Source organism: Balaenoptera musculus, chromosome 1 (genome assembly GCF_009873245.2).
Source record: "Balaenoptera musculus isolate JJ_BM4_2016_0621 chromosome 1, mBalMus1.pri.v3, whole genome shotgun sequence".
NCBI lineage: Eukaryota > Metazoa > Chordata > Mammalia > Artiodactyla > Balaenopteridae > Balaenoptera > Balaenoptera musculus.
The window spans coordinates 15,342,888-15,414,265 of record NC_045785.1 but is presented as its reverse complement, the minus strand read 5'-3'; the positions used below and the strand labels follow the sequence as shown (position 1 = coordinate 15,414,265).

Here is a 71,378-nt window from a genome sequence, read left to right as displayed (position 1 = left end):
TTGGCTTTGCGCAGGAAAGAATTTAAGAGTGAGCTGTAGTAAAGTGAAAGCAGGTTTATTTAGAGAGATACACATTCCATAGTCAGAATGCAGTCCATCTCAAAAGGTGAGAGCTGGTGTGGGAGTGGTTAGTTTTTATGGGCTGGGTAATTTTATAGGCTAATAAGTGGGAGGATTATTCCAACTACTTTGGGGAAGGGGTGGGGATTTCCAGGAATTGGGCCACCACCCACTTTTTAGCCTTTCATGGTTGGCCTGGGAAGAAACTGTCATGGCTCTGGTGGGTGTGACATTTAGCATATGCTCATGTATGACAGTAGGAGTATAATGAGGCTCAAGGTGTACTGGAAGTCAAATCTTCTGCCACCTTGTGCCTGGTATGTTCTAACCAGTATTTTTCTTATCCTTGATGTCATTCTTTTAAAGGTTGTGCCCTGCCCCCTTCCCTCCTGTCTCATTTACAGCAGTGTGATCTTGTAGATTGACTAACTTTCTCAGAACCTCAGTTTCGTTATCTGTAATCCAAGCATAATAATGGTATCTATGTCATCCACTGTGGCAATTGAGATAACAGGCCTTGTATTTAGAATAGAGGCTGGCACGTGGTGAAAGGGCAGTAAATATTGGGCATCAGTAGTAGTGTCACTGGACGCAGATTTGTATGCCTGACACACAGTGAGGCCAAACAAACCAAAACATAAGCGTTTGGAGCAGAGAAAGGTTTATTGCAGGTCCAAGCAAGGAGAATGGGTGGCTCATGCTCAAAAACACTGAATTCCCCGATGGTTTTCAGGGAGAAGTTTTTTTTTTTTTTAATCAACAGAAGGATAGTTTTTCAGGATAGTTTTTTTTTTTTTAATTTTTATTTATTTATTTATTTATTTATGGCTGCGTTGGGTCTTCGTTTCTGTGCGAGGGCTTTCTCCAGTTGCGGCAAGCGGGGGCCACTCTTCATCGCGGTGCGCGGGCCTCTCATTGTCGCGGCCTCTCCTGTTGCGGAGCACAGGCTCCAGACGCGCAGGCTCAGTAATTGTGGCTCACGGGCCTAGTCGCTCCACGGCATGTGGGATCTTCCCAGACCAGGGCTTGAACCCATGTCCCCTGCATTGGCAGGCAGATTCTCAACCACTGTGCCACCAGGGAAGCCCTCAGGATAGTTTTAATTTTATTTATTTATTTATTTATTTATGACTGTGTTGGGTCTTCGTTTCTGTGCGAGGGCTCTCTCTAGTTGCGGCAAGCGGGGACCACTCTTCATCACGGTGCACAGGCCTCTCACTCTCGCGGCCTCTCTTGTTGCGGAGCACGGGCTTCAGACGCGCAGGCTCAGTAGTTGTGGCTCACGGGCCTAGTTGCTCCGCGGCATGTGGGATCTTCCCAGACCAGGGCTCGAACCCATGTCCCCTGCATTGGCAGGCAGATTCTCAACCACTTCGCCACCAGGGAAGCCCAAGGGAGAAGTTTTTACAGGCAAAATTTGGGGTGAGGGCTGCAGGGTGTGTGACTTTCTCCTGATTGGTTGGTGGTGAGGTAACAGGGTGGTATTCCAGGAATCTGGTGCTCAGCCTGAAGTTACCATCCTCCACCTGGATGGGATCCTTAGTTCCCACAGAAGACCTCAAAGATATTGTTATGTATATCCCTCAAGGAGGAACCAGGCCCCTGATTTAATCTCTGCACTATTGTTTCTTGACTGCTCCTCCTTTGTTTCTGCATTCCCTCCCTTCCCTGATTAGCAACTATTTGAATCTGCTCTTTGGTACTCAGGGAAGGTCTAGGAGGCTGAAACCTTTTCCTACAGACAAGAAACAGGGGACATGGAAAGGATTTGTGTAACTGAGTAGGACCCTATGGGGCCTTCCTAGGACAGACCCCCTCCCCCGTATCCCTGCTTTAGCTCCTCTCTGAAGTACCTAGATAATAGTATCTGATGCACATTTCCTGAGTTGGTTTACAGAAGTGAAAACCCCCCACCAAATGAAAGGTGTTAACTACTTGATGACCATGAGCATGTAGCCTCCAGGCCTACTGGAGCCTAAGAATTGATAATGTTAATCCCTTTGATACCGCCCTGTTACCTCACTATCAACCAGTCAGAGAATTGAGCACAAGCTGGTCACATACCCTGCAACCTCCCTCCCTCACCTGGCCTTTAAAAATGCTTTGCTGAAACCCTTCAGGGAGTTGGGGATTTTTGAGCACAAGCCACATGTTCTTCTTGTATCAGTGCCTTGTAATAAATGCTGCACTTCCCTTTACCTCAACCCAGTGTCAGTAGATTGGCTTTACCACGTGGGCAAGTGGACCCAAGTTTGGTTCGGTAACATTTGTATCTGGGAGGGCCCCACAGGGTCCTGCTCGGTTTCAGTAGTAGACACTGCTGAAAACTCCTTCATTTCCCCCACTCCCTTGGTTTCCTTGAAATCACACTGTCCTTGCTCACCTACTTTTCTCAACATTTGTCCTCTGTTTGCTTTTCTGGCTTCTCTTTCTCCTCCTGCCTCTTCATTTGGCTGTTTAGGGTCTGTCCCTTCCCCACTTCCTCTTCCCTTTTTTTCCATGTTCTCTCCCTCCAGTCTCCTCTACTCTGCCAGAAAGTGGCCTGCAAGCCCTCCAGTGCAGTGAATAGCCCTTGAAGTGGGCTGCATGTAGTTTTTAAGTGATGCAGTTTTTAAGGAGGATGGGCAGACCTGTCATTTGCATGAATAACCAGAGCATTTCCCATCTGGGCTGCTCCAAAATTCAGTCTGTCAAAGCTTGTGAATTACGTTAGTGATTTTGTTTTCAATTTATGCCCTTGAGTAAGGGCACCCGCCTGTCTTTTATAGGTGCTATTTGTCAAGGCTGATAATGCAGAGCAGGCAAGTGGAGGTGGAGAGAAGGGTAACTGCCATTTGAAGTTGTATGACAAGAGAAGGGTAAAGGGATTCTGCGGAAGTCCTGAAATAATAAGGACAATGAGCCATTGTTCTCAGGGCTTCATTTTTAGACTGTTTTGATGAGTGCTTTAAACCTCAGTTGTTTACATATGAATTATAAGACTTCTAGGAAAGCATAAAACCCATGAAAATTATATGCAAGGAATCCTACTGATGGCCTGTGTTTTGGATTCACTTCATCTACAGCTAAATCAATGAAAACATATTTTTACTTCAAAGGTTAGAGTTAAAAAGTGTGGTTCTATGAGGAGAAGATGAAAGAGGAAGGGGGCACTGGGAGAGGAGATATACCACTGGAAAAGGCGAGGAGAGAGGGGAGGTGGAAACAAACATTTCTTGGTCATTACCCTGTACTCAGCACCAGAAGTGTTTTCTCATTCAGTATCCAGAAAAATTCTGTAAGGAGAGAGTCTTACCCCATTTTACAGAGAAGGAAACAGGGGCTCAGGCAAAACCCCTTCCTCAGGACACACTCGGGATGGTCTGACCCTAACAGACCCCCTCCACCACCACCAAAGGCTAACTGGTTTAGGAGCAGGGCAGCCTGATGTCATGATTTTAAGGTCTTTAGTCAACTTCAGTTTCTGTCATCACCATGTGAAATGTAGGGACAGTGCTATGTGGTTATGACTAAACAAGATATTCTTTAGTAGTGACCTTGATTTGTTTATAGCACAAACCAAACCAATGAGAGTCTTATGATGCATTCTTACCCCTTCTCCCTCTAGTCTAACACCCATTCCCCTCATACACACACACACACACACACACACACACACACACACACACCATGCACACGCCCCTCTTAGTTCAGAAGAGCCTTTGGGAGAGCTTCAGTTCTGTTCGTTCTCATACTATCTATGGTTCAATCCACTGTAGCCAAACCTGCTTTCGATCTACTTTCTGAACTTAGGAAATTCCGGAGGTGGTTGCTTTATAACATCTGGGTCCTAAGATAAGGCCTTGCACTGGCCAACCAGTGAAATCCTTTCATCACATGTGCGTGAAAAATTCTTGCTTAGATGAGGAGCCACACCAGACGATTTCTTATTTGATGCCCTGTTACGATTGCTGCAAAGACAGGAAAAAAAGGAGAAATTATTTTGAAGAAGAGAGTTTAGGAAAGAAAGAAAGATGTTTCCTTTTGTCTGTGCTTGATTTAAAGAAATTTTTTTTAGCAGCTGAAATTTGCTATTTGTGGTTTTGAAGAATAAAATTCCCAAGCCTTTATGTTGGTCTTTTGTGGGCCCCTGACCTGGCTGCCGTCCCACAGTCTGTTAGGCGGAGCATGGTTAGAAGAACTCTTGATATTGGCAATTGAAAGGAACATATTAGCTGATAAACAACCGCCACCGGCTCACAACAAACATCTCAAAAGTTAAGTACTTTTAAAGTGAAGTGTGTGTTAGGATCTATGCCTGCCTCATTGCAATGTTGCAAGGAATGATGCTGGGTTTCCATGAATCTTAGGTTTGAGAGGTCTTTCCAAGATTCTTCTTGGTTGCCTAGAGTCCAGGGGATTCCTAAGGTCAAAGAAAGCCATCTTAGAGAACATACGAGGGGCTTCCCTGGTGGCGCAGTGGTTGAGAATCTGCCTGCCAATGCAGGGGACACGGGTTCGAGCCCTGGTCTGGGACGATCCCACATGCCGCGGAGCAACTGGGCCCGTGAGCCACAACCACTGAGCCTGTGCGTCTGGAGCCTGTGCTCCGCAACACGAGAGGCCGCGATAGTGAGAGGCCCGCGCACCGCGATGAAGAGTGGCCCCCGCTCGCCGCAACTAGAGAAAGCCCTTGCACAGAAACACAGACCCAACACAGCCAAAAATAAATAATTAATTAATTAATTAATTAAAAAAAAAAAAAAGAGAACATATGAGCACAGACCATGAGCCCAAAGCATCAATTTTGCTTTCTCCCTTTATTCCTGCCCGTGAGACATTTCCCAGTTATTTTTTCATGTTGCTCTTAAGCAAGTAGGTCTTCCTGCTTTACTGCCTAGACTTTCTAAATAAGGGGTTGACCCACTCGCTTCAGAAATAAAATGTTCACAGGACTCCCCCATATGGAAACCCACCTGCAAGAATAAAGTTTGTGTCACTGCCTCAGGTCCAGAAACCCGTGTCCATTTCTTGCAAGTGGTCCTATCCAACTGGCCCTTCCCTTCCCTTCCCAGCTCACACCCTCCCAGGTCCCGATTTAAAAGCACTTAATGAGGGTGCTAATTAGAACCTGATCGGGTTGCTAATGAAGTAGTTGACAGCCCAGATCAATTAAAAGAGGAGAAAGCAGCCCTGGCCTTTGGTTTGTAGCCTCTCCAGGAGATGACATTCTCTTTTTAATTGCTTTGAAACAGGCTTTGCTGAACCAATCAGCCTCTGTCATCACCGCTTGGCTCCTGGTCACGTTGCCTGTGCCAGTAAGAGGCTGCACTGCAGCAGGAGAGAAGCTTTGGACTTTGGAAAGGAAGGTTTCCCCTTTCTCTGTGCTTGAAACTTTATAAACCTTACACTTCTAAGGAGATTGCTCTGCCTAACTATCCCCACCCCTGACCACCGACCTTCTGAGATAAGCACTATAAATCCCAGCTAAGCTGAATCACCATGTAACCAGCACATCCCCCATAGTATATATATATATACCTGAAAAAGTAACAGTGAGAATTGAAAGCAGAGGACGGTTTTAAACAAATATTTCTTTTGTTTTCTACTAACCTGGATGCTGGACTCCAGAGTTCTGATGATGATTTTTGGCAGAAATAACAATAGTGGGTGAACTCCGACATAGTAGGCATGACTCAGTAGACAATAAAGTTGGTTTCCAGGTTGAAGTCATCTCACACAATGCGTGAGGGATCCTGTGAAGCCAGGTTTGCAAATAGGACAGAAGGGCCTGATGATGGGAAGCAGACCATGAGCTAAGGGAGAGGGGACAGCTAGAGGATGGGGAGTGGGGCTCTGAGGGCAGGGTGTGCTTACACTGAAGAAGAGAGGAGATATATCAATACAAGTGGTTTAACAAAATATTTTTTAAAAATATATATTGAGCACCTACCGTGTGCCAGGCACCATGCTGAGCACAGGTTATAGAGCACTGAAGGAAACATGACTCTTTGGAAGACAGACGATAAACAAATGATTGTATATATAGTGTGTAAAGTGCTGCAAAAGATAGATTCTGAGCACTCTAGGCAAGCCCTATATGGACACGGCAGACTTCGCTGAGGAAGGAAGTTTAAGCTGAGATGCGAAGGTCAGGTAGGAGAGGGCTGGGCAGAGGGGCCAGAACAGAGTGTCCATTGCAGGAATAGCACACGGGAAGTGGGAGGGAGAGAGGGCGAGAGAGCAGGTTTCGTCCTAGGACCCAAGAAAAGTCCCGCATGTTGGAGCCGAGAGAGGAAAGGAAGGATTTCATGAGTTGAGGCTGGAGCAGTGCCCAATCATTCACAGCCTTTTAAGTCACACGAAGGATTTGGGGCTGGAAGGGACTGGAAGGGAGACATTAAAAGGTTTTAAGCAGGGGATTCTTATGATCAGATTGTATTCTTGAAATATCCCAGCAGCTGTGTGGGGAACTGAACATAAGGAGTCCAGATGGGAAGCAGGGGTATCATCAGGGTTTCTACGGTGGTCCAAATGAAAGTCAGTGGAGGCCTGAACTGGGATGCTGACAGTGGGGATGTTGAGAGGTGAGTACACGTGAGAGACCTTTAGAGGATGGAATGAACAAGAATTGCTGGTTAATTGGACGCTGGGAGTGAAGAAGAAGGGGTAGTCCAGAATGACTCCTAAAGGTATGCTTGAGCAGTGGATTTATAGTGGGGCTATTTACTGAGATTAGGAGTGGCGGAGAGAGAGTAAAACCGGGGCTGCGGATGGGGCAATTATAACGCAAGTCTTAGCCATATTTAGTCTGAGGCATCGAATGGTGATGTTGAGAAGGGCATTGGGATTGGTGGGTTTGGAGCCTGGGTGAGCTGGAGAAGTGGGCATCCTCGGCCCACAGTAGACAAATTTGTGGAGTTCCATGAAATTCCCTTGTGGGGTGGCAAGTCCCTCCTCCCAGAGGAAGCTCAAACCAAAGCTGAGCCCAGAGGAATTCCACCATTTAATGGTCTCTTGGAAAAGGAGGAGTCGGGAATCCGCCAAGACAACTAAGAAGAAGCTGCCAGAGACAGGGGGAGAGACCCAGAGTGGACCTTGTTGTGACGGTTTTTGTGTTCAAGGCTTTCTACAAGGAAATCACTGTGGACGGATAGCCACTCAGGCCTGAGAGCACTGGTTTCCAAAAACATTTAAGCAGCAGAACCCCCGAAAGTGAAAGCTTACATAGGTGACCCCTGGAAAGGTGGAGGCTGGGCTTGCGGCCCTGCTCACTCAGCCTTCCTCTTGTCACGCCCCCCCCCCCCACCTCTGAACCCCAAGGCTCTGAGGAAGACTGTTGGAACAGCCCTGCCCTAGAAGATACCCACTTGGCCCAGTGAGCTTAGGGCGACTCCCAGCGGCATCATCTTGGCCTCTCCTGAGGCTGAGCACCGCATCACCCGACGAACCAACCAATTGCTCCCGAAGATTACAGAAATCTGACCTCCGCTTTGCTCCAGGTTAGAAGGTATCTGGGAGCCGATTACCAGACACCTCGCCTTCTCCCCCCATTCAATAAGTGCCTCTTAATCCTTTGAAACCCAGCTTAGACGTCATTAACTTCATGAACCTTCCTAGGCCTCCAATTAACGCATATATGTGGAATCTAGAAAAATGGTACAGATGAACCTATGTGCAGGGCAGGAATAGAGACGTAGACGTAGAGAACGGACATGTGGATGTGGGGGGGAGGGGAGGTGGGACGAATTGGGAGATTAGGACTGACATATATGCGCTCCCCTGTGTAAAATAGATAGAGGGAACCTGCTGTACAGCACAGGCGGGGTGGGGGGGGGTGGGCAGAGTGGGATGGCAGGGAGGTCCAAGGGGGAGGGAGTATATGTATACGTATAGCTGATTCACTTCACTGTACAGCGGAAACTAACGCAACCTTGTAAAGCAGCGATATGCAGATAAGAAAAATAAAAGAGCTGATCCCGCCTCTCCTGTGCTGCTTTCTGCTGCACCCGTTTCACAGACTACTTGGATTATTTGTTTATACACACTCCCCTCCTGGCAGACTTTGAGTTTCTCTAGGGCAGAGACCAAGACTTTACATCTCCAAGCCAGGATAATGCCTGGCACAGTGTGGGTGTGGAATAAATGTTTGCCCAGTTGGATTCAATTACATTGAATTAAACTTGAAAGGGCCCTCAGACAGTCTCCAGTCCTTCCTTCCTGTATATAAAGGTGAGGATAAGCTCCAGCTTGTCACCGGCAGAGCTGGTTCTCGAATCCAGAATCCTGATTTCCAGTCCGGTGTTCTTAGGATCCTTTCTTGGGTGCTCAAGAGTTAACAGCGCTGAATAAATATGTACATTCTGGAGGCAAATCTCCCTCGTTTGCCAGCTGTAGGCGACTCTAGCTGGTTTAAATGATGCTATCACAGTATCAGCCACTAGGCCCAGGCGTAAAGTGACTTTTTTGGGAGTCATTTTTCGTAAGTGGAAGTGTGACTGTCTCTCCTACTTGTCCTCACCACCTGTCATGGTTCTGGCTCCTTCACAGATTTCCTGTCACTTTGAATGCTTACCTTCAAAAAAAGGGCCACTTCTCACATTTTCTAGTGGAAACGCTTTGTTTGTTTGTTTTTAATCTCCTCCTACAGGATTTGGCCCAAATATAGTTCCAATATAAAGGCTCTGGTGCTTTCTGTGTGTGGACAAGGGTTAGGAAATTCCTTGGGGAAAATGTAAAATTGGACTCTCTTCCTTGGAGACAGAGTAACGGTTCTTTTTTGGAAGACCAGTTGAAGAGCGGTTCTCTAGAGGCATCCTTGAGTATAAAAGCTGCAAACACTTGCCTCTCACTGTTAGTGGTGGCAGTGCTGTGACCTAGCCCCACTCCCAGTTTAGGAGGACTAGGCTGAAGGGTCTGAGAACCTGGCTGTTCACCTCTCTCTCCCATTTATCATTTACCTGGGTCAGTTTTTTCCCCTTAGAGCGCCCTTCTCACACTCTGCCACCTCCCAGCTTTGGGCTAAGAATTATTGTCAACCTACCAATTTTGTTGGGAAGTAAAGGCAGTGGAAAGAAAGAACAAAAGCTCAGGACTTAATCCCATGTTCAAACCCCAGCTTTACTGCTTACCTGTGTGCAACCTGTCCCTTCACCTCTGTGGGCCTCAGTTTCCTCATCTGTAGAATGGGACTGATAATGATACCGAGCAAGGCCCTGTGGAGCTCCTGGGCACAAAAGCCTTTCTGTGTCCCCCCTTTCTTTGATTACATGAAATAGGCTTCATTCAGCCTCCATGACCTTCCCTGAGTTCCAATGGGCAGATTCAAGCAGTTGTTAATTAGGGAAGGGAGGGGATGTGAGACAAGGGAGAAACAAACAGTCTAGAGAAACAGAAGTGCAGCCTTGGGGCAGGGTCCTGGTTCCCCATCAGTGTATACACACAACAATATCTTTGAGCTGTCTTGCAGATACTGAAACCCCCACCAGATGGGAGAAGTTAACGGTTAACCATGGCCTGCTGACCACAGCACATGGACCCCAGACCGGTTGGAACCAGAAGGTTGATGATGCTGACTCCCACTTACGTCACCACCAACCAATCAGAAGAATGTCCACAAGCTGATCAGGCCCTCTTTGAACCATTAGTATAAAATTTCCCACTACCCTCTCCAAGTTGGGATGCACGGTTTTGAGGGCGTTAGCCCACTATGGTCCCCCTTGCCTGGCAAAGCGATAAAGCTATTCTTTCCTACTTCACCCAAAATTCTCTCTCCGAGATTTAATTTGGTGTCAGGGTACAGAGGCTGGATTCAGCTTCAATGGCGCCTCCCCAGGAGGGTAGTGGTGAGGACTTGGAAAATGTCTATAAAGCCCCCAGCCGAGTGCTTGGCCCATGGAGTCACCTAAGGAACAGTTGTTGTTAATAAACCACATTTTTTTTTTCAGGTAAAATCATTAGTTTTACCTGCCTTAATCCTGGTTGCCCACCTGAAACAGTTATGATCGGTTATGATTGATCCATCTACGCACCATTTTCACGGAAGTGAGGGCGTGGTGCAATAAAAGGTTTGCTGCTCTAATTACTGTTGTCATTTACTTCACCACTGCGGTGCTTACTGATGGAACGTCTCTTTTAAAGATAGATTCTTGCATGATAAATAGTTACATGTAACTGAATGCATACAAAGAATGAAGCCCAGATTGCTTTTTGTGTTTTGCCTGTTTTGTGTTTGAAAAATATGAATTAATCTGTCAAAATAAAACAAAGTGTTTAACCAGTGGGGACACTTGGACTACTTGAGTCCTGCTTCTGCAGCTACTGAGGGTATCCTTGGCAACTGGTTAGGCGAGAGCTGAGCTTCCCAGAGCTCGTCTCTCAGATGGAGGACACACAAAGGTTATACTTTCAAAGCTTTGTGTCTGTCAGCTAGTGTCTGTAGGCAATATGTGATTTTTAGAGAGCCTGTTGAATTACAAGCAAGATGTGGGTGGCCAGATTCTTTCCCTTGAATAGAAATAGTATAGTCTTTACACTAATGTCTGATTTTAATTTAATAGCTCTCTGGTTAAGAGGTACCATATAACAGTATCTTAACTCTAGTTTAAGAGAGACCTGAAGGGTTACTCTTTCTTTGTATCTTTATACCGGAATCCATCACTTCTCTATTCACAGGCTCTCCCTGAAGGCCTTGAGTGGGCCATTTGTAACATCGAATCCAACGACTGGATTCTCTTGACTCTTCTTGCAGTATTGGGTATTTCCTGGAAGCTGTTTTAGTACAAACTAGTTGTACCTAAGAGTATACCCCAAGGAAATCATTAGGAACACCCAAAAGAAGCTGAAGAAATTCATCTCAGCATCACTCATAGTAGGAAAACATTGGAAACACCTGAGATGTCCAGCAATGAGGACGTGGTTGAGGAGGTTAGAACACACAATAAGAAGGAGTTTTATAGAGCCATTCCGAGTGGCCTTTAGGGAAAGTTGTTTGTTTTTTGTTTTTTTACATAATGAGGAAATTCTTTTTTTTTCTAAATTTATTTATTTATTTATTTACTTTTGGCTGCGTTGGGTCTTCGTTGCTGCACGCGGGCTTTCTCTAGTTGCGGTGAGCAGGGGCTACTCTTTGTTGCAGTGCATGGGCTTCTCATTGCAGTGGCTTCTCTTGTTACGGAGCATGGGCTCTAGGCACGCAGGCTTCCGTAGTTGTGGCACGTGGGCTCAGTAGTTGTGGCTCGCGGGCTCTAGAGCACAGCCTCAGTAGTTGTGGCACACAGGCTTAGCTGCTCCGCGTCATGTGGGATCTTCCCGGACCAGGGCTTGAACCCGCGTCCCCTGCATTGGCAGGCGGATTCTTAACCACTGCGCCACCAGGGAAGTCCCTATGGAAAGTTTTTAATGGAAGACATGGGAAAATGTTTACGATATAGTTAATGCAGGACATAAAAATTGTAAGTTGAACCTGATCTTGACTTAAATTTGAGAAGATATATAGATGAAGACTGAAAGGAAATGGTCCAAGTGGATAATTGTACCAAAGTTGTTCCTTGGGAGTGGGACTATAAGTGATTTTTATTTTATTCTTTATATTTTCCCATATTTTCCAATTTTTCACAGTATATACTAATAACTTCAATTTAGGTAGAAATGTTACTTAGCAAAAGTAAAGGCAAAACCTCATAGGTCCAGGGAGGTGATCCTGGTAGAACCTTCAAATTAGAAATTGGGAAGAAGAGGAATCTGCTGGGTATTAATGTTTAGCACTGAGATAACATTTCATGGGAGGCTTTTAAGGTGTATTGCAGCACCTGAGCTCATTTTCATGCCATCCCCGTGTGGTAGGCGATAGGAATTGTAATAATTTTGTGAATGGAAAAAAAAAAAAAACAGGCACAGAATGAACACTGTATTTTGCTTCTACTGATGTTTTTAAGCTGTGAAATTTGGGCCCACATATGGACATATTGCCACCGTTCCTCATTCATACACACACAGACATTTAGGATTGGCAGGAACTGTAGAAATAGCGTGTTCTCCACTACCTCGTAAAGAGGAAACTGAGGGGAAACACTGAGTTAGCCTAGTATTTGGAAAGATCATTCCCGTGCCTACTTGTTCAGTATGGAGGATCTTTCAAAGGAGATTTTTGCTTTAATATACAACATTATTCTTGCTGAGAACCTTCAAAAGAAAAAGGAGGGATGCTGAATGATTACAGAAGTAGACTGGAGATGGGGCAAGTAGGAAGGCTACTGGCAGCTGGAGAAAGTAGGCCTGACTCCTGGATTGCCCACTGGGTCAGTGTCTCTGGGGCTCTTCTCATCCCCTTGTAACAGTCAGACTATCACAGCTCCTCCTCAGTGGCCCTCCAGTCTCCTGCCACTGGTGTCTCCAGAACACCGGCCCATCTATGGTAACTCTTATATTTGGGATTAAGGTTATGCTGCCCTTAGAGTGATAATAGAATTCTAAGCTTCTCTCCATCCCAGTTTTCTGATGTAGTTTTAAAAGGTGGTCACAGTCCAGATTCAGAGGAGGCAAATACACATATTCCCCAGCAGTTACCATCTCTGGTGTTTTTTATCAGTGCTTAGCTGAAGATGAACTTTTTTCATGCATCTAGGAGTTTGCAGAAACTCCAGAAAAGGCAAATGTTCAAGTGAAGATGCAACTTTTGGAGTTTAATAGGTACCTGGGTTTGAATGGGGGTTCTCTCTTTGGCTAGTTGACCCTCAGTTTCTTCAAAGTGTAAAAAGAAGGTAATCAGAATAACATAATAGTGCTAGGTTAGTCAGGATAGGGTATGCTATGCTGCAGTAACAAGTAAATCTGGAAATATCAGTAGTTTAGTACAGCAAAAATTGAGTTTTTGCTCATGTAAAATCTGATGTGCATGACCAGGTCCCACCTCAATCTGGTGACTCTGGAATGCAGGTGCTGTCCATCCAGTGTTGCCACCATCTAACAGGTGGCCTCTAGGGTCACGAGTTGGGGAAGCGAGAGCTAAAAGGTCAGGCACTGTCTCTTAAATGTTGTTCTGGAAATGACATGTCACTTCCTCTCATACTTCATTGACTCAAACTAGCCATATGGCTTTGTCTACCTGCAAGGGGATTGGATATTTAGGAGAAAACATGGACCACTAAGTGTGCAGTAAATGTCTCTGCCACCTTACTGACATTAATTGAGCCCTTCCTATGTGTCAGGCACTTTTATAAATGCTTTACACTCTGATCCCATTTAGCCTTAAGCCTTATGAAGTAGTTACTAATATCTCCATTGTACAGATGTACACTGAGCCACAGAGGGGTTAGGCTACTTGCCAAAGTATCACAGCTAGTAAGTGATGGAGCCAGGATTTAACACCAAATAGTCTGACTCCAGGGCCTGAGTTCTTCACCTCTATGCCTATTGCCTCCCTAAGAATATCTCTCCTGGAGGGGTTTCTGTAGAATTATAGGCAATGTAAATAAAACACCTGGCATGCGATGTCTGACATGTAATAGTTTCTCACATGAGACAGCTCTTTTTTTTCTATTATCATTGTTGTTATTGGCTACCTCAAATACTTTCTGAGTCAAGGCAGAGTATAAATAGATGACTATGTGATAGAGCTTTATTAAAGGGTATCTCTTTTGTTGTGGTATGTGGGGCTGCAAGGAATGCTTTAATATAACCTTGCAGAGAAGTATCAAGTAATTACCATCATATGGAAGTATTTTAGCAAGTCGTGCCCATTCTTACTCTGTAATGGCACGAAAGCAAAGTCTTTCTTTTAATTACTGGCCTGCCATGTCTCATTACTGGAATCTGCAAGGCTGCTCTGAGCAAAATGTAAGGACACAACAGTAGTTTATTTTGTATTTGTTTTAATTAAACATTAGCACTGATCCTGACTTGGGTAGTTAGAGCAAAAACACTGTGCTGTAAAGTGATTTCTGAACCTCTTTGTGAAGCTAGCAATATATTTGGTGTTGAAGTGACTCCCCTGCCTCTTTCCTGCCAGGAGTTGATTGATAGCACTCCTGCCCTTTCTCAGGGAGCCTCAGACAGCCTGAGGTATGGGCCAGTGAGCAGGCAGCACGACCCCGAGGAAAGGAACTGTTTTGGATTCTCTAGATTTGCATAGACCAGCGAAGGATATCACTGAGTCTGTAGAAGGACCGGGGCAATCAATGGTGCAAATAAACGTGTGTGACTCTGCTGGTTGGTGACATTCCTCCCCAGTGGGAGATGGAAGGCAGAATCTTGGTACTTGAGAACTATTTCTAATTCTCCCCTCCCACTGGGAGTTGAGGGATGGCTCCTTTTTATTCCTTACCTCTCTCAGAAGCCCAATTTCTGCCATAGGCCACTGACCATTGTCTCTGACAAAAGAAGATGCACTCCTAGGAATCTCTCACGCATTCAACTGTGGACGGCGAGGTGCTCTGCTCAGCAATGGGCCAGGATAGAAAGAGAAAGAGACACACTGCCCCAGCTCTATCACACACAGATAGATAAACAATAAACTAAGCGAATTAGAACTTCAAAAGTGCTAAATAGAGATACCCAGGGGAGTGCAGAGGAAAGGGTAATTAACTCCAAGGATCCGTCTCCGGGATCACTAAATCACATATGTGGATACCTGAGAGTCCTTTTCTACTAATCAGAACCCACAGGTATTACTGTTTCTAAGGACTAAATAGGTCATGATAGGTAATGTAATTCCCCAGTATTATTTTAGCTTTAAGTGATTATCATTCTGAAGGATCTTTGCGTTAGGTATTGAGACTTTTTGCATTTTGAAAATAATGTCAGCCAGATATTGCATACATTTTGGCAAGTCTTTAAAAAGGGGTATTCTGCAAAATAGCATGTATTCTGTGGTTACGACTATACAAAAATACCTATATATCTGTCCAGCATCCAGAAGGTAATATGCATGGTGAAGAGAGTTGGGTTTTTTTTCATTTGGCTGCGCTGGGTCTTAGTTGCAGCATGCAGGATCTTCGCTGCCACGTGTGGGATTCTTTAGTTGCGGCATGTGGGACCTTTAGTTGCAGCATGCAGGATCTTTTAGTTGTGGCACGCGGGATCCTTTAGTCGTGGCAAGCGGGCTCTTTTAGTTGCAGCATGCAGGATCTAGTTCCCTGACCAGGGAGTGACCCGGGCCCACTGCATTGGGAGCATGTAGTCTTAACCACTAGACCACCAGGGAAGTCCCAGGAACGGTCACACTTAATGGAAATTCTGACCTTTGGGCAGAGAACTTGAAAGGTGTTTTAAAACAGAAACACATTTTTTGGGAAATACAGGAATCTTTTTAGAAGTCAGTAGATCCTGGTCTAATTAGGGATCTGCTATTGATATTTTTCAAACATCAGAGCAAAACTAAGAACATTCTAAATGTAAGAAAGAAAAATTCCCCCATAACACACAAATGCCACAAACCAAACCATCTTTTGATTTGTTCCTTATACTGTAATATTTGCTCACATATATACACAACATTTAACACAGCTTTAGATACATTTATACAGTTTTCTTCCCACAGAAGACTATAAGCATTTTTACTTATACTGTACAATATTGTTTCAAGTATTCAGAGAAGGATTTACTGACTACATTTTAAAACCTGGTTACTCTGGTACACTTGTTGACGCACGATTTGACCTTGTCTTAAAAAAAATAATGTCGAGGTTGTAGCTGAAAAAAGAAATGTCAGTCTTGTCATCTTTGACTTGAACGGACATGAGGAAACGCGCCGGTCGCAGGTGACCTGGACCGCCACCACTCGGGGACTCCATGGCAGGGCTTCCGCGGCAGGCAGAGGGTACTTGGCCTAAGTTTCTTCCTAACGCTTCTGAGCCTTTGATCTGTGAGGCTGATATTCTAGAAAGCTCAGCCACAAATGGAGATCCAGCACAGAGCCCGCGCCAGAATCCTCTGGTGTCTTGTCCTGGTGAAAACAGGGTACGTGCGGCAACACAGGCAATGCTGTGAGGTTCACAGCGCAGGAGCCTGCCTGGCCTGTCCAGCCTTAGCCTGAGCTTCACCGTTTACACCACGTCGCTTTTTGAAATGTAAGCTCCTGACCATTCCCTGTTCTGCTCTGATTCAACCTGCAGAGCCAGATCTCTCCATCTCCGTCTGGTCCTGGAAGAGCGTCCCCCACCCTCGCCTTTGCCGCGCTGGGCCAACTGGAACCGCCGAACAAACACCCACCGGATTGCCGCAGATCCCGGCCAGCGGCAGTTGGAGGCACGGCGCCATCTAGTGGAGAAACAAAATCCCCCATTGCTTTTTTTTAATTAGCAGAGCATCCTTGAAGCAGACCAAAGAATCAGCGGCCCTCGTTCGATACCAAAGGTGCTTGAGAACCAGAGAAGGAAATGGATTTCCCGAATGTCACACAGCCGACTAGTGGCTGCATCAACACGACAGAATCTCATCGTTGGAGCCTTGGTTCAGCGTTCTTTGCACTACCTGCAGTAAAGAAACCAGAAGATAAGAGAGCTTCTCGTTTCTGTTGAGCATTTCAGACCTCTTCCGAGGTGGAGGTGAACACATGCGGGGGCCAGTGTCAGAAGAGAAGGCTCACTGATGTACTGTCCTGTAGCATGCCTCGGCTGGACTGCCCGTGATGGGTGCGAGGCCAGAGCAAATCCAGTTGTCTGCCTTGCTCCCCTCCCCCACAGAGCTGCCGTGAAACTCAGCACACCGTCAGACCACATCCATTGCCCTGGGTTACTGAGCAGAAGATGCCACAGGTCACCTGTGCCCGGAGGGGAGAGAAGAGAAAGAGTGTGTGGGTTGCCAGCCCCAGGCTTCCCCAGCCCTTTTTCCTTTTTTTGGAGCATTTTTTGCACCTTCGTGGTGGTTCCCAGGTGCTTCCTGGTCCTTCCAGGTCCCCAGATCTCGGAGGAGGGATGCGAGTGGGAGGGGGTGTGGCACCCCTGTTTCTTGCATTCTGGAGACTGCTGTCAGGAATCGCGCAGCATGTGGGCTCCTCAGCCAGTCTACAGCCAAAAGGCAACCAGACTGGGTAGATCGTGGAGAGGGAAATGCATTATTCAGTGTCAGTGTGAGGGGTGGAGGGAAAGGTGAAAGCCGTTGCCTAACTTCATTCCCTCGAAATAAAATCCTAAATGTTGACTTGAAACATATGGCTCTGCTTTGGGAGAAATCTTAAGTCTAGTTTCTCGTGGATACCCTAAAATAGCCAAAGAATTTCTTGGTTGCATTCTCTTTCTTCAGGGTCTGGGCCTTCCCTTGACTCCCAGACCATCATTTCAGCAGGAAGGATCTTGCTTTAAATCCAAGGTCACTGGCAGCGTCTTAAGCTGTCACTGTGAGTATGAAGGGCGTGCTATTCACCTTGCTGCTCCTTCCTTTCATTTAATGTCTTTAAAGCTGATTAGAGAAAGGGGAACTTTTCATTAGTTTTTCTAACCCAGGGAATCTGACTTAGGGACTTTTGTAGACTGGAATGTCCTGAACTGGCCAAGATTGATAAAACCTTCAGTGCCCAGGGCCCTGGCTGAGTCACAGTGCAGCATCACACGGCCTGGTTTACTCCGGGTAAAAACATCCTAAGTTCACTAGATGACAGAACTGCTGGCTGAGGCTGTACTGCAGCCTGTAGAAAGCCTGTACTGCAGCCCCCAAGCAGAAAGCCCAGCCCCAAGCAAGGTCCTGCATCTGCTTCTATCCCCTCCCCGGCCTCACCGCCCTGCTCCCCAAAAGTCATCCTCCTCCAAAGCGCGTGGTTAAACCTGGGCTTTGTGGCCGTGTCCAGGAGTCTGCTGAGATGTAGAAGCCTAGACAGTCCTGCCTTTCAGCCCAACGCATCCCTGGGAAAGGGGCTAGAAAGAGTATTTTTGTGATGTAGATATTCCCCACAGGGACACCGTTATAATCAGGGCACCTTTCTAACCAGAGACCTGGCACCACATGAATCCCCATGATAGCCAAAGGCAGGTCATAAAAGCCAATATGTCCCCAGGCCTCTGTAATCATCTCTCAGAAGAAAGTCTCTGACAAGCCCTTTGCTCTGGATTATGGCAGGGCTCTCAGCTCATTACTCAGTGTTCCTGAGCTGAGTGGTCCCTCCCCAGCTGCACAGGCCAGGGCCTCATCCCCCACCCCCTCTCCTGGCTTCGATCTTGATCCCCTAGTTGTTCCACACTGGCCGGCTCTTCTCCTTTCCTCACCAAATGCCTTTAACTAAAAGACCTTTGAGCAGTTCACAATCTCCTATGCCCTCCTTCCCTGCAGCCCCGTAACCCCCGTGACATAATCCACGCTGTGACGAGCAGCCCCCCAGATCGTCCTAACAGCCTCCCTCCCCAAGTTATTGAACCTGAACCGTGATTAGCATGTACAGAAACCCCCTACGTAATGCACTTACAGGTCTAAAACGCCAGGATATACCCCCAATCCATTAGGCTTTATGAGAAAAAGGTACCTAAATAGGGCATTCATTTATTCCAAAGATATTTATTGACTTCTATGTGCCAGACACTTTCCAAGGCACTTGGATAGAGCTGGGAATAAAACAGATAAAAACCCACAAATGGCTTGAGAGGGGAAGGCATAATGGCATTTGTCTAATGACTGGAAAGACCATTGGCTTGGGAATCAGGAAGTCTGCGGAGCCGGTCCAGATGCTTCCGCTAACCGGCTAAGGCACTTCTCCGTCTCTGATCCAGACTCCTCACCGGAGTCCTTCCCTGTGACCATCTAAGGGCACTTTGATTTGTGAGCTTCCTTCTACTGCGGAGTCTTTGGCTTCCCAACCAAGAGAGCAGAGCTCCCCTGCCTCCCCTTAAGTGGGGCATCACTCACACCAGCTCCCCGCTCTGCCCTCGCAATTCTTTTCTGCTTTGACTCTTCTTTGGTCTTAAGAAAAAGAGAAAAGAGATCACCTCTGTATCGGGTTACCCTGCCTGCCTTCCCGCCTTATCCCCCCCGGTAGCCTCCCTTCTCCGTTTTCCTGTGGTCACAAATATTTTTCGAGAGCGGTCAGATGACCCCTTCTTCAAAGATGATTGTTGCAGGAGGCCGCCTCTTTGGGGTCACGGTGATGCGTTCGGGGCCGTCTGCTCCCCTGGGCACCTCAGGGAGGCCAGCGGACAGATTCCAGGGCAGGATTCTGCACAGTTGGTGCAACAGAACCACTGGAAACCAATTAACAGGCTGAAAACCAGAGAAAGGACGGTGGCCAAAGAACAGGCACCCCGTGGTAAACAATTACCAGTGTGGGCAGGGACAGCTATGTAGGTCAGCTCCCAGCCAGGAAATAGTTTTACAAGAGCAAAGTGCCAATCCCTTCTGGAAGCAGAATCTAGGTAAAGGTTTGCTTTCTATCTTTGGGCAGATGACCACCTGGTTGCCCTGCAACTCCCCTTGGTTTCAGAGACATCTGGCCTTGGCTTCTACCTCCCTGCCAAAAGAAAGTGGCTCAGGTCCCTTCTAACCTTGACCTTCTGGTTGACGATCACGAGAGCGAGTGCTACATCCTGCTTTATGAACCAGGTCCGGACAGGGCGCCTGTATTGTACTCTCACCTTCTGAGGACACCGGATGTTTTCTGGCACAGGTGTAGGAGATGCTTTCTCATTTGTTTTTGAGCGCTCAAGTTCACCTTTGTAAAGATTTGCCAGTTTCAGATGAATATCTGGGGAACTCAGAAATTAAGATCAACATCCAAGCACTAAGAGCTGTCCTGGCAGGGATTTGGTCAAGCAGGACAGGAGACTCTGGGGTTCAGATCCACCTGGGGGTGAAATCAAGTCCCACGAGCCCTTCGGGGCTCATACCCAGAGGTTCAGGTGACCTTTAACCTCTGTGAACTTTAACCTCCTCACATGGCATGGGCACAGGCTTTTACAGGCTACAACGTGCTTCCATACTTATTCTCTCTCTTTGGTTCCTCAGAACAGTTTTGGAAAGTGGGCAGAGCAGGTGTTAACATCTCTGCTTTGAAGAGAAGGAAACAGCCTCAAAAATGCTGCAGGCAAATGGCATTATGTTGTTCTTTTTTATGACTGAATAATATTCCATTGTATATATGTACCACATCTTCTTTATCCATTCCTCTGTTGATGGACATTTAGGTTGCTTCCATGTCCTGGCTATTGTAAATAGTACTGCAGTGAATACTGGGGTGCACTTATCTTTTCAAATTATGGCTTTTCTTCGGGTATATGCCCAGGAGTGGGATTGCTGGGTTATATGGTATTTCCATTTTTAGTTTTTTAAGGAACTTCCATACTGTTCTCCATGGTGGCTATACCAATTTACATTCCCACCAACAGTGCAAGAGGGTTCCCTTTTCTCACATCCTCTCCAGCATTTATTGTTTCTAGATTTTTTTCATGATGGCCATTTGCAGCAACATAGATGGACCTAGAGATTGTCATACTGAGTGAAGTAAGTCAGACACAGAAAGACAAATGTCCTATGATATCGCTTATATGTGGAATCTAAAAAAAGGGTACAAATGAACTTATTTACAAAACAGAAGTATAGTCACAGATGAAGAAAACAAACTTATGATTACCAGGGGATAAGGGGGGGAGGGATAAATTGGGAGATTGGGATTGACATATACACACTACTATATATAAAATAAATAACTAATAAGAACCTGCTGTATAGCACAGGGAACTCTACTCAATACTCTCTAATGGCCTATATGCGAAAAGAATCTAAAAAAAAAATGAGTGGATATATGTATATGTATAACTGATTCACTTTGCTGTACACCTGAAACTAATACAACATTGTAAATCAACTATACTCCAGTAAAATTAAAAAAAAATAATAAAAGGCTCTGGGCATGTTTGCTGAGCTCATATGTGACAGTCAAGCCTGGGCGGGGTGGGGGGGGAGCGTGGTCTCCTGCTGAGACCGGGTCAGATAAGCAGTTGTACTCACGAAAGCATATGTCTGCCATCTCTTTTGACCTTATTCTAGGAAATTCTTTAGGTTTACTAGTAACTCATGGAGGCAGCTCCCAGCACGTTGCTTGGTAGGCCAGAGCCACAGAACCCTGACGGGCATTTTTCCAGGTAGTTCCTGACTCTGCTTCAACAAGACCAGAGTGAAACTGCATCCCCTAAACATCTGTGGTTTCCCAGGGAAGCGACAGTTGCTGTTTGCTAAGAGCTTCAGAGGCTCTGCTCTCTGGTCCCCACTCTGGTGCAGCTTTGCCCTGAAGCTGTTTCCCTCGCTGATACACTTTGGCCTCCGACTCATGTGGAAGTGTTGACCAAACCCCAAGACTCTCCCCTTCTCAGGCGCTGCTCGGGGCAGCTCTCTGGGCAAACGGCCCTACTGATAGTCAGACCTTCTGCTGGCCTTTTCACAGAAGAACAAAGAACCATCATCCTCAACCTAGCAACATAAACCTCCACCCATGAAAAACACCTGCTAACAGCTAGTCCTGCAGCCTTCCTTCAGATGATACGTGAGGAAGTCTGCCAATGCAACTGTCTGGAATCCTGATCTTACTTAACTTTGCCAGCTGAGTTGTCTTCCTAAGTGAATTGCAGTAGAATCCTGCTTGGACTTACCTCCAACCAGCTGGACCAGCTGCAGCTCACACCAGCCTCCCCCAGTACTTTCCATGCAGTAAGTGCTCGGATGAAACAGTTCGCTTTCCAGGCCCTCTCTAGGGCCTTGCTACCGAGGGGTAAATGTTAGGGGCGAAGAAAGGAATCTAACGTCTTTTTAAAACCAGGAATTGAGAAGTGTAACTAACGAGCACACTGTAAAAGCACAGTGGCCACCTCATTAAAGCTCAGAGCCATCGCCCAGGTTGGGCAGAAATGAAAATCCCCAAAGAAAGGCCACCCCATCCATTAATGAAGCACTTTACAAAAAAGTGTGATAAGTATTCAGCAGACATTTTGATAGACAAAGAGCATTTACCAGAGGCCTTAAAAATAAAGCCCTGATTTCTGGTGGGATGTGGGGGGGGATGAGAGAGGTGAGGAGGAAGAGATCTCCAGCATGATGTACTCTATGTATCAAAGAGCCTCTAGTTTGGGATTTCAGGGTTCAGATGATTCTCAACTGTTCCTCCCTTCTCGGCAAGGACTCTTCTGCCGTGTTGGCATTTGCTGATTCTTCTGGCGCCCACCCCTGCTGTTGTCGTGAGGTTCAAAGAGAGGGTCCACAGGAAGCTTGAACTTGAGAGCCTGGCACACAGCAAGCGTTTAAGGTATTTGTTGCCTGGGCGATTCATGATATCCTCTTTGGGGGAGGAGACATGTGTCCCTTCTGCAAATTGGGGAAGGAGAGGCAGGGATCAGGGAGGTCTGCTGCCCACGGCCCCTGCAGAACGTCTCAGCTGCCTCAGGCTTCTGTGTCAGGGCCAGTCTGACTGCAGCAACAGTGCTGGAGAAAGGCCAGCCTGCAGGGCGGTGGGCCGCTGGCCAGGGTCCGTCCCCCTGCAGCCCAGCCCTCCTCCGAGCACCCTGGCAATCTGGGTTGTGCTCAGACAGCAATGCTGACCTACCAGCGTGGTTGTAAACAGTGAGTCTCCACGCCGTCCTCTGTAAAGAACCTTGTCAATTGTCGAGTGGCTTGGATTGAGCTGTACGTACTTTATGCTGCAAGAGCCTTAGCTCAGGGCCTCCAAACCTATCTCCCGGTCTCACCCTCCTTTACCCTTCACACAATCACCAACAGACCTTTCAAGAACCAACTTCTGATTTGGGTCAGGATACACTCCTCTTTGGAAATCTCTGCAGGCTCCCCTTTGCCTACAGGGTCAAGGGCACAGTCCTCAGCATGGACTTCAGGGTCCTCTACAATCACCCCACCAAACACTCCCCCAGAAGGACACACCCCAGGCGCTCTGCACTCATCATTCACGGCAGGGCAGGCCTTTCCTGGCACCACGCTCATCCCACTGCCTGGAAGGCTGTCCCCTACCCCCTTCTCTGCCTGGCAACCTCCTGCTTCATCATTCAAGACTCAGCTGCAAGGTGACACCCCCTCTAGGTGGCCTCCCCTGACTTTCTCAAGCAGAGGTTCACACACTCCTTGGTGAGCAGGAACCTCCTGCCTGGTGAAGGTCAGGATGTTTCCTGTTATACAAGGTCCAGCTCCTGCCTACCAGCCACCCCGCCAGCCCCGGCTTCTGCGTGGGGCTTGGGGACCGCTGACCAGTGTAGCCTGGCCTTGGGAAATGTCACATGCTCTCCGTTTCAGCCTCCTCAGGAGACTTAGGATAAACATTTACCGCAGAAATTGTCCTAGACCTGGAAATTGTATAACTGAAGATTCGGGGATATTAAATACTGTTAAAACATCTCATTTTTGTGATAACGAAACAGGGAAGCACGGGGACCTAGAACTGAAATGTGCTCTGAACTCTAGCAGGGATTCTCAGCTGAGGGTGGGAACAGAGGCATTTCGGAGTCACCCACAGGGCTTTTCTTACACAGATTGGATGCTGGTGCCCCTCCCCCCAGAGGCCACCCACGCCTGTGCCCCGCTCTGACCCACCCTAGTCACCGAGCTTCAGAGTCACCTGTGTGCTGGGCACAGTGACGCTTCCTTGCTGAATCTCTGCTGCCTCGTCTATAAAAGGGAGGGGATGATGTCGGCCTCAGAGGCATACCCTGAAGATTAAATGAGAATCTACCTATGAGGTTCTTAGCAGGCACTAAAAAGAAGTTAGTTCCATTCTCCTGTCCCTTCCTCACTTCAGCTAGAAATTTGTCCCGGGTCCCACAGGCGGCCATGGGTGGGAGTCCTCAGCTGTGATGGGTGAGACCAGAGGGTGGGATGCCCGGGGCCAAATGCAGCCCCTTTTCCTCTTCTTTCTACTGCCTAGGGAAAAGCTCTGCCCACAGACACTTCATAGCAAGGGGTTCCGTAGATACTCACTCATGTCTGTGACCGAGTACTAGGCGCAGAGGTGGCGCCTTTGCCCCACCATCTCTGGTCAGTGCCCTGTGGATCCACCGGTTTTCATCACTGGGGAGTAGACGGGCCTGGAACGGCTGAGGTGCTCTTCCAGGAAGTACACCAGGTGGTGCTGTGGAGTGACCAGAGGGTCCAAAGGGAGGGGCCCGAGAAGGAGCACGTGGGCGGGGAAGCAGCATCCGGACTAGGCGGCTGTACTGGGGGGACAGAGAGCCCTTGGTGGCCCTCCGCTCAGGAAGCCTGACGGAACACCCCGCTGACTCATTTGCGCACAAGCCAGAGCACCTCCCTCCGTGCTCCTTGCAGAGTTGTTGACAAGAGCGTTGACCATGTGCCACATGCAATTCTAGGTGTGGTTTAACCCGTTTAATTCTCACAACCCTGAGAGCTAAGCACACAAACCGCCCTAATGAAAAACACTGGGCAGCTGAGGCACAGAGAGGTGACATAACTTGGCCCAGGTGACCTGGCCGGTAGGTGGGAGGCCTGGGGTTAAGCCCAGGTGGTCTGGCCTCCTTACGCAAAGAGCTGATTTCGCTCCTGCAGCTGAAATAACTTTCAGGTTATCTCCAGTGGTTCTAGGGTAAATCAGCAGCCCTGGCTTAGAGAAGATACCTCAGGAGGCTGAAGATTCCACTTCCTCTTGGATAATAAGCCTTTAGATTGTCATTTTCAAGAGGCCCAAACCCAGCGTACTTGCGGTGCGCTCTTGGGCAGTGGGGCTTTCATTCACTTATTCCATACAAGTTTACCAGCCAGGCAGGGGGTGCCAGGGGTACAGACGGGCAAAGTCTCAGGCCTCGTGGACTTTATATTGGGGTTGGGGAAACAGCTAACAAGCAAATCCATAAGTAAGAAAATTTCAGGTAATAATAAAAAAGAAAGTAAAGGCAGGTTAACAGGGTAGAGACTGAACGATAGTTGGAAGAGGGGAGGGAAGGGGTGAGCAGGTTGGTGCAGAAAGATCACTCTGTACGAAGTTTGAACTGCACATTTCCTAATTCCGTGATCTCCTTCAGGCGGAGAAGATGTCATCGGACTTTTACACAGCGACCTCTGCATACACCCACTCGTATAATCACCCTCTCCTGGAGTAGAGTCAGCTTAGGCACAGGCTATGCACTAAACGAGGCAAGACGTATTCTCTAAGTGCCAGAGGTTCTGGAGCTCAGGCAGGCTGTCTGTGTGCCTTGCTTGCCCACCTGGCCCCAGGTGTAAATGGTGCAGAAACGCAGGCCCATTCGGGCTGGGTAGCTGGTCCTGTCAGAGGACAGTTGTTGAACTTGAACCTCGGTTTTGAGCGTTTTGCAGGAGGAACCTGTTGATGCTTACAGCTTGGCAGCAGTGCTTGCTTTTAGCCAAATCTCCAGTTACGAGTAATAAAGACCCAGTCCCTGGTGGGCTGCAGAGCCATGGAATTGAAGGGGTCCTGAGAGATTGCCCAGCCTCTGTCTTCAGACAGGGAATGTATAAAGCACCCTGCTCCCAAGGCACTATCTCGCTTCCTGAATGTATCTAAGGACAGAGATCACAGAGGGACCCCAGATGCATTCACCCACCCATGTCCTCAGGGTGCGGGCTCTGCCTCCAGTCAGGGCGTCTTCATTCAGAACTGTCGTCTCCATGAAGAACCTAGTGGTAAGACAGACAGGAATGAAGACGCAGACCTGCTAGAGCATGGACTTGAGGATATGGGGAGGGGGAGGGGTAAGCTGGGACGAAGTGAGAGAGTGGCATGGACACATATACACTACCAAACGTAAAATAGCTAGCTAGTGGGAAGCAGTCGCATAGCACAGGGAGATCAGCTCGGTGCTTTGTGACCACCTAGAGGGGTGGGATAGGGAGGGTGGGAGGGAGGGAGACGCAAGAGGGAAGAGATATGGGAACATATGTATATGTATAGGGTGATTCACTTTGTTATAAAGCAGAAACTAACACACCACTGTAAAGCAATTATACTCCAATAAAGATGTTAAAAAAAAAAGAAAAGCAATGTGGTCTCTGAAAGGGGCCCAGCAGGGACCATTAAAGTCTTGGGTTACTTATCTGGTGACTGTCTCCGCTGCAGACTGGGCTTCTGTTCTTGTGAAACTGGGAAGCCTACAGAGAACAGGAACCTCCCTGTCTTCACGGTCCCTCACTGCTAAGAATGTATTATCTTGATTAAGGTAATGAGAGATGTGCTCTGAAATACGTGGATGAGGACCAAAGCAGATGCACAGAATTAATCTGTGTTTGCCAGCTCTACCCAGAGCACTGCAAGGACTTTGAAAACCATGCCAAGCTCCTTGGGAATGGCATCATGGAGACGTGCCACCGTGAACTGGATGAAGGGCTTGGGTGACCCAAATGACCTGTCAGTTCTATGCCTTTGATGCTGAATATTTGTTTTGTTTTGAAAGCAGGATCTTTAACAGTTTCATTTGGGGGACGTTGGCACCTACCAGGGGCAGCCCCATTGCTAGGTGCCCAGAGAAGCACAGGATAAATGAGTCATGGGCCAGTGTTGAAGGGCCTTGCAAACTTGTCGAAGAGGCCAGCTGTGCGCCGGTTCTGGGCCATCGCTCCTCCCTTGGCTGGTTCTCTTCTACCTGGCCCTCGGAGCCTTCAGAAGCTTCCCCCATCCTCCATCTGTGATTCCATAATATCCTTTAATGTAGTCAGTAATCCCCCAAACATTTACTGAGTGCCTGCTGTGTGCCAGGCACTGCTTAGCTGCTTGTGCTAATCTGGTGATATGACGGTTTTCTGTGCACCCATCGGCCTCCCTCACTGCACGGGGGCTCCTTGAGGGCCGTGAGCACATCTTCATTCCTGTGTTCCCAGTCCCTGGAGCAAAGCCACCGCTCCATAAACGTCTGTGGAACAAATGAAGAGAGAAATGGCAACAAGAGGGGTAGTTCCTAAAATAAAAATGAGCATTTATCCCTATTTTTACGGGTGTCAGAACATTCTCAATAGAACGTTACTTCTTCTGATTCTTCACCACAGTCCCTTGGGAAGATGGAGGCTTGGGTGAAATATGAGCTGCCCAGTAGCAGATGGGGTTCTTGATGCCAAGTCCTGTGCTCTCGCTACTCCACATAGGAGTGTTTCTTCTATGAGAACTTGGAGGCGGGTGGATATTGAGCTGGGGAAACCCAGGGAAGAGAGAGGTCGCTCCCTGCAGAGAACTTCAGAGAAGTTTGGGCCTGAGGTTGCAACTGAGAGGCGGCTCCCGACAAGCAGAGCAGGGGTTGGTGAGGAGGAAGCCCACGGCCCAGGGCAGGTTCCAAGGCCAGTCACTGGCCTGGCCTGTGGAGAGGGAGCTGAAGAGAATCAAAGACCGTAGGTGTTGGAAGGGACCTTGAAATGACCCAGCCCAGCCGTTCTTAGCCTGGGGACCCTTAGCATTCCCTGGAGGCGGTTCTAAAAGGGTGGTTCCCAGGCTCCAACCCCAGACACTTGAATTCAGAAGATCTGGGGCGAATCTTTCTAAAACTCTCCAGAGCCTTTGGGATGCTGGGGCCCTTTTTAAAGTCCATTCCTCAGGTTTGTTTTTGTTTTTTTGCCTATTGAACACGGTCTTTGAGTTCAAAAGCCGTTTGGGAGGCATCATGGCTATACCGCGTCAAAGGCTCGTTGGGGGTGGTCTGAATTTTCCCCAGTACTTGCAGCCTCGCCCTTGTCTGCCAGCTGCATCCCCCCCTCGTCCCCCACATTCCCCCTCCCCCCGCCTTTACACACTGGTCTTCCCAGTCCTCTGGCTGAAAATGAAGGAGCAGCCTCTGCTGTTGACTGTGAGTGTGTATGTTGATTTGGTCTCTCTTGAGAACCGGGCTCACACTTGAACTTCCCGGAGACGGGACTGAAGACTCTAGACTGGCTGGTGCCGGATGCCTTGGCTGGCCCGGCCTTGGGGGAACGATTGCAGGAGTGGAGCACAGCCTGAAGATCCAGAACCAAGTCCGAGAGCATCTTCAGTCAGTCCTGGGAGTGTCGCCTTGATGGCCCTTTCCAGTACAGATGGCAGTGAGGGCAAATGCTCTCTGCAGGGTGAACTGATTTCCTGAGCTCCCACACTGGCCCTTGCCGCAATGTGCCTCTTGTTCCTCCTCCATCCTCTTTTTAAATCCAAATTAAAAGGTGTTAGAAGACTGTGGCAGGGTAGCCTGGGTCCCCAGACTGATCATTCATGGCTTTGACCAGGTTCCTGGGCAGTTGAGCATGCAGACCTCCTTCCAAGACTATTTGTCGTAGATCAATAGGAATATTTTCTGCCACTGTGGAGTGTAGTTGATTTCAGACTACTATCAAATGAGATAAAAGACGAGTATAATACTCACCACATATGATTTTTTAAAATTTACATGCCTCTTCCCTCTAGATAGGAAATTCCTGGAGATCAAAGACCCGCCTGATTCATCTTTATGCCCCGTGTCTGGTGCATGTACATGTCCATTTTGTTGGTTCAATGAAAAGATATGTATTTAAGATTTGATTCATAAAACTCCGATATGCGTACCATTCAGTTCATGAATATATATATTTTGAAAAGTGTAATGTTTATATCAACTATGATGCATATAGCAACAAATATGAATATTAAGAACAAATTTCTCTCTCAGCCCCCCCCCATCAGTCCCACTTTCATTGGGTCCCAGATTATGACAACAAATTAAATGCACCTTGAGGGACTTCCCTGGTGGCACAGTGGTTAAGAATCCACCTGCCAATGCAGGGGACATGGGTTTGATCCCTGGTCGGGGAAGAACCTACATGCCATGGAGCAACTAAGCCCGTGCGCCACAACTACTGAGCCTGAGCTTTAGAGCCCACGAGCCACAACTACAGAGCCCGCATGCCACAACTACTGAGCCCATGCTCCGCAACTACTGAGCCCACGCGCCTAGAGCCCATGCTCTGCAACAAGAGAAGCCACCTCAATGAGAAGCCTGTGCACGGCAATGAGGAGTAGCCCCCACTTGCCACAACTAGAGAAAGCCCGCGCAGAAATGAAGACCCAACGCAGCCAAAAAATAAAAATTAAAAAAAAAAATTAAAGTGTTCCTTGAGTTTTTAATTTTAATATTAAAAATATTTTGAAAGACATGCAAAAAGTGTTAATATTTAATAGTAATCAAAGACATGAAAAATATTTTTAAAAAGCATTTAGCTTCTTTTTTCAACAAAAGTAAAGAAAATTATAACAAGCAGTAACCTCAAAACTGAAGATGCTGCATGAAACTATTAGGTGCTTGTTATATAATCCTTCGAAAAGCAAAGCAGAATCCATAAGTTTATATATATATATATATATATATATATATATATATATATATAATTGGACCTACCTATTCCTATTCCTGCAAATCTGTCCTAAAGAAAGAATTCAAAAGATGCAAAAAGCTACATAAATGAAGATTTTAGCATTGACTTCTGTAGCAAAACAAAAACAAAACCTGGAAATATGTAAATGTTCCCCAAAAGGGAAATAGCTTAATAAATTACAGTACATCAACATGTTGAAGTATTACTCAGTCTTACAATAATTATGAAGACTATAGAAATTTGGAAAAAATATAAAACTGCTGTTTTTGCTAGGATTACAAATGTTAAAAATATGCATGTGTGCCTACTGACAAGAAGGTAATGTGCAAACTAATGTAATCTTTAAGAATGAGACAATATACACCAAGATGTTAACAACGGTTGTCTCTGACTGAAAGGATCATGGACGATTTTTAGTTTCCTCTTCAATCTTCCCTGTATTCTTCACGTTTCCCATTATTAAAAGAAAAAAAAGCCTGTGTTTTGTTTTGGGGGCAGGGGGTAATGGATTCTGCAGAGTAAACCTCTTCTGCCTGGAAAAATCCTTTATGATGACGGCGCATACAATGGGTTAGCGTTTACTTCACTACTGTTTTTACAGTAAAATTAATATTTCTCGAAAAAGTAAATGGATTCGATACACAGAAGCTGACTGCTTCTCAGGACATCTGTGGCTACCTCTCCGGTCTTCATTGCTCACTTGGATTGTAGAAGTAATAGCTTCTACTTGTTCTTCCGTCTTCTGCGCTTGTCTGCGCTCAGCACAGCAGCCAGAGTGCTGATGTGAACACGTATGTCCGTAGACTCCTCCGCCCAGCGCCCTGCAGTGCCTCCCGTTCTACCCAGAGCTGCAGCCCCTAAAAGGTCCCAAATGATCTGTCTCTCCGCCCCCATCTCCAACAGCTCAACCCCTTCCTCCCACCAGCCATACTGACTGCCCTTCCCTCCAACAGGCTAGATGGGCTCCCGCCTTAGGACCTGTGCGTCCCATCCGCCAGGAGCAGGCTCCCCGCCCCCGGAGCCCCGCCCCCGCCCCCGCCCCCAGGAGCGCGGCTGAGTCTCATTTTCAAGTTCTTCCCTCGGATGTTGCTTTGTCTGTGAGGTCTGCCTTGACCACCCACCCCCCATGTAAGATCTCATCCTCTGCAACCCCCATGCTCTGCAGATCCCCTTCACCCTCCTCTGCTTTTCCATTTTCCATCACCTGTATCCTCTTCTATCATACCATATTATTTATTATGTATATTGTTCCTTTTCTGTCTCCAGGCATTTGAATGTAACCTCCATAAGGACAGGGAATTTGTGCCTGCTCTCTTCACTGATAGACCTAATAAGTGCCTGGCCTATAGGTGCCTATAGATACATTTTGAATTAATTTGTTACAGCTAATTTGAATAAGGTGAGCTCCTGCTAGGAACTCCATTAAGAAGGAGAAATGTGAGCTGAGGTCCAGGCCTGGGTTGGGGAAACTAACAAAGCTCTATTGGGTCTGGATCCAGAGTCTTTGGGACATGGCCCATTCAAGTATGGTCTGGGTTGACCCTGCAGTATATCCAGGGGCTGGATGCAGGGCTGGAGTGGAGACAGCAGGTGATTTCCAGACTGTGCTTCCCGGTAGGGAAGATGAAAGTTGCCACCATTCTCCCACGGTCTGTCTGCAGGTGGCTGGCCATTCTTATTAACAGTGGGCTGGGGCTAAAGCAGACCCAGGATGTCTGTTGGTGGTACTCACCAACCAGAGTAGACCCACGATCCCCACCTCTCTGCTAGAGGGCAGATGTCAGAGAGGTGCAGCTCTCAGCGGGTCCAAGGCCCTACAGCACAGCTCTCCTCAGTGTAAAGAACAGAAGAACAGGTGGGCGTGGAAGTTATGAAACTAGGAGCTTTGTTAATTACACCAAAGGACAGTGGTTTTATTTGCCCTCCTGAAAGGAAATGCACCCCAAATCAGCTGCTGGATTTGGCTGAATGGAATGGAGGCAGGAGAGGGAGGGAGAGAAGAAGACATAAACAATGTATTTTACTGGAACAAGGATTTGTCATAAAGTAACCTTGGCGGTAATTATACCCCTAGAGTTAGATGGTAATTGATTTAACCTATACATTAAGTGAAATAGCAAGCTTTTTAGTTGCATCTCTTAATTAAAGCAATTAAGAGCTTTGAAATTCTCCACACACTTTGTCCAAAAACTTTCATGCATTTCCTTCCTCTGCACATTGCTTCTGGTCAGGGTTTTTGCCCTGCCTACCACGTATTGGTCTTGTTGCTGTCAGGTTTGTTTTTGTTTTTGCAGAAACAGTCCACATTGGTGATGTGGTCAAGCTAAGTCCACTTGGGTAAATTCCAATTTGTCAAACTATCTTTCCTTTTCTTTTTCCTTAAGAAAATGGATTGTGTATCAGAATCTGACCATCTCTCATAACATTTATGCCTACGCCCCTGGCCCAAGCCACCACCATCTCTCCTCTGGTTACTGTCAACGTCCAGTAGTTGGTCTCCCATCTTCCACCCTGACCCCTATGGTCTGTTCTCAACACAGCAGCCGGAGCGCTCCTCTGAGCAGGACTGTGGGAATGAGGCTCACTTCATTGTACCCATTGGCAGTTGTCACATCAGTTGTTCAGCGTCTTGGGATGGGATTTAAGTGTGTCCAAAAATACTTCCAGAGATGTGTGCTTGTGCATCAGCTGTTCAGGATTTCTGCTGTTTCCTCAACTGTTTGAAGGTAGAGGCACAAAGAGGGACGTCAGCAAGGGCTGGTAGAAACTGCCCTCACCAGGAAAGGAAAATGTCACATCACCGGTGCAGACGCAAAATAAAACACCCAATTTTATTTTTATAATTGAGTGGCTGTCTTGTTTGTTGGTGAGTCACCAAAAGTCTGCTCCACTTGGATGGCCAACTCCTCTGCAGTGACCCCTGACCCTCTCTGCTTCTATGGTAGGGTTTGGTCGGTTCTGATTTCAGGGCGAGGGTAAACATGCTCAAAGTTTTAACTTTATTGTGGTGTGTTGCCTCGGTGGACTAAGAAAACGGATATTCCTGCTTAATTCTCAGAATGATTTCCACACTAATGCTGAAGTAAAATGATCTAGTTTTCTTTGCAATTCTGTTTAAAAGGTATAAAAGTAGATCCACTGACCATATAAAAGGCTCGTCTAAAATATACCCCAAACCACGGGAAACTGAATACCCCTTTATCTCAACATATTATGAAGACAATTAAAAATTGTGTAAAGAGAAACCTTTTCGCCTCTTGGGGCAGGGTGGCTTTATTTGACATTAGACACCCCTTTCAAATGGTGATGAGAGCATGAACAAAAGCAAAGTCTAGTGCGTGAAATGCCTTACTTTCATCATGCCTGATAGTGAGACTGATCTGTCACTAGTCTTGAAAGTTTCTCATTGGAATGGAAGCCTCAAGGCTTGTCTTGTTTTTTGTTTGTTTGTTTGTGAAGGATTTTCTGTGGGGAGCTTGGGGGTGACCACTGGCCCATGGTCCCGTTCACCTCGCTTCTTCAGCAGGACTGCCCTGGATTCACGGCTGTGGGCTGGGTCCCCGGGTACTTTCAGGGCAAGGGCTGTTGTTGTGTTAGAACCACCTGCCATCTGTTGGTGAAAATTTTTTGGATTCTACATGATGAGTCACTTCTTTCTCCTGCTGTTCCTTCTGCTGTCAGGACGAATTTACCTACTGGACTTTATCAGGGGATGGAGGGGAATCACTCATCATGAAGCTTTGTCTATGCAAAGTCCATATCCCTAATGAGCGATCTTCCTAGTGCCGTCACTAGAAGAGGTGGGGAGGAGTTTCCTCTGTGTTCCCACAAGGTGGGGAGAAGCCCGGCAGCCACCCAGTCTGGCCCTCACTCTAGGGCCCTCCCAGATAAAGCTACAGCTGCCGCCCTCGGCTGGTTGGAGTTGACAGTCCAAGGTGGTTCCACATTGTCTTGCCAACGCTCTCTTGCTAGGGCGCCAATGCCTGTGAGCCGGTGTGGCACAGGGCAGACCCTCAATGACTGTGGGTTAAATGAATGACTCAGGCCTGTGACCGCAAAGTGGGCCAACTTCAGACCTACCAGGGCCACCAAGAGTTAGGCCCTGGGCTCAGCTTAGCCCATTAGGCCAGGGCACCTGATTGGCAGTACCACCTACAGAGCCAAGAACGCTGAAGTTCTGATACAGTGTGTTCTTGCCGACCTCAAAAGGAGAGTACGTGGAATGATTTGGGGAAGAAATTCAGGAGTTTCTTCCCCTACAGACCAGCTTAGTGCTCTGATATGAGCTGAAAGCAGGAGCTTTCGGAAGGGTGGGCATCTGGAGTGCCTGGGGAAGAGGACTTGGATCAAACAGCAGGGCCAAGTGCTTTGCCAAGGAGAGAACTGAAGACGGGGTTCACAACGCCCTCTGTCCACTAGCGTGGGTGGCTGAAGCCTTGCGCTGAAATAAGAAGATGCACTTCTCCACTGACTCAGTTTCACGCAAATCGGTTTTTATTATTAGTATTGTCATCTTTTGTCCCCGCAGAAAAAGTTTATTTGAAACAAAAGATGTGTTTCAAATCTAGCTTTGTTCACATATCCCCAAATATCCTAAAATATTTCTATGCTTTATGCCTTCCATTTTGTTCCCACCACCCCAAAATTCTAAGCTAAATAGCAGTAGCAAACCCCTAAGTGCAGAACATTCTAACTCCTTCAAGCATGCTCCATTTCACTGCAATTTTGTAAAGATTTCTTGCCTGGAGAAATTACCAAGTCCCAGGTGGGTGGGATTTTATTCTTACCACAGAGTAGGTGGTAAGAATAAAATGTGGGAGGCTCTTCCCCCAGCCTCCTAGATCAGAGGCAGAGTTCCGTGCTCGAGTCCTGGGTGGGAGGCGAAACCCCTGGACTTGAGTACCAGGCTCGAGTCACCAGGCCCTTCTGCGTGGTCAGCAGCCGGGGGATGTGGCCAGTGGCCTGGGCCTGCCCAAGGCTCCACCAGCCCCAGCTGACCTTTGCAGTCAGAGGAGCGGCTGACCAAATGGCATTAAGAAATTTTGCAAAACATTCCAAAATAACCTATTCTAGAATGATCTGGGTGGCGTGGGATGCAGTTAGGACAAGGCGAGCCTTCTTCAGAGGAAAGGATGTTGGTATTCATCTCCAGGGCCAAGTATCAATTTGCTGGAAGTAATGTTTCCAACCACAGGCCTTATCTATGCACGAGATGCACTCGTTGCTATGCTTGTAGAAGTCCTGCCTTCTCTGTGTACCTAGCAAGTAGGGGTGCGTATCAGTACTCAGGGCTTTGTGATGGCTGGGCTCTGGGAGGACAGGTGTTCTCCACTCTGAACGGTGATTTGGCCGTAAAGGGGACCCAGGTGAGATGTGGGAGCCTTGCTGAGCTTACAACACGAGGGAACTTGGGAAAATTTCCATGTCACCATTTCAGAGCTGGAAAAGCAAGACTCCGGGGTCTGCCACACAGCTACGGGTGTCATGCTGATCAACCAGACATTTATTTGGGCACGTGGTCTCAGCGTAGGCACAGCAAAGCGACACCAAACCGAGGCGCCCTCTTCCTCCGGGGGATTCTAAATCAGAACACGGGGGCACCCCTGTCGTCTCAAGGGAGCCTCCGTGTTTGAAGTAGGGGAGACCCTGAAACTGGGGGATAAAACAATGTATCCACACCCAGATAAGCCAAGGGGGCCTTTCCTACAAGTTTGTGCAGACCTGTAGGTTTGTGCCATTTAAAAACAAAAGATGCCACCACTGGGGAAAGCAAAGGATGTAAGATTACACTGGCTTTTCTCAGTTTGGGGAAAATTTTGTGCAGAGAGTAGCTACCAAAAATTGTAAACCTGGTCAGTCTCTATTAAAAATAAAGTAGCTCCTGGCTAATCCCTGCTTATGGAAGGGATTCACTTTCCAGCTCTTGGGCTCTTTCCGAAATGTTGGTGTATTGGGGGATTTGTATTAGCTGAAGACCTATTCTTTCCTCTGAAACCACCTCACACAAACGGTAATCCCCGAGAAACTCGAGCCACCCGAGCTTGGCAAAGGGGCTGCTCCCAAAATAGGGTCACGCACCTGTTTCTTAAAGATACTTGCAAGAAACACAAATGCCAGTGCAGTATTTCCTGAACCCTGGTTATTTACCAGACCAGAATCCTCTCTGGGAAGTGTTTAATCCTACATCAAATACAGAAAGGCAAACCATTGGCTTCAAGAGAGTGCAAGTTCATTGTAAAGGTAAGCAGGTGCTTCAGAAAGGACCCAAGGAGAAAAGGAGAAGGCCTGGTCACAGCATTGGTCACTTGCCAGTTCACTCCCGTGGTGGAGAGAATTTAACAACTGGAAGAGAATCCTCTTAACGCATTTGGTGCCTGTGTAGATTTCACTGCTTCAAAGAAGATGCGCTGAGGGTGAGTGTCCCGAGTCACAGCTGCACCAGATTCATGTGGCACTTGGAACCAAGCTGCCTGGGAGGCCGTGGCGCCCAAGCATGCTCCTTGCTCAGAGACCCAGGACCCCAGCTGGGTGGCTGTGGACTAAGGGCCATCCCTCCCCATCTTCCTGTGAGATGCCCAGCACCGACTTGTGGAGGATTCCGCACTCCTGCAGAGACTTGGTGAGGTCAGAGAAATGTCTCCTGGGCACCTCCATCGTTTCAATGCTGCAGTGTCGGTAGGTGGCCTCGTTCTTGTGTTCGGCCACGGCGACAACGGTGTGTAAGTCATCAGTTGGCCGGAAATGGTGGACAAACCTTCGTCCTGACGGTGATCTGACGGCAAGCAGCAGTCTTGGCTCTTGATCTGACGGTTCCTCCAGGTCTCTGGCCCTGTAGGAGCTTTGTCTCTTGGTCCGCACGATGCATTTCCTCTCCGGGGAACAAGGTTGAGCTCGGGAACCTTCTTCACTCGTCTTCACGGTGCAGGTCTCCGCTTGGTAAAGAGCCTGGGTGCTGCTCAGCTGCAGGGAACCAGCCTTTTTAGCAACTGTTTCCAGGGCCGCCTCCTCCAGGGTCTTCCTGTTGATGGAAGGAAGGACTGGGTATTTATTGAGGGAAGACGATGCCCCTGTGGGCACCTGCTGCAGCAGCTCCGGGGTCTCATCGGGGGCTCCCTGACTTGGAGATCTGGGTGTGCAGGCTGCCGGTTTCTGGCTGCTCGGCGACTCGCAGGGAATGGCTGGAGGTGAAGATGGCGTGAGGCTGCAGCATCCCTCCGTGCCCGCGGGCTTATGCAGACTTGGCCGAGTGCGTCCCTTGGCGGACTTGGGCCTTGTGACGTGCGTGTTTAGTGAGTCTGGCTGCCAAATGAAGCTGCCAGCTGCTGTGCTGACAGCAGTGCTGCGTTCAGGGGGCGCTGTATTCACCGGGGCTTCCGTGGCCATGGCTCCTCAAGACCCCTAAGGAAGCAAGAGAAGAGAGGAGGCTGTGGGTTAAACGTCCTAGGACTTCTGGACCTGAGCCATTCACGTCCCAGGATCCAGAATAAGGACCGGCCACGATGGGGGCGGGAGGGGGTGCGCAGAGGAGCTTCTCTCTGGATTTCTGGCATCTGGACAAGGGCACCAGCTGCAATTCATTCATTCATTCATTCCAGGCATTGGAATATATCAGTGAACCAAAGTCCTTGCAACTTAATTATAGTGAGAAGAGGCTGGTGTGAAATCCACAAGTAAATAGATATTTTCAGCGACTAATAACTGCTATGAGGAAAATAAAGTATTGCACCAGCGAGTGACTAATTCTTATTCTTACGGGGGGTCGGGAGGGCTTTAACCTGAGAGACCAGATTGATGAGAAGGAGTAAGCCCTGTTACGATCAAGAGCAGGGCTCAGCTAACTTTTTCTCTAAATGGTTTTGGCTTTGGGAGCCACGTGGTCTCTGATCCAACCACTCACCCCTGCCCCTGTAGCACAAGAACAGCCATAGACAGTACGTAAGCAAGGGACTGCGGCTGTGTTCCCAGGCAACTTTATTTACAAAGACAGGGGTGGGCCCAGTTTGGCCCACAGGCTGTGGTTTGCCCACCCTTGCTCTAGGGGGAAGGTGTCCCGGGTGAGGGAAGAGCCAGGGTCCAGTCCTGAGGGCGGAATCTGCCGGCTCCCAGGGTGGGGCGCTCCGCCCTACACCGTCCACAGACCCGGAGGCCCAGAAGAGAGCATTACCCGTGGCTGCCTTTGCTCAGAAGAGAGAAAGTAACCCTGTTCAGTTACCCAGCAGGGAATCCAAGCTCAGCTTCACTCAAAAGCTGAGAGCTATATATATGTGTTAGCATACGGTATTTGTTTTTCTCTTTCTGACTTACTTCACTCTGTATGACAGACTCTAGGTCCATCCACCTCACTACAAATAACTCAATTTCATTTCTTTTTATGGCTGAGTAATATTCCATTGTATATATGTGCCACATATGGAATCTAAAAAAAAAAGGTTATGAAGAACCTAGGGGCAGGACGGGAATAAAGACACAGACCTAACAGACCTACTAGAGAATGGACTTGAGGACACGGGGAGGGGGAAGGGTAAGCTGGGACAAAGTGAGAGAGTAGCATGGACATATATACACTACCAAATGTAAAACAGATAGCTGGTGGGAAGCAGCAGCATAGCACAGGGAGATCAGCTCCGTGCTTTGTGACCACCTAGAGGGGTGGGATAGGGAGGGTGGGAGGGAGACGCAAGAGGGAGGGGATATGCGGGTATATGTATATGTATAGCTGATTCACTTTGTGATACAGCCGAAAGGAACACACCATTGTAAAGCAATTATACTCCAATAAAGATGTTAAAAAAAAAGAGCTGAGAGCTAGAGCTTCCTGCCACAGGTGGCAGGGGGGCTCCCGCCGGGTATTCACTGACAAGTCACTTCACGCAACATCCCTCTGCTGCCCTCACTTTGTCATCAGGCTGGGGGAGAGGAGCAGGAGACCCCACTGCTGGTCCACCCATTGGCCAGAACTCACAGGGGGGCACTCAGCTTCCAGACCAGGGTTGATGATCCCTTTCCGTAAATGGCCAGAGAGTAAATATTTTCCGCTTCGTGGGCCACAGTCTGTCACAACTACTCATCTCTGCCCTTGTGGTGTGAACGCCGCCATAGAGAGTGCGTAAATGAACGGGTGTGGCTTTGTCCCAAGGAAACTGCCTTTATGGACACTGGCATTTGAATTTCATATCATTTTCATGCGGCACAAAATCTTCTTCTTTTTATTTTTTCCAACCATTAAAAGTGTAAAAGCTATTGTCAGCTCACGAGCCACACAAAATGAGTGGTGTGATCTGGCCTGTGGGCCATGGTTTACCAAACCCCGTCCTAGGCCAACTTCAAAGGGGCCTCCGGCCACACGCTAATTCTACAGATGTGTGAGCCAGAAAAGCAGAGCAAATGCCCCAGGCCGCCAAGCCAGCTGGTGGCAGAGCCTGAAAGAGAACCCAGGTCTGTGACACCCAGTTCTGTTCTCAAGGACCAGTCTTGGCCTCTCCCCCAGCACTGATCACATTCAGTCTCTCCGTTAGCTGTTGACATTTCTTCTTCCCAACCACCTTGTCAACACTTTGAGGGCCCCTGTGTTTGGACCTCCCAGACCCTGTATTTGGGGGTGTGCACGAGTGCACGTCCTGAAGCATGGTGGGAGGCGTGTTTCTCTTGCAGGCCTGGAACTGCCAAGTCAGGCCCCCTCCCCTGTCCTCGCCGTCTTCACAGCACCTTCGCTAACACGCTTCTGATCACCTTTTCTTCCCAGTCCCTGGTTACGTCCTTCCCAGGACACTGCAACGTGTTGGGCTCCCTGCCTCCTCTGAATCCTGACCACCACTGTGACTGCGGCTCTCTCCACCTGCAGCCTGAGCAGCCCTCTCCCAACCCTCGAAAGACCTTCTGGTAGCTTCCCAGAGCCTCCCCAAGAAGCAGCACGTTTGGAAGCAAAGGGCCCAGGACCCGGTGTCATAAGACCTAGGTTCTATTTCAGGCCCTGCCAAGAGCTAGCTGGATGACCATGGGACAATCATTCTACCTTTCTGGTACATTGCTTTCCTCATCTATAGAATTAGCTATATGACCTTGAAAACATTATTTAACTGCCTCTAAACATCAGTCTCTTTATCTGCAACATGAGGACAGTAATACAAAACGTCATAGGTAAGGCCGTAAAAACCAGGCTTGGCACACAGTAAAGGCTTCATTTTTCTGCTTTTGGTTTTTGTTTTCTGTTTATTTAGTGCTTTCGACTGTTTTAGGTCCAAAAGTCTTACCTGTTGCTTCAGAGCTTTTCTCCAGGGTGTCCGTGGTGGGTCTACTCCCAGTCACCTCTGATCGGCTGGGTGACTCAGGGGACCCATGCCTGCCCCGCCCGCTGCACAGAAATGCCGGAAGGTTGACTCCAGTGAGCTACTGCCTATGAAATTGCCTCCAAAAATGCATTCTAATATGTCCCTTCTAATCCCATACTTTTACTTATTTATTTATTTCGTTAGTTAGTTATGTATTGGCCACGCCACATGGCTTGTGGGATCCTAGTTCCCCGAGCAGGGATCGAACCTGGGCCCTCGGCAGTGAAACCGTGGAGTCCTAGCCACTGGACTGCCAGGGAATTCCCCCTAATCCCACACTTTAATCGTATACTTACCTCCCATTCACTTACTCCAAACTACCTTCATCACACAATGCTGAGCAATGCAATTCAAGCCCCTTAGCTCTGCACCCTAATATTCCCATTCTGTGCATATTACCATCATTGTCTAATTTTAGGGCGTATCCCCTTCCTCACCGCTAAAACCACAACCAAACAAAACACAGTATCCCTGTGTATTCCTGAAGGGCTACTCAGTTCAAAGTCTGCCCTGTCAGAAAGAGAAAAACAAATACAGTATGCTAACACATATATGGAATCTAAAAAAAAAAAAAAAAACGGTTCTGAAGAACCGTTTTTAGGTTTAGGGGCAGGACAGGAATAAAGACGCAGACGTAGAGAATGGACTTGAGGACACGGGGAGGGGGAAGGGTAAGCTGGGACGAAGTGAGAGAGTGGCATGGACATATATACACTACCAAATGTAAAATAGCTAGCTAGTGGGAAGCAGCCGCATAGCACAGGGAGATCAGCTCGGTGCTCTGTGACCACCTAGAGGGGTGGGATAGGGAGGGTGGGAGGGAGACGCAAGAGGGAGGGGATATGGGTATATATGTATACGTATAGCTGATTCACTTTGTTATAAAGCAGAAACTAACACACTATTGTAAAGCAAATATACTCCAATAAAGACATTAAAAAAGAAGAAAAAAAAGTCTGCCCTGTCTTTCTTAACTGCAAGGCCTCTCTGTGTTTGCTCCATTCTGCTCACAGGCAGTGTCTTTCCACACTCCCATTTTCCCACTTCTAGTCTTTCACACTCAGTCTGGCTGCTGGGAGTCCGGGAGCCTTCTCCTTGGCATCAAAAAAGCCTACCCAGCTCCTTGTTAATTTAGTCTATTTTCTGATCAACTGTGAAGAATGTGGGGGGGGGGTTCCCTTTAATTTTAGTCAAAGTCTTTCGCTTGTAATTAAGCAGCTCTGCACTTAACTCAGGGTGGCATGGGGAGGTCATAACTGCCCAACTGTTCTGCCAAAGAGAAGCTCAACTGGGAGACTGGCTCCCCCTCTCTGCCCACCCTTCCCCGTCAAAGAAGGGCTGTTAATTTGCCACAGCTTCTACCCAATTATCACAGACTTGGCATCTAATTCCCACACATGCCTCAGGAAGGTTTAACTGTCAGTAAGTTTGGTAACTTAGAAACCTCTTCCTTAACAACTTTGATGAGGAAAGTCATGTGTTCTCATAGGCTCCCTGCTGGATTATTTTTAACAGTAAAACTTGAGTGTGTGCGTGCACTTTCTATACCTTTTGGTACTATATAATTATCCATGTTCAGGGGGTGTCATATCCAAGACACCCTGGTCATAAGATAACATGACTGCGAGCTATCTCGGAGAAAAACCTCAATTATGACTAATCCCTATAAGCCCACTCATGGTTATTTAGAGATTAACACCTCCTTCAGGTAAAACCGTTCCATCAAACCTGCTTTCATAACCCGCTGCCTCCTGCCGAGCGCAGGAACCATCTGTTACATGCAGGGAACATCAGCTCTCCCCAGCTTCTCCCACATGGAGAGGGGAGGTGGGGGAAACAGGTGTTTGGGGACCTGGGCCAACGGTGTCTTTATATTCACACCCTGGGTCTCAAACTCTGCCTGCCCGCCTCAGTCCAGGGAGGCTTCTGCTGCATCCATCATCAACCCTGCTCAGCTCATCTCACCACCTCTAGGCCTGGCAGACTCTCAACCACAAAGTGATTTGACAAGATCTAGGCGTAGGCTTCCATCAAGCTGCCTGTTGAATAGGCAAGTGGCCTGTTTACTTAAACATAATAGCTGCACCCCAGAGGCCTGCTAGGAGTCAGGAAACAAATATTGATAACGGTTCCCAAGGAACTGCCAAAAGGGCAGGTGCCCATCCCTTAAGATTACTCACCAAATCAACTGGAAAGAAGGAGAATTGGATAGGAGAAGCTAACGCCATCTTCCTGTTTTCCCACCTCCTACCACGGGGTCAGACAGCCCTATTTCACTCACAACCCAAATCTAAGCCTACAATAAATGTAATAAAATATAACTACCCACATATCATCTGCTGGTATATACCAAGGATGCATACATTTGAATTGGTCTTTTAAAAATGTTTGTCAGTTAATACTATCCCCTGCCAATCCCCACCCCTCCTTGTGAGTCTTTGAGGATGAAAAATGCTCAGAAGAACCAACAGGAGATAGTAGTTGGCCTGAGAATGAGAAAACTTTGGTACCATTCCCAGTTCTACCCAGGACTAAAGATTAGAATACACTGTCCTACGCAGAGTGCCATGTTTAAAAGGGGGAGTGGAGAAATTGGACCACAAGCCACCAAGTGATCAAAGGTCTGGAAAAGGAACTGGGCATGATTCCAGCAGCAGTGGGGAGGGAGGATTAGAGGTAGGTGGAGAAGAAGAGCTCAGTTCTTTTCAAGTACCGGCAGCTCTAGAAGGAGGCAAGGAGAGGCAGCAGGAGGGATGTGGGGGAGGGGCAAGAAAGAGCCTCTAGAAAGTGCGAGTTGACCTGGGTGATACAGCGGGGGTCTGGGGGGAGGCTCAGATCTGGTTCCGGTCTCTCTCTGTGACAGGACATCCCCTCGTCCCTAGGAGTCTGTGTTCGGTGTGTACTGCCCAGCCAGGAGGGCATGGCCCAGCGGCTTCCTAGGCCCCTCGGCTTTCGCAGAGCCCGGGAGCTGTCCCATTCCGGCAACGGTGAGCTCCGGGCCGGGCTGGCTCTGCCCCTGGGGAGCAGCCGCTTCCCTCCTGGCCCCTGGCCTGTCTCCCGGGCTTCGCCCCTGGGGCCGAGTCTGGGGAGGCCCGCCCGGGCGACGGGCCCCGGGGGGCTCGGGGCTGGCCTGTCCCGGCCCCTCCCAGACCCCCAGGAGGCCGAGGACAGACCCGCGGGCCGGCGGCCGGCCGCGCTCACCTAGCGGCGCCGCTCCGTCCGCCGCAGTCGCCGGGCTCCGTCCCGCGGGTAAACAGCCTGGGTCTCCCGGGCAACCGCGCCGGTGGGCGGCCACGTGCTTCCGGTCTGGCCGGAACCGGCCCGGCCTGGGGGGGAGGGGGTGTGTCGGGGGGGGGAGGGGGGTCGGGTCGGGGCTGGGCGCGGGGGCTGAGGCCCTGGGAGGCGACGGGGTGGGGACTCAGGCCTGGCCTCTCCTGCCTCCTCTTTTCCTCACCTAACCTGCCTGCCTCGCTGCACGTCTCCTGGGGGACAGGGCGTCCATGGGGAGGAGAGCCCTGGCCAGGAGGCTGGGGGTGGCAGGCCCGCCTGCCTCAAACCCCTTTCGTGACCTTGGCTCAGGCCCTGACGCTCTCAGTGTCCCTGATTGTAAGATGAAGCTGCTGAGCTGACTGAATCTTGTGAATCCTAGAATCTGAGCGGCTGCTTTTGGGGCATCTGATTGAGTCCACCCTTTCGACACCCGTGCCTTGACCTCCTCATTTCCCTATCAGCCTACCACTCCCGGGCCTCATCCGAAATCTTGCTGTAGCTACATCTGCACCTGCTTTGACCCTCCTGACCATGACTTCTTCCGCAACTCCAGCCACTTCTACCACGCTTGTCATTCAACATCTTCCAGAGGCCCGTCCATTGCCTTTCTGCTTTCTCCATATCAACCTGCGTCTTCCCTACCCTGTTGAGTTCAAGCTCCATTACCTCAGCCATTCCCTTGCAAGAAGCCGTGCCCTTGTCCTGCTGTCTTTCCATCACTCCCACCTGAGGAAACCCCAACCAGTCCCCCTACACCAAGGTCCTGAAGAAATCTTGACCAGCCACAGGCATTGATGTCATGGAAACATGGGGTCTCCAACCTCCTTTGGACACTCAGTCCTAAACAGAAATCATCCCACTTTCCCCAGCCCAGTTTTGACTCCTTTCTTCTCAGTGGCTATTTCAAACCTTGTCCTCTCTCCTAAAATCTCTCACCTCTCCTCGTTCCTCCTCCTGCTCAGAAGATATCCTTACTTCCCTCCTCAGAAAATATAAGCCATCAGATGGGAACTTTCTCAGCTTTCTGCCCTCAGACCTACAAACTTGCCTACTTTTGTCTCCCTGCTTTCCTTCCTCCCTCCTGTTCCGATGGGAGGGAACCCATCCTCTGATTCTGTCCGAGATTCACTGCTGCTCCAGGGCTGCCCTGAAGGCTGTCCCCGGCCACAGGGTCATACCTGTACACACCCTCATCATACTCCAGGCCTTTGCTCCTGCCGTCCCCTCTGCCTACAAGATTCTTCTTCACTCTCCCCAACTCCTCATCCTCTTTCTTTGCCTAATGGCCACTTACCCTTCAGATCCCAACTTAATAGATGAAGGTTTTCTTCCAAGATGGAATTAAGATAGCTTCAGAAGGAGACCTAACTGGACACTTGTCTGCCAGGCCCTGTTCTAGACTCTTGGAATTTGCAGAGGAATAACTAGTGACTATATTATTAGAAGATAACGTTCGGAGACATTCAAGCACCGTATCATCAGAGGAAAAAATTCAGATCCACTACCTAGCATAATGGCAAAATGTTTGCTACCTTGTCTATCCCACCAGATGCGTGGATGCAGGACTGTAATAGAGCACAGCTCTAACCTTCCTGCAAGATGTTCACAATTGGCTGAGAAGACAAGTCGCACAGTCATAAGGAGTTACAAATCAGATTCTTTTCAGTACAATCTGAGCCAAGGGTGGAAAAGCCACACAGGCTGGACATGATTATGTGCCACGTGATTGGCACGGACAGGAAGTTCTCTGGGGGCCTGGGAAAGAGGGGATCGTTTCAGTGGTGGTGCTTCTTCCCATCTCAGAAAAGAAACACCTGATCTGTGGGAGCTGCCGGCGAGGGCCTGGGTTCGGCAGGCCCCCTGCTAGGGTCACCCCCTCACCCACCCTGCACATCTAGGGAGGCATCTAAGGACCCAAGAAGGTGCAGGAGCTCGAGGTTTTAGGAGCTGAAGGTTTTAAAGCTCTGTGCTGGCGGCTTATTTCTTGTAAATGATTCTGCCAGAAATATCTAAGCAAGGCTCTTCAGCCCTTCAACGCCCACCCAAAAAATTTTAAAGCGGATTCTTCATCAGCTATTTTAATATCACCTAAGAATTATGCAATCTTTTGGAAAATCAGATTGGCTTCTTACCCCATTTGTGTGCGTGAGTGTGTTTGTGTGTGTGGATGTGTCCCCATGTGTGCACACAGTGGAACGGTGCTTATGCCTTGGGTCTGTTTAATCTTCAGCAGTGTGTGCCTTTTGCTCCCAGGGGCCACGGAATGCACAGCCCTAGGGGGGAGGCTGGAGGGAAGGAAAGGAAGGAAGCTGGCCAGCCAGTTGCTGTGCCTGCCTGCTCTTTAAAGAGAGGGCTGACTCCGCTACCTTTGTCTCTCCGCCTCTTTTGAAGAGGATGTCTTTAAAGGATGAACCCTTTAACGCCAGGTCTTCAGCACACATACAAAGTGGATTCTCAGTAAACGTGGCCAAAGGTCACTGCCCTGCCAGCTTAAATGTGGATTCACCTCCTTCCCAGCCATGGGTCTCTCTACTCCACAGCTCTCTTCCTGGGCTCCAGCCAGCTTGTTCCCCAAATGGGCCCTCAGCGTTTTCACCTCCAGGGTCTTTGCGTGTGCCTGCCCGACCCTGCTCCCTTCCTTGAAGTTAATCAAAATTTACTGATCCTTCAAGGCCCATCTTAAAAGTCACCATTTTCTTGAAGGCCTTTCCTGACCACACCCACCCCCCGACACACACACCCCTCCTGTGCTTTCTCTGATCCCTTTTGGTCCAGTGGAAGATGCCCAAGATGGCACCATGGACCCCCACTAGGTCAACTCCTCTAATCTTCAGGACTCTCCTCCCTGCCAATGGAGTTGTAGAAAACAATTGAATCTCAGGGCCCCCCAAGTTAATGATTAGCAGAGCAGTTTTAGAACCCCAGTCCAGCTGATTCCAAAGCCCACCCTGTACCCCAGAGGCCCATCCGCCACCCCAGCATTCCCACCTGACACTTTACCTGTACCTGCCTATTGCGCTGGTCATGGGGTTGCAGGCGTGATCTCTGGGCTCAAGGCTTGAGTTTGAATCCCAGCTCCACCCCTTGCTAGCTGGAGACCTTAGATAACTGCTTTAACTTCTCTGGACCTCAGTTTTCACATCTGTAGAACGGAGGTGATGAGAATAGGATTGTTGCGAGGGTGAAATGAGATAACACGTGTAAAGGTCTTCATAGTGCTTGGCACATGCTAAGTGCTTGGTGAGGGTTAAGTTCATCATCCTGTTGTTCTCATCCCACGGTGCACATCTCTTTCAGTAGATTATGAGCTCCTTGTGTGCAGGAACTTGCCTGTGTCTGAGTTTCCTGCTTTGCCCACCACGTGCCTGCTTTGTGGTAGGTACATATGAGAATTCAATTAATGATGATGGTGATGTTGATTGCACAGCTGGCTTTTCTATGAGAGATCCAGCAAGTTGCCAGTTGGTATCCCCCCAAGGGTATGTGGCTTGAAGTCTAAACGAGCCCTCCCCCGGGGCTGGGCTGAAGGCAGAAGCTTCAGTTTCTTAGTAGCTTGTCCCCAAAGAGCAATCGGCCTTTTTTTTTTTTTTGAACTAGCGACTTGTAGATTTTGGAGTACCCAGTGTCCTACTCTGTCTGTCCTCAATCCCATTAGACATGTCGATTGAGATCATGGATAACCTTCAAGCAGAAGGGTGGATCTTCTGGTAAAGAGGCCAAGAGGCTGCCACAGTTAGTCATGCCTCCCGATGAATCAGCTTCCTGAGCGCACTGCAAGAGAGAAGTTTCTAGAAAATGAAATTCTCCCCTTGACATACTGCAGTTGTTTTTTTTAAAAAAATATTATTTCCGCCATATTATTGGAAAACTTCCAAAAATGTATTGCCTCCTCTTCCCAGTGTTCTTCAGCAAAACATACCAGACATGGTAACTCACCTTGGCTACTGTTGACCAAGTGCTTTTGCCACCGGGAGCTTGTTGAATCTTGCCGGCAATTCGTCAGGGGCCAGGACTATTGTCTCCATCTCACAGATGAAGACACTGAGGCTCAGGGAGCTGCAGTGGCTGTGACAGGAAGTGGCATCTCTGCACACTACAACCTTTTCTTGGGGCTCGGAAGGCAATAACTACGCTCCGGGTGCAATACTGTTGACGTGGCTAGAGCCACCTGCCCTGCACTCCTGGCCCCAGCTTTGCGGGCTTGGTCAGTTATCCTTTTAATCATTCCTCTCTCTCCCTTGCCTTCCTGCTAAGAGCAGCCACTCTTTTTTCTAATTTCTGTTCAACTTCTGGGTCTGAGAAAAAGAGGCTGATGCTCTTGCTAGAATTTTGTCTAAAATAAGAGCCTTGTGCCATGTGCTTGGATGCTCGGGGGCGTCTTCGGTTTTGTTTTCTTGGCTGTGTGTTGGATAGTTACAGCGTTTGGCTCAGTGACCCACAGGCAAGCAAGAGAACTGCTAAGGGGTTAGGGGTGCTGTCTTTGGAGTCAGACACACCTGGACTAAGCCCTGGCTCTGTCAACTTGCAGGGCCACCTACCTACCCTCTGCCAGTCTCTATCCCCTCACCTGTGAACTGGGCTTGATCATCTGTGCCTCTTCGGGAGGATTGAAAGAGGATTCGAGGAGATAATCCACGTACCAGGCTTAGCCCCATTCTGCTCCTCAATGGGCTGTAGTTTCGTGTTTATTTCTGTGACTTGAAGCATGATAGGCCTCGGATCATTCATTCATTCATTCACCCCTCGAGTATTTATTACTGCCCATCTCTCCGTGCCTAGTTTCCTTTATCTGCAAAACGAGGATAATAACAGTAGTTATCTAGCTGAGGACTAGATATGAGGACTTAAAGAGTAAATATATGTGAAGTGCTCAGAATTGTGCCAGGTATAAAATAAACGTGATACACATGTTAACCGTCATCATCATTAGTACTGGTTTGTGCCAGGCACTGTGCTAGTTAGACTCTAGGTGAACAAAATAGAATGACCTTGGACTTGTGGATCTTGTAGGCTCTTTCCTCCTTATTTTCTCCATGGGGAGAAAAGCCAACCAATGTTTCATCGCCGTCCATGTAAGATGAAGTGATGGGTTTGAGAGAGTCGCTCCCAGGGACCTGCCAACTTGCTGGCTGCTGCCCTAGAGGCTGGCATAAGGGTCATGCCTCCCTCCCTCCCTCCCTCCGTCTCCCCCTTCATCAAGTCTCTGGGCCCCCTAGCCCTGTGCTCTTGGCTTTGGTTCAGCACAATTCAAAGCACCCGTAAACGATTACTCAAAGGGAGAGAACCATGTCTGTCTTGCCTAAGTCACAGCTGTGGAGGTCAGTGTGTATGAAAAGGCTCTGTAACCTTCCAAATGCCACACAGACAAGAGGTTTAGGTAGGGAGCCCGGTGAGGTGGATTTGAAGTTAGGGAACAGAGCTTAGTCCTTGGCCCCGCCACTTGGTAGCTGTGTGGATCTGTTTCAGGTCACCTCTCCTCTCTGAGTTGGTTTCTCAATTGTCAAATGAAGAAGTGATAGGTCCTGCCTGGTAGGATTGTAGTGAGGAGGAAATAGGAGCAGAATACAAATTTAAGGTCATGCAAGGCCCCCTCAAACGCCTCCGTCCTTTTGGAGGTGAGTCTGCTGCCCCTTTCTCTGAGCTCAAAGGCGTTTATGTATACAACCACTAGAGCAACGCTCATCACTCCGCACAGGCTTAGACGGGCCTCCCCGGACACAGACTCTGAGATGGAGAAGTGCATTGCCAGGCGGCTCCCTGGAGAGACACCTGTGCGGAAGTGAACCAGGCGAAGTTGGGGAGCAGGAGAAGCTGACACGTGGAGACAGTTGCTAAGGCCACAGCTGGTCCCCCAGCGAGCTCTGGGAGACCTGGGATGGCCTTTCAGAGCTGTCCGGAAGGACGCAAGGGGGCGGCCCTTTTTTTTTAAATTTATTTTTTTATTGAAGTATGGTTGGCATACAATATCATGTTAATTTCAGGAGTTTACCAGAGTGACTGAGGAAAGGCATTATGAAATGATCACCATGATAAGTCTATTAACCATCTGTCACCACTCAGAATTATTACAGTATTATTAACTATATTCCTTGTGCTGTATATTACATCCCCGTGACATTTTATAACTGGAAATTTGTATCTCTTAATGCCCTTCACCTCTTTCATCCAACCCTCCACCTCCCTCCCCTCTGGTAACCACCTGTTTGCTCTCCATATCTATGACTCTGTTTCTGTTTTGTTTTGTTTGTTCATTTGTTTTGTTTTTTAGATACCACATATAAGTGAAATTATATGGTATTTGTCTTTCTTTTTATGACTTATTTCACCTGGCATAATACCCTCTAGGCCCATCCATGTTGTTGCAAATGGCAAAAATTTTAATTATTTTATGGCTGAGTAATATTTCATTTTATATATATATATATATATATATATATATATATATATGCTTAGGTTGCTTTCATATCTTGGCTACCGTAAATAATGAACATATGGGTCATCTGTGTTTTCGGATTAGTGTTTTTGTTTTCTTTGGGTAACTACCCATAAGTGGAATAGCCGGATCATATGGTAGTTCTACTTTTAATATTTTGAGGAACCTCCATACTGTTTCCCACAGAGGCTGCACCAATTTACATTCCCACCCACAGTGCACGAGAGTTCCCTTTTCTCTACATCCTGGGGGTGGGGGGTTTGGCCCTTTAAATCATCACCTCGACCAGGGGCTACTCCTCCCCCCATCACCTGGTGGGGTCATAACCTTCTACCAGACTGAGGCAATTCCCAGTGAGTGAGAGCGTCAGGAACAGCTGATATCCCATCCCTAAAGAGAGGACCTGCCAGAAACTATGCCAAGCATTCGGGATCAATGGAGAACAAATAGAATTTCTGCACATGGGGCTTTCGATCTATATATGGTCTATATTTACCTATTTGGTCTCTGGTCAGCTTGGAGGCCCACCTTGGGCCACAGTCTTGTCTCATTAGAAGAACGCAGGGCTTCCCTGGTGGCGCAGTGGTTGAGAATCTGCCTGGAGGAGAGAAAACAGCTGGGGGACGGCCTCGGCCCACCTCTTCCACCATGTCTGAGTGGCAGGAACACAGAGATCTGGGGCTGGATTCTAAGACAGGAAAAGGATCAGCTTCCGGCCGATGTCCTGGGCTGGACGCTCTGTCTTCCTCACTCACCATCCCCATCCACACGTGGGCTCTTTGCCGTTGGTCATCGTTGGCTAATAGTGTTAAAATTCTCATCAGCCACGGGACTTGGAAGGGGAGGCACAGAGTGTCAAAGGGCCCGGACTTTGAAACAGGCAAATTCTGGTTCAAATCTTGACCCTGCCACTCAAGGGCTGTGTGTCTTTGGGCTCTGTTGTTTTGCTTGGTGGGTCCCTCACCGTTGTCACCTGTAGAATGGGGATGGTGGCACGGCCTCGGCCATGTGCTGGGAGCATTAGACCAGGCCCTGCATGCAAACCACCAATCCCAGGGCTCAGGATGTGATGGGCATTTCATCAGTGTCAGGTCCCCTCAGGGGCTCTGGGGTCCTTCCAGCTGGAACATTCCATGGTCTCATGAGCTCAACCCAGAGGAATCAAGCTCCAGGAGTGATATTCAGGCCTTACTATGGGGATATATTTATCCACACTACGGTGAAAGTGACCAGGAACATTTTGATTCTTATTTCTTCAAATAAAAAGACACACAAACCATCCTGTTTCCTACCTCCCTGTTCCCTCCCCAGATTAACACCAACCTCCACCTTTTCTGGGAATTCACCCTCCCCCACGCCCATCCTTAGAAGTAGGCCTGGCAGCCAAGTTTGTGCCATGTGTCCTCACCCAGATGGACAACTTTTCCAAACTGGGCCACTTGGATTCTCTTTCCTGGAAAATGGAATTAGGACTGGGAGACAGTCGGTCAGTCTTGCTGCATCTGTAATCATAAAAACTGGAGGCCTGAGAGAAGACCACGTTTACCATGAGGACTGAGAGCTGAACATTCTAGAGCTCTGGGCAGGGCTGACCACATAATCTGCAAAGCCTGGTGCAATATGAAAACAAGGGGCCCCTTATCCAAACATTGTCAAGCATTTCCAGAAGGTGACAGAGCAGTGAACCTCATGCGGGCCCTGTATAGCTGCATAGGCCACAGGAAGCCAGCCCCAGCCTTGGGTTCCTCAAGACCACCCTCCCACTCCCATTCAGTTGTTTTCTTACCCTCAGGCTCACCTGAATTGGTTTCGGTTCCTTGCAATGCAAGGGTCCTAATACCCTCTCTCTCTTCAAGCCTGGATTTCAATGCAAATCAACCGACAGGAGGCCTCAGAGCCTCTGCACTCACCTGTCAGTGTCATCCACGGGGGTCCCTATGCCCCCAAGCCCGCAGTAGCAGCCGTATCCATAATTTGAGAAAAAGACGCTCCGCCCTGTGATGTGTTTGACCATCCTTTGAAACTGCCAGAAGCTGCCATGGGTGGGGGCCATCACTGCCAAGGAGAAAATAAAGAAGAAGAGAAGATGTGATGAGAAAGATGCTGCTTTCAGGTCCCCTAGCCAGAGCGCTTAGCATTCAGATATCAGGAGACCCCTAAATGTGGTGCCTGGGCATCAGCCCCTTTAATGGGGACAAGATAGGGTCATGTCTACCGCGTCACACAGCTAGTGTCTCGCTAGCCCAGGATGAGAACCCAGTTTCCATGACATTCAGGACAATACTATCAACTACAGTCTTCTCCCCAAAGTAAAAGACCACCATCCTGGGCAGAAACACTCTCAGATCTGATGTTAATCATTAATGAGAAAGGTTCAAAGCCAGAAATGTCAGTCCTTGCAAATACCATCAGGCATTTACAACCTCACAGGAGAAACAAAATACTTAAGAGGCAGAACAAGTTGTCGTCAATCCATTTTTTTAATGGCAAATACACATGGACCTAGCAATTTTTACTTCTACAAAATGCTTAGGAAAGTGAGGGGGGAAAATTTTATATATATATATATATATATATATATGTGTGTGTGTGTGTGTGTGTGTGTGTGTGTGTATACATATATATATACAGGGATGTTTGCTGCAGCATTATTTGTGATATCAAAAAATTGGAGACTACCCACATGCCCAGGGACAGGGAGATAATAACTAAATGATGTCTTGAAAACATACTACTTTTAGTAATATCACTAGGCAATGGGACTGAGGAAGTAGGTGGAGAAAAGCAACAGGCAACATTTATCTTAAATACTTTTCTGCTGTCTGATATATATATACATTTTTTTTTTTTTACAAAAAGTGTTTATTACTTTTCTATTGAAATGTATGAAATGTATGTATATAAAGGCCTAGAAGGATGTATATCACACTCTGAAGAGTGCTTACATCTGAGTGTAGGAAGAGGATCAGGGTCTGGGAAGGATGAGAAGGGGCTTTATCTTGTTACTCCATATTCTATACTCTTGTTACTCTGTGTATTTTTCTTTTTAATTATAAGCAGATATTAATTTTACAATAAAAATAAAATAAAAACATGAACTTGAAGAAGAAAACCAAAGACAGGAGGTTTGGGGAAATTTTCCCAGGAGCTTTCCCATCTCATACTGTGATTTTGGATGCCTTGTTGTCACAAAGCATTGCAGAGGGGGCCAAAGCCTGGGGGTGGTCTCTGGGGCCGGAGCAGCCCCTGGAGAGAGGGCAGGACCACACTCAGGCACTGCTCTTGGGGTACACGATGGGAGCCGCAGCAGTGGCTCTTCCTGCACATGGGTCCCCTGCCTCTAACATCATGATCTTGAAAACTGTAAATTCCACCACTGACTAAGGGAAAAGGGAACCCCATTTTTGACATTTTGACTTAGGAAGCCCAAAGTGATTGCTTCACAGCTGAAACAGATAGAAAAATGGATTTGAGCAAATCTCTGCTCATCTAATCAAACCAAAGAGTCAAAAGAGTTTTCCAACAAACCCAACAGGGTTTCCTAGTAAGTTCTCTTTCACTTTGCAGAGATATGTAATCGGATCTCCTGGTAGCAATGACTTATAATTACTAATTATTCCATAGGTCACCATAAGAATGGCTTTCTGATGAGAATTAATCATTCCTAAATTAGCTAGATATATGTCTGCATTTTTGTTCTGGAATCCACAAGACTTTAAATAAAGGCAACTAGCATCCAAATGAAAAAAAGACTCCTGAATGGTGTGTGTGTGGTAAAACAATAGTCAAATGCCCTCTTTCTCAGCAAATGGTTAGCAACCTTTGATTTTCTAGACGTTCTGTGAGATCCCAACACCAAGAACAACCCATTTTGTAGAAGAAACAGAAGCAGGAGGACTTCGGTGGGGGCCGTTCCACTCCCGATTCCCCTTTGAGTGACACCTGACTTCCCCTCACCTGATGCTACCTGAGGAGAGGCCACCCCGCACACAGACACACAGACAGGACAGCGCCTTTGAGCTCACTCAGCCGTTCCTACTTACGGCAGGAGACAAAGACCACGAGAACCCCAAAGACCTTCATTCCTGCGGAGACCAGGGGGTCCGAGGCACCAGGATCACACTTTCCTCTGCTTTCGAGGGCTCTGCCAGCTGAACTCCTGTTCGGGGAGGAAATAACCAAAATGAGGGAGGCCACGTGGATGTGAAACCCCAAGCACAGTGCAGGCCTTCAAAAGCCCTCAGTGGAGGGCTTGGAGCAAAGAGACCTTTTTCAAACCTGATTATCTCTGAATATGATAATCCCTTGGTTATGTAGACCTAAATATAAAGATGAGAAGGGTTCAATTGTTTGAAAAGTGCACTTTTTTTAAAAAAAATTTCTTTCTTTGGCAATACTATGCCTTCATCTTTTTTTTTTTTTCTTTTGAAGATTCAGTATTTCCTCTGTTGCCAAGTTGACAGGCAAATGCTATATGGCTTGTGTTGGAAATCCAGTGTGGGAAAGTCTGGCCCCATTTGCATGGTAGTCCCCCTCTGTTTTCCTTCCTTGATGCCCAGGTATCTTATTCATAAACTTAGCCCCTCTGAATCTGGCTTTCCTCTCCTAAAGAAACTAAAATTGCCTATCAGTAATTTCAAACATTTGTTAAGAAATTAGTTGGAATCTAAAAAAAAAGAAAAGATACAAATGAATTTATTTACAAAACGGAAATAGACTCACAGACATAGAAAACAAACTTATGGTTATCAAAGAAGGCAGTGGGGGAGGAAGGGATAAATTAGGAGTTTGGGATTAACAGATACACACTACTGTATATAAAATAGATAAACCACAGGGAACTCTACTCAATACTCTGTAATAACCTACATGGGTAAAGAATCTGAAAAAGACTAGGTATATGTATATGTATAACTAAATCACTTTACTGTACACCTGAAACTAACACAACATTGTGAATTGATTAAACGTCAATTAAAAAAAGAAAAAACACTTAGCAGATCACTGCATCATAACAATTTATTATTTCTTTCTTTTTTTTAATAAATTTATTTATTTATTTATTTATTGGGCTGCGTTGGGTCTTCGCTGCTGTGTGCAGGCTTTCTCTAGTTGCGGCAAGCGGGGGCTACTCTTTGTTGCGGTGCATGGGCTTCTCATTGCGGTGGCTTCTCTTGTTGCGGAGCACAGGCTCTAGGCATGCAGGCTTCCGTAGTTGTGGCATGCAGGCTCAGTAGTTGTAGCATGCAGGCTCTAGAGCTCAGGCTCAGTAGTTGTGGCACACGGGCTTAGTTGCTCTGCAGCATATGGGATCTTCCTGGACCAGGGCTCAAACCTGTGTCTCCTGCATTGGCAGGCGGATTCTTAACCACTGCACCACCAGGGAAGTCCCATTTTTATCTCTAATAAAGTAAATTCTTTGTTAAAAAAAAAAAAAAAAAAAAAAAAAAATTCGTACATGCCAGGTGCTATTTTCTTTAAGGGCTTCATGGGTGTTACATTATTTAATCCTCACAATAACTTAAGAGGCTCTATTATCAGTTTAGAGATGGAGAAACTGAGGCCCAGAGAGTTTAGACAACTTCCTTGTGCTCAGACAGCCCCCTACTGCACAGACTTGTGGGGACCAACTAAAATAATGCAAGTAAAACTGCTTGGCACTATAAAATGCTGTACCAGGCGACCACACCCTTCTTATTACTATAGCATCTTACAGAAAAACCCGAACGAACTTTTTGGCCAACCCAATATTATTAGCAATGGTAACGGTAGCCATATCCGGCGCACTTCCCACGGGACAACAGAGGAGAATGCGGGTTAAGGGTCCCACATCCACACATGGAGCCCCCACTAGTCAGTCAACAGCTCTCTTTAAATACAAGTGGTACTTAAGCACTCCATCATAAATCAGGCTAAATCTGATAAGGTTAGGACTTGGAGTATGAACACTCGCTCAGCAGAGCCTAGAAGATTTAGCAGGTGTAGAGCTTCAGCTAGATTTGCACTCCGTGGCAAAGTTTCCCAGGAAAATTTCAAAACGAGCGTCCTGCTGAAGCGTCCTGGGAGAGTTTGCCATTTTTGCCCTCGTTGGCAAGTTTCTGGTGGATGCTTCGAGACTGGGCCCTGACCGGGCCGGGTCCCAGGCAGCCTTCGTTTCAGACGCTGCACAGGATGTTTTTAAATGAGGTTCCATCTTACAGGCTGGGTTCCTTTGTCTCTTTTGAGTGTGAAAAAATAACTGTGTGATGGTTTAGCCCATGATGAAGGGACTCATATCTTTCAAAAGATCGGGTGGTGACACTTTGGAGAGACAAAGAAAGGGACCTGGGTGCACTACGGGAATGAGATGGTGCAGACTCTTATTAAGCACCAACTATGCGTTCTTCTTCTTGTTTTTTTAAATAAATAAATTTATTTATTTATTTATTTATTTATTTTTGGCTGTGTTGGGTCTTCGTTTCTGTGCGAGGGCTTTCTCTAGTTGCGGCGAGCGGGGGCCACTCTTCATCGTGGTGCGCGGGCCTCTCACTATCGCGGCCTCTCTTGTTGCAGAGCACAGGCTCCAGACGCGCAGGCTCAGTAGTTGTGGCTCACGGGCCTAGTTGCTCCGCGGCATGTGGGATCTTCCCAGACCAGGGCTCGAACCCATGTCCCCTGCATTGGCAGGCAGATTCTCAACCACTGCGCCACCAGGGAAGCCCCAGAGTGATCTTTCTAAAGCAAAATCTGAGCAGATCACTTCCTGCTTTAATGCTTCCCCCTGCGACTGAAGGAGAAGGTGAGCCCCTCACCCCATGGCCAGGCCCCACCGGACTCATTCCTGGTGGGACGCCCACCCCCCAGCCCCTCGTCTCCTTCCGCACTAGCTAAATGCCACCTCCTTAGAGAGGCCTTCTACAGTCACATAAAGTAGCCATCCTCCCCGCGCACCCACAGCCCCCGCCCTTCCGCCCACTGCCATCCTCATCCTTTAGCTTGTGGCCTTATTTTAGATGCTTCATAGCACTTGTCACTACCTAAGTGTATCTTTCTTTCTGAATATTTTATGGGCTGTCTCTCTCCCTGCACACAGGCAAGGAGTTTGTCTTTTCATTGCAGATCTTCAGCCCCAAACACGCTGTAAACGCTCCATCCCAGTTTGCTACTGCCTTACTGGCTGGGCTTACACGGCCTGCGGGGCAGTGAATGAAGCCCCCGTCCCAAGAAACAGGGAGTCGGTTTCTCGGTCCAGATCTGCCGCCTGCATGTTCTAGCATGGCAGGCAAGTTGTTCCTCGGCTTTCAAATGAGGGTACGGGTGCTTGCATTGACTATTTCATGAATTTTTTTCATTCACTCACTCATCAAACAAACAGGTATTGAGTTCCTAACCCGTGCCTGCCCTTTGGCTAGGAGGTGCGGAAGTACAGGTCTGAGCGAGCGGACCCCACACTGCATAGCTCTGGGCATCCTCTGTGGCCTTATGAGGATAAGCGCCGCCCCCAACAAGTGCTCCCTGCTCTCCTGGAATTCACATTCCAGTTGAGGGGAGAATCAATGCATAAATAAACAAATAAGTAAACAAGAAAATGAGATGATGTCAGGTTGAGACAGATGCTAGGAGAGGAAATGGGTGATGTGTCAGCGAGCGGAGGTGTTGTGAGGAGGAAACTCAGTAGCAAAGGAGAAAGATCTTTGCAAACTACAAATTCCAATGGTTACCTGCTTCACCCTCCCCCTTTGGCAGAGGGAGAAGTCACAGGCTCAGAGATGGAGGTGACAGTGGTACCTCTGGCTGGAACCTGGGCTCTGCTGCCCACGGCCGGGCTCCCCGCTGCACTACAGATGCATTCATGTGTGGGTGGAGGGGGCGTCACCACTGGCAGATCTTAAAATCCCTTGCGAATGCCAAGTACTTACGTAAGCCCACTCAACAGAGGGCTAATGACCTCCCCGGTTACCTGAGGGGAGCCTTTGCCACTCGGCAAATTGGCCCCAGGGCTTGGGTTCCAGGCCTTTCTCTGCACTGAGCTCCCAGTGACATTTAGAGACATGGGCAGACCAAGTTGTTTTTCTCCTTTCCCTTCCCTGCTCACACCAACTGCATCCCGGAGCAGCCACTGGTTGCTAGGCAACCTGAGACCAGGCTTGGGTGCGGGATTTCAGAACTTGAAGGCTGGGGAGGTGGTTAACCCTTGCAAGGCAGCTCCTTGAATTGCAGTATAACCGGGGGTAGAGGGGGCGAGCTTTTATCCTATAAGGGGTTAATAACATTAGCTCAAGGGGAGGCAAATGCAGAGGGGATGCTTCCAAGAAATCTCTCAACAGTACTAAAGAAAACTCCCAGTGCTTTCCCACAAAGTAAAGGGGAAAAGGAAACTGAGAATAAACGAAAGAAATCTCAACTTCTAAAAGAGGGGCATTAACCAACTAAGCACCTGCTCTGAGCTGGGTTACTTTAGTCAGTCCTTTAGTGACCTTATGAAGTTCTGATTAGTATCTCCATTTTACAGATGAGGAGGCTAAGGCCCAGGGGGGTTGTGCAATTATCCAGCTAGAAAAGGTGAAGCTGGGATGCAGGCCTAGCTCTGCCTGACTCCAAAGCGTGTGCTGTCTCTGGGCCTCTTAGCAGGGTACATAGAGCTAGAACAGAAAGATCTGGGGCCTTGCAGAGGGGCAAGCTCCTTCTGTTCTTCTTTGCCCCTTGGGCCAGGGCTGAACATTCTGACATGCCTGTTGTAGATAATAAGACTTGCATTTGTGTGAGCCCCCAGTCAAGAGGAGCCCCCTCGCCCTCCCAGCAGCCCCATGCCACTGGGGAGGGTGGTGGGAGGCAGGAGCACCAGCGGGGGTCAGATGACCTGGGCCTGAATCCCAACTCTTCTTTCCCTGGCTGTGTGGCCTTGGCCATCTCACTTAACCTCTCTGAGCCTTGGGGTCCTCCTTGATAATGGGGAGAATAATGTCCACCTCAAAGGTTTCTCACGGATTCACAGTGCTGAGTGTAAAGCATCTGTCAGATGCTCATGAACTGTAGCTGTTGTTAGTGCACCTATTTTATGGATGGAGAAACTGAGGCCTAGAAAACTCAGGCCAGCAGTGTGTTCCAGAGCACTGGAAAGTCTCAAGACGTATGAGTTTTAATCTTGCCTGTTACCTTGGATCAAACCCTTCCCCATCTCTGGGTCTCAGTCTCCCCATTGCTACAATGAGGGTTTGGTTTGGATGGTCTCCAAGGGCACTTTCAGCTCTGGAGAAGGCCAGGACAGCAGGGCCTGGGGCTGGCTGCCTTGTTCTGTGCCCCTGGCCCTGGCACAGCACTGGCCCTGGATGGGCACCCAATGGGTGCTCAGTTGATACTGGGCAAGTGAATGGATGTGTGTGGGGTTCACTTGGGGTCTCAGCACACAGTGGAAGCAGACTCAGGACTAGATGCCAGATGACCCAGCCCCCAGCCCTGTTCCTGGAATAGGGGTTTGGCAAGGTGGGGACAGGGACAACAGGGGGGTCAGCCTGGTCCTCACTAGCCGGGTCAGCCGAGGAGGGGATGCTGATGGCCTGGTGAGGATGGGGCAGCATCTCTCCATGCTAACTCCCTAAGCAAGGTGTTGGACTCTGGGAGCCCTGGTCAAGCTTCGGGAGCAACTGGCTTCTGTTGCTTGGCAGGCGCCAGCATCTGCAGAAAGCAGGGCCTGGCCCCTGCCTGCACCTCTCACCGCCCCCCAGCCTGATGTGCCAAGCAGAGAACGCTTCCTGTGCCACCTCCTGGGGCTCCAGCCTCTGCCCCCAGGTCACTCTCCTCCATTTCCTGGGGTCCTGGGCTGCAGCTCTAGTCCCCACCTGGGAGGGTGAAGAGGGTTGATAAGGGAGCTGTTCCAGGTGCAGAGAGCCCTGGCTGGCCCCCGTGACACAGGAGCACGGGCATAGGCTTGGCTTGGGCCTGAGACCACAGGGCGGGAAGGTCCTTTGCACTGACTGAAATTCCACTTCCCTCCTCAGAACACCGTTTCCCTCCTTCCTTGGTCCCTGCGATTTATAGGGGCATCAGAGGAGAGAGCTCTTAGAGCATATTTTCTCTCAGAGTGATGCTTTTCAACCATTCTAAGGTAACACTTAACATGACAGATGTTAAGATCAAGGCGAAAAGAGGTGAGAAGAAACCATGTGAAAGTGAGACCATGAGCTGGGCTGAGAAGAGTCAGGGGCAGCTTTTCTGTGTGCCTTTCCGCCACCAACCAACCACCAGGCTTGGCCCCTGCCTTCCACCATGTGGAGCCAAGAGGGGTGGGAGGAGAGGTCAGAAACTTGGTCCCTGGCCTCCAGAGGGCATCATGTGCCGAAGCAAACAATCCTTTGGGGACAACCTCCTCCAGTCACCCCCTCCCCCACCCCTCCACTAGACCCTGATCCCTCCCCATCTCCTGGACATGGCCTTGCGGGCCTCACAGAGGGGACGCCTTGCTTTAGTCCTGAGGATGGTCACAGCCAGAGAGCTCCAACACAGGAAGTCTCCTTGAGCTCACATGAGAAAAAGGGGGTTCCCTCCCCATCGGTGGTGTGCTTGGGGGGGCCGAGAAGCAGACTCCGCTGAAGCTGGTCTCCTGTCTGCAGGGGCCTGAGCCATGTTTCACCACTGGGACCAGGGAGACTGCACCATCCTAACGCTCAGTGTGTCCTAAGCCGGAGCCCTGGCTGGGGGCTCTGGGAGATAAGTGGAAGGGAGGCGGTCCCCCGGCCTCGGGAGAAGACAGACGATCTCCAAGACACACTCACAGCTCTGAATAAACACACAAGGGGAGGACGGCGGTTCACGCAACTCCCCAAGGCCAAGCGGAAGGCGAGCCACACATTCGAAGGGGCGTTCAAACCACCGGTTCTGCCGAAATGAATGGCGTTCACGACAAGGCCGTGGCCCAGCACCTGCAAATGGGCTTGTTCTTTAGATCCAACTTGCCCTACACACCCAGCAGCCCCAGAACGTGCTCTGGGAGATCAGGGGCCCCTCCCCATGCGCTGGACACTCAGTACTTGCCCACTCTGTCCTTGGCCCTCTTCCTTGAATGGCCTCCATGACACGTGGGTTCCCTTCCCCGTCCCCCTCCTATTGACTTTGGTGTCCCCCCTCTCCGCCCCTGCACTTATCCCAGTGCTTGGCACGCAATCACCCTTCACAAATATTTGTTCAGCTGAACGACAGCTGAGCTGCTTTGTTAACACATGACAGACATCGGGAAGAAGCTTCTCAACAGCAGCAGCTGCCAGGCGAAGCTGCAGAATTCACTGTACTCCCGAGTCAGCAACTATTTATCGAGCACATGCAAGACCCCCGGGCGGGGGCGGGGGTGCTGTGCCCTGCACCCCGCCTCTGGAGGGAGCTGGGGGCACAGCTGCAAATGGGGACCAGGGAGGGACCGGGCCAGGACTCTCCGGAAGCTCTGATTCTCGGAATTACAGCTCTCCATCCCAAAGCACTTGGAAAAAAATCTCATTTCCCCAAAGTTCTCTGGGTCCACAAGGCTGACCTTAAGGAAAGGCCCAGTTTCAAAGACATTCCCTACAGAGAAGGCAACTCACAGATCACGGTCCCGTTGGCCACGCGGAACTGGTAGCCATTCAACACGGGCTGGCAGCTGAGCCGCTTCAGTTTCTCGTAGCAGCAGTCGTGGGCCAGGCAGCACCTGGGGGCTAGATGGAGGGAGATGAGAGCTTTCCTGAGGGTGGCCCTGGGGAACTGGCTGGAAAGGATTCACATGCCTCCTCCCCCCGGGTGAGAAGGCAGGGAGGTAACTTCCTGATGATATTAAAAATCACAAAACGAGCCCTCCTCTACCTACTGCCGACTCATGAGCTCCTCACAGTAACCCTAGGACATGCAGTCCTTGACCCCATTTTATAGGAGAGGAAATGAGATCCAGAGGTGAATTTCCCAAAATCATATGGCTGGAAGATGATAAAGTCAGGACTCAAATCTAGGTGCCCATAATTTATTCATTCATTTAATGACTTTTGACTGAGCACTGAATATGTGCCCAGCCCTGGGAGAGGCTCTGAGCAGACAAGGGTCAGCACATCAGGCGTAATCCTTCAGTCTTTGCTCTCTTGAGGCTCAGGGTTGGCCAGGGGAGGGGTGGGCGGAGAGGAGATCCTGGGCCAGGACTGGAGAAAGCCCTCGCACAGGGACGAGGACCCAACACAGCCATAAATAAATAAATAAATAAATAAATTATTTTTTAAAAATGAAACTTAAAAAAAAAAAAATCACTCTGGCCCCTGTACAGAGAAGTTGGGGAGCAGGGGAAGAAACGGGGAGCCACTAGTGGGGTGTTTCAGTAGCACTGGGGAGAAGCGATCATTGCACAGATTGATAGCTGGGGAGAAGTGTCAGACTCTGCGTGTGTTTGGGAGGTAGATTGACGGGACCTGCTGATGGATTAGATGTGGGGTTTGAAGGTAAGGGAGGTTCATGGTCTGAGGTTCATGGTCTGAGCAGCCACGCATGGTGGTGCATCTACGAGCTTGTGCCGATGGGGGAGAGCAGACTCTGCAGACACAGCAAGAGCCTGGCATGAGCCATGTTGGGTTTGAGATGCATATCAGACACCCAAGAGGGAGTCACGTGAACACAAGCCTGTTGGCATCTAGAGCTCAAAGGAGATGTCTAGGCTGCGGTGAGAACTGGAGAGTTGGCAGTGCTCGGAGGTATTTAGAGCCCTGAGCTTTAAAACAAGAGCTCCCAAGGAGAGGGTTTAGAGACCAGGTCAGAGGCCGGGCACAGACAGGTAGCAGCCTGGCAGGCAGTCTGGGTTAGCCCAGGCAGGAATGTAGACCTTCTTGCTTTGTCTCATTGGTGGAGGTATATTTCATGGAATGAGAAAGCATATCCTAAAGCCGTCAGTTCCATTCTTCATTCCTCAGTTTCCCCATCAGCAGATTGGAAGATGCAGGATCTGGGCTTAGGCTTGTTTTTAAAAGATGACTTCCAAACATGGCGTTTCTTGGCCCAGGGCTGCCAAGCCCATGACTGGCCTGATGCTACAATGGCTGTGGGATGTCCACAGCAATAGACCGCTGCTCCAGGTTGGTCCTGACAGGCTGCACCCTGGGCAAGCTGTTAGACGTAGAACTGAACAGGAGAGAATTATACTCCACACTTTGGAAAAGACCTGAAGACAAAGCAAGAAAGGGGGTGGTGAGAAAGGAAGAAGGAGGTTTGGTGAATTGAGATGGAAGAAAGAAGAGATGTTAAAGAAGAGGAACAGGAGACAAAGAGATAAACAGAAAGGGAGAAGGATGAGAAAGAGGAAAGGGTGAGAAAAGTGCCTCGCTCCCAGTTTCCAGAGAAGCAGCACCCGGGTAAGTGACAGCAACAGGTGCCAGGCCCTCTGGGAGGGAAGTGAGGTTGGATGGGGCAGAGCCCTGTGCCCAAGTAGCCCTGGGCCCCGCCAAGGGCAGCAGCCAAACAACCCGGTGAGCCCCTGCAGACCATGGCGGCTGCCAGGGGAGGGCAGCAAGGGGCATGCTGGGCAGAGGTGACAGACCTGGACTTGGAGGGGACGGAGGCTCTCAGGGAGTCCCTGCGGGAGCTGGGGCCTGATGGGTCTTGAAGGATTGTCACAGATGGAGAAGGGAGAGCGCGAAGGCAAAGGTGATCCAGGCGCCAGGAACAGTGGGAGCGGCAGGAACCATCCCTGGCACATTTCCTGAGGGTGAGTGGAGAGGTACAGCTGAGGCGTAGGGTGGGTGTCAACATGTCTTGAGAAATCCAGGCTCCAGTGAGATGTGGGAGGACAGCTTCCTGCAGGAATTGTAGACTTCGGAGAGGGGGAAAGGCAAACAAACAGATGATAGCCAGCACTGGTCCAGCTTCAAAGGGCCCTTCTTTTTCCAACGTGTGAAGCTAAGGGTGCACCATCGTCATAATAACAAGCATTTATAGAGGCCTCTCTGTGTTCTGAGCACATCCAGACCACTCCATCTGTAACGACAACAGTGAAAATCCTCACGACGATCCTGTGAAGTAGACACCATTATTTATTTTTGATGCTGTTGCTTTTATCACCATTTTATAAATGATACTGAAGCTAACTTGCCCAGGGCCAACACGTCAGGGAGTCTGTCCACCTCACTTCCTCACCCCCCAACCCTCAAAAGAGACTGGAAATAGGGTGGAGCTATCTACAAGGAGGCTGCCTTAGACATCCCCTACACACACACACGCACGCACGCACGCACGCACGCATGCACACGCACACGCATATGCACCCACGCACAGAGCACTATAACTCTGACTACTAAATAAAAGATCCGGGGCTTCCCTGGTGGCGCAGTGGTTGAGAGTCTGCCTGCCAGTGCAGGGGACACGGGTTCGAGCCCTGGTCTGGGAAGATCCCACATGCCACGGAGCAACTAAGCCCGTGTGCCACAACTACTGAGCCTGCACGTCTGGAGCCTGTGCTCCGCAAAGGGAGAGGCCACGATGGTGAGAGGCCCACGCACCGCGATGAAGAGTGGCCCCTGCTCACCGCAATTGGAGAAAGCCCTCACACAGAAACGAAGACCCAACACAGCCAAAAAGAAATAAATTAATTAATTAAAAAGTGAAATTCTTTAAATAAAAGATCCCCATCTAATGGTCACTTGGCCACGGTGCAGACACTCAATCCCAAAGGCCCACTGAGGCTTCATTCACTTATTCAATGACTGTTGAGCACCAACTATGTGCCAGCATAGTACCCCAGCTGGGGATACTGGGAGGGACAGGACAGAAAAAGCCCCAGTCTCACAGAGCTTACACTTTGTTGATGAGAGACAGACACAAGCAAGTAAACAAATAAGAGAAATAAGAGATGTGAAAAGTACGGTGAATCAAACAAATGGGGATGTGAGGGAGAGTGGCTGGAGAAGCTTTAGAAGGAGTGGGCAGGGAGAGCCTCTCTGAAGAGAGGAAATTTGACCAAGACCCAAAGGTGTGATGGATCCAGCCACTTAAAAATCCCAGAGAGAAGTGTTTCAGACAAAGAGAATAGCAAGTGCAAAGGCCCTGGGACAAGACCAAACAAAACATGTGACATAAAGAGGCCATTGGTCCTGGAGCAGAGTGAAGGTGAGAGAGTGGAGATCTGTGAGGATGGAGAGGTTGGCAGGGGCCCCATCATGGCAAGCCTGCTTCGGAGTCCATGGCAAGGACTTGGGATGTCTTCGCCCAAATAGTAGGAAACCACAGCAGGGCTTTCAGCAAGAGAGTGAACCTAATTCAAGTTACACTGAAAGACGATCTCGGACTTCCCTGGTGGCGCAGTGGTTGAGAATCCGCCTGCCAATGCAGCGGACAGGGATTCGAGCCCTGGTCCGGAAAGATCCCACATGCAGCAGAGCAACTAAGCCCGTGCGCCACAACTACTGAGCCTGCGCTCTAGAGCCCGTGAACCACAACTGCTGAGCCTGTGAGCCTAGAGCCCGTGCTCCACAACAAGAGAAGCCACTGCAAGGAGAAGCCCGCTCGCCGCAACTAGAGAAAGCCTGCGTGCAGCAACGAAAACCCAATGCAGCCAAAAATAAATAAAATTTTAAAAAAAATCTTAAAGACAGTCCCTGTTTATTTCCTTCCATTAGGGCAGAATTTCTGGTGATGACAGGGATTGGGATTGTGGCCAAGAAGATGGAGAGAAGAGGGCAGAGTGAATATTCTAAGCATAGAGACATCAATGGAACTTTGGGTGGATGGGCTGTGAAAGTGAAAGGGGGGCAGGGATCAAGGTTGGCTGCTAGTTTTCTGGCTTCAGTGGGAGGTGGTGCCATTTCCCAAGCCGAGAGTGTGGGTGGAGGACCAGCTCAGTGGGCGGGGCGGGGGGGTGCGGAAGGGGAATCTTACATCAAGAGCTTCCTTTGGGGCATCTTACATTGAAGATGCCTGCGACATCCAGGTGAGATGCCAGGTAAGCTGTTGGAAGGAGGAGCTGAGTTCTGAAAAAATAGGTTTCGTGTCCTTGGCCTGGGTGCACTAACCCAGGACCCCTCTGTGCAGCTCACACCTGCTTGTTCTCTTGTTTCCTTCCAGGCTTCTCCCTGGGGCATGTCCAGGTGTGGTGGGGGAATGGCTTGCGGACAAAAGAAAAGAACTCCCAGTTCCTTTCCTTTCTATTTTTAACCCTTGACCCCTTGCAGCGAGCTCCCAGTTCTCCCCGACTTTAGAATCAAACCCTGGGGGTGGATGGAAGCCCCCTGTGACCCTCTGTCTCCCTTCAGTTGAATGCGCCCTTGGTCCTGGTGTCGGCTGCCTCTGTGGGCTAAGGGCCGGCGAGTGTGACACGCAATCTGCTTCAAAGAGAACCTGCCCAAACTTCAAGCAGTTCTTCTCAGCTGGCCCCGCTGCGGCAGGTGCAAACTCCAATGCTAGTGAGGCCGCAGGTCCCTGGTCGGTCTGGTCTGGGATACTCCTTTGTCACTCGGCATCAGAGGGCTGGAGATCAACAGTGGAAAAGACAGGATCCTGGCTTTCTATGGAGGGAGACAGACCACAAACATACACATAAATAAACAGTACATTCCAATCACAGTAAGCGCTAGGAAGCAACAAAACAAGGTGACAGGGTAGAGAGATGTCGCCTACCCCCATCCCAGGAAATTTCCAGGAGGGGAAGGGGCCCAGGATCCGCCTTAAACTCTCCCTCCATCCCCACCTCAAAATCAGGATACAGGGCGGACTTGGGAACCAGACCCACAGCCCAGATCCAGCCAGAGCCAAGCAGGGATCCTGGAAAACAAGGTCTTGGCCACATGCCAAGGACCCGAGACGCACACTTGGACTCTGTTTCTCATTTGCTGGAGTTCTGCCTTCTCCAGAAAACCCCGAGGTAGGAAAAAGTCGATGCCATTTTCACCTCCCAGGAGACAGAGCATGAGAACATCAGCTCCCACGGCTGCCACCTGGATGTCACGCCAGGAAGATAACAAAGAAATGAAGAAAGAGGGCAAGGGAGAGGGAACTGGGGGTATCCAAGATTTCGGTCCACATTTAGAAGCCCCTGGTTATAAGGCGTAAATTCTACTAAATATTAAAGTGATCCAGTCAGGGTGGATGCTGATCTTTCTGATGCCCGGGGGTAGATTGCAAAAATGACCACAACTGTTCTTACCTCTCTGTATCCTCACGTCTCACGATGTAATGCTCAGCTTTTCCCATCAAGCGGTAGACTGTTTTCCCCACCCCTGAATCTGAACTCTGAACTGGCCTTGTGAATTACTGTGGTCAATAGAACATGGTGGAAGTGATGGTCCACCAGTTCGCCAGCAAGGCGTCTGGAGGCCCAACGCACGTCCCCTCTTTCTCGGAAACGCCTGCCACTGCCGTGAGAAGCACCCTGGGCCCACCTGCAGGAGGGCAGGAGCCCACCTGGATCAGGGTCGTCAGGCCAGCTGTCTGGCTGAGGACCTCAGACCTGTGAGAGCACTCAGCAGGGATCAGCAAAGCCAGCTCACAGCTGACCACAGACACCAGAGAACCTCGCTGAGACCCAAACAACCGCCCAGCTGAGCCCCAGCTAAACCACCACCTTGCAGAAGTGCAAGCTAAATAATGGGCCTGTTTAATGTCCTTAAGTTTTGATGTGGTTTGCCATGCGGTGTAACTCACTGATGTCATTGGTCTTCACTACCCGAGGCTCTGGGGTTCTCAGCACTGTGCTGAGCTTGGAGGCCACATGAACAGCGTGGACGTGCCCCTGCCCCTTACCTGACAGGCTTGGGAGGAGAAAGGCCATCCTCACGCAATACTGGAGAACACACAGAGGCTGTAATCACTCAGTCATCCAACAAACGTTCATTGAGCCTCTGCTAGGCGGCAGGCACAGAGCTGGGCAGTAGGGATTCAGAGGCTTAAAGAAAACAAACAGAGAATCAGGTGTAAATATCCTGGGGAGAAAGTTGAGAGCCAGAGCAATTTTTAGAAGTTCAAGTTCAGACACTTACAATCTGGATTGAGTGACGCTGTCATGGGTGTGAAGACAGAAAGGGAAGCCAGAGGTGGGTGGTCAGCAGAGGGTCTGGGAACTAGGGCTCCGAGGCTCTGCCTGGCTCAGCTGGCAGGTCACAGAGGAAACTGGTCTGTTTTCCCACCTGCCCACGTGCTGTATTAATTACTACTGCAGAAGGAAGCCTGGGGTTGATGGGCGTCACGGTTAAGGTTGTATAAGGCGGTAAGGGGAGTGACCATGGAAAGGCAGGCATGGAACCAGGGTGGCAGGGCCCAAGCCAGGCACCTCCCCTCCTTGGGGAATCTGGACCACAACAGAGACCAGCTCAGGACTGGCCAAATGACACAGTGGAGGGAGGGAGGCCAGGGCTGGGCTCAGCGTGGGGGCAGGGATTTCAGTGTGAGATCCAGGCCATGGTCCACTGCCTGGGCCTCCGATTCTAATCTGTAAAATGGGGCCCGTGGTGGTATCGAACTGCTCACGTCGATGCCCTGATTCTGGGAGGACAGGACGGTGGTGGGACTGTGGAGGGATGCCGTTGGCTTTCATTGGGAAAGCCCGCTCTCCTGGAAGGGTGATCATTCATCCCCTCAACAAATCCACATCGAGGGCCTGCTGCAAGCCAGGCCCTGTGCTAAAGCAGAAAAATAAAGCTGCATCCGACTCCAAGTTGCTCTCAGATCAGGCAGAAGACAAGTCAGCGGGTGATTACAAGGCAGGCTGGGAGATGCTGGAATTGGGGTCAGCTCAGGGAGCAATGACCACCATCAGGGCAGGGGGTCAGGCAAGGCTTCCCTGAGGAATGCTGAGGGTCTGACGTCTCACCTGAGAGCTGAAGATGAGGAGGAGTTGGGGTAGCCAAGTGAGGTAGAGGGATGGAAGGTGATTCAACAAACCTGCTCGAAAGCGCCACTGCCACCAGTCTCCCCCCAGATCAGCTGAAGGGCCGTCCTCCATGTTTGCCCCCCCCCAAGCCAAAAACATGCATGTCAAATTCTTTTTCTCATATCCCACATCTAATGTGTTGGCACCTTCAAAATACATTTAGATTCTATATTTATAAAATACTTCAGTAAAATGTACACATTTAAAAAAAGAAAAAGATGAGAGGGGAAAAATGTAGAACCACCCGGACCACCTTCAGGGCTGCCATCTTGGTCTGAACCACCATCGCCTCGTTCCTGGGCTACTGCTTGCCCCTCATCATTCTCTCCACTTCCACCCTCAGCCTCTGCAATCTCTCATCCACCAGCAGCTGGTCAGCAGGGGGCCTGGCTTCTGATCTGTGTCACTCCTCTCCTCACGCCCTCCCCGTCTGCCTCTGAGTAAGAGCCCATGTCCTTCCACAGCCCCGAAACCCCCATGACCATCCCCACGCAGCCTCGCTTCCTATACTCTCCCGCTCACTCCCTCCACCCCAGCCAATGGCCTCCATGCTGTTCTGTTCCTTGAACACGGTGGGCACGCTCCCTCCCGAGGACCCTGCCCACAGTGGCTCCCCCTGCCCAGAAGGGGCATCCCACGTGCCTGACTCCCTACCTCCTTCAGGTCTTTGCTGGAATCTCAGCTTCCTAATAAAGCTTATGTGACCACCCCCTTTAATACTGCCCACCCTCCCCTGGCCTTTCCCATCCCCTTCATCCTGTTCTCTGTTTCCCCATGTATCATAGACTCATGGATACCACTGTTGGTTGTCTGCCTTCCCACTGGAAGATGAGCTCCTGAGGGCAAGGATCTGTGTCCTTTTCTAATCCCTGATGTACATGTTGAATGACGTGAGGTCAATGTGAAGGGATTGCATTAGCTCAGAGTGGGGAGCATGGAATGTGGGAGTAGATTTTCAAGAGAACAGAAGGGACGAGGAAGGCAAGGCCAGGTCACGGAGAGCCTGTGGCCACCCTAAGAAGTCTGGGCTCGATCCTGGGAGCAGCGGGGGTCCCAGCGCTCTGAGCCATCACCACTTTCCACCTGGGAGAACTTGGGCAGCTCAGTGTCCTCAGAGGCAAAACAGACAGACGGGTGGACGGCGGAGACCAGGGCGCGTGATGACTAACATGGGGAGGGCTGTGGCGATCGCGGGGACGCAGTGGTGTCCCTTCCCTTCCGCCTCGGCACTGTTGTAGGAGCGAACGCCCCGACTCAAAGGGGACAGATGTCAAGGGTAGATGCATTTTTGCGACAGCTCTCTGTCTGCACCTTTTCCTCAGCTGCATTTCCTGACGTCTGGGTGAAGCTACCAGGCGGTCAGGGAGGTGGAGTGGTGGGCATGCGCTCCACCAAGGGCGGGCTTTGGGCTCAGTGCCCCACAGGGAAAGGCTGTCAGTGCTTTGGGGTGACTGTGTGCATGGCAGGCAGAGCCATTGTCCCCCATCCCCACTTCCGGGGATCTGCAAAGCTGTGAAAGGCACGGGGATGAGCAGATGTGGGAGTCTGGCATAAAGCAGCAGCGTGGGCACGGCTGGGGGCCTGGAGCGGGGCAGCCGGCCTGGCGGGGAGAGAGGTGACTGGGTCAGCGAGTACAGAGCCTGGGATGGGCCGGGCATTACTGAGCTCATCCGGAAGCGAAGTCACGTCCGGTGGGAGAGCAGAGAGCTGGGACAGGGGGCGAGGCCCAGACCCCGGGACCCTGAGCGGGGAGAAGGGGCATCCAGATGTGCCCCCCAAGCCTTGGTCGCTGCAACACGCAGCCTCCAGGTGCTGAAGCTCACCTCGTCCAGGCACAGCGCCCCCTTTGTGCATAGTATACCCGACCTTCCTCAGGCAGTTGTTGTTAAGACCCCAGTTGACTGGGGCTCAAGGCCACACCGCTAACGCCTAGCAGAGCAGCGACTAGAGCCCAGGCTGACTCTCCTTGCCCAAAGGTTCCCCTCCCCGGGCTCATCTCGGAAGGAATCCAGTCCTGGCGAGACTTGGGGGAGGGGTAATGGGGGAGGCTGCTCCAGGGGGTTAAACACTTGCCCTAGAGGGAGGCCTGGGTTCTGGTTCTGGCCAAGCCACTAAGTCGCTGTGTGGTTTTATTCATTCATTCACCCAGTGCACAAATATCCAGTGTGCCAAGACGGGGTGGGCACTGGGATTCAGTGTGAGTAGGAGGGCGCACCCCTGACACCTAAAGCCCACAGTGGAGCTGAAGACAGACAGGTAACCAGGTGATAACAAGACAGTGAGGGGCAGGGAGCCCAGATGCAGGCATACCTGGGGGGCACCCCATCCAGACCTGCCGGTCAGCAGAGGCTTCCAGACCTGAAGGTTAGGTGGAAGTCAGCCAGGCAAGGCAGCGAGGAGGGAGAGGGCACCAGGCAGAGGGAATGGCCTGAGCAAAGGCCGGGAGGCAGGCAAGGGAGAGAGGCAGCCCATAGCTGAGATGAGTGTGAAGCAGGGGTGGAGCTGAAGGGGGCTGGAAGGAGGCGAGCTAGGAGGCTGGAGAGAAGGAAGCTGGGGTGAGGACCACCTCACATAAGCCCCTTCCTCTTCCTGGGCCCCAGGTTCCTATTTGGGTACATCTGACCCTTCCTGAAGCTTCTTTTCACCCAACTTGTTGATCATCAGTGGGACCTCAGAAATGACTCATTCCCTTTTCACAGATGAAAATGGAGGGTCTGAGCAGGCAGGTGGGGCTGGAATGGGAACCCACGTCTTCTGATTCTAAATTTCTTTTTTTTTTTTGGCTGCGCCGCACGGCATGCAGGATCTTAGTTCTCTGACCAGGGATCGAACCCATGCCCCCTGCAGTGGGAGCACGGAGTCTTCGCCACTGGACCGCCAGGGAAGTCCCAGTTCTAAATTTCTTGTTTCCCATCCCCTTTCTCAAAATGAAGGGGTGGAAGGGATGCTCTCTGAAGCTAAGGCTCTGGAGTCAGGGTTCAAACTCTGCTTCTGTTGCATGACCTTGAGTAACTTACTTGGCTTCTCTGGGCCTCGGTTCCCTCCTTTTATAAACAGAGCTATGAATAGCCCCCACCTCATAGGGCTGCTAGGAGGGTTCAGTGAGATGGCACACACAGAGCTCTGAGCCCGATGCTCAGTATACAGTAAGTGCTTAATAAATCTTGCTCTACTCACAGGGCCCTGACATCCTGAGGTACCAGATGGCTGGCCCAGGAGGCAGGGTGTCTGG

General features: G+C 49.2%; 1 protein-coding gene across 1 annotated transcript; it reads right to left on the bottom strand.

The window, feature by feature from the left end:
- Positions 1–33,545: 33,545 nt before the first annotated feature.
- On the bottom strand, positions 33,546–42,891 carry UBXN10 (UBX domain protein 10). The gene is made up of 2 exons (XM_036867819.1): positions 42,810–42,891; positions 33,546–36,678 (listed from the first exon to the last, which is right to left on the bottom strand). The coding sequence occupies exon 2, from the start codon at positions 36,661–36,663 to the stop codon at positions 35,785–35,787; it is 879 nt and encodes a 292-aa protein (XP_036723714.1). The 5' UTR covers positions 36,664–36,678; positions 42,810–42,891; the 3' UTR covers positions 33,546–35,784.
- Positions 42,892–71,378: the final 28,487 nt, after the last annotated feature.

Coding starts and splice junctions, on each gene's coding strand:
- UBXN10 (XM_036867819.1), bottom strand. CDS start 36,663: ATGGCCACGGAAGCCCCGGTGAATACAGCGCCCCCTGAACGCAGCACT.